Source organism: Anabrus simplex, chromosome X (assembly GCF_040414725.1).
Source record: "Anabrus simplex isolate iqAnaSimp1 chromosome X, ASM4041472v1, whole genome shotgun sequence".
Lineage (NCBI taxonomy): Eukaryota > Metazoa > Arthropoda > Insecta > Orthoptera > Tettigoniidae > Anabrus > Anabrus simplex.
The window spans coordinates 197233181-197285488 of record NC_090279.1 but is presented as its reverse complement, the minus strand read 5'-3'; the positions used below and the strand labels follow the sequence as shown (position 1 = coordinate 197285488).

Below are 52308 nucleotides of genomic sequence, written 5' to 3'. Positions count from 1 at the left end.
CATTTGCTTGGTGTGCAAATGGGAAACCACGGAAAACCATCTTCAGGGCTGCCGATAGTGGGGTTCGAACCCACTATCTCCCGAATACTGGATACTGGCCGCACTTAAGCGACTGCAGCTATCCAGCTCGGTGATAATAAAAGTGAAGAGGAAGAAACTTTTCTTTAGAAACGGCTCTTTTCAGGGTTGATTTTTGAGTTATTTAGTGAATTGTGGTGCTATAATTTGGAATAGGCCTAAATTGTTATTCTAGACCAGGTCATACTACTACTACCACTACTACTAAGTCAGCCTCTGCCTTAAGTATGCACACTGCTCATTCAAAACAGCATGTCAGAGTAGGGATCGAAAAACTGGAGTACTATGAAGAACCAGTGTGTTACGTACCAGTCGTATCAGAAAATGTGTGAACAAGAGGAATGGTATGCTAAAGAAGAAAGTTTTCTAACTCCCCAGCTATTTCCCGCCAATATTCAGTCAGGCTATTATACTCGGTACGCAGCAGTAATCCCATCTATCGGTGTTGAGAGGCAGCATAAGAGACAAATAACACCACAACAAACAATGGTCAATACAATGTTATTGTTGATCAATGTATGAGCTCTCGATATTGTAGGCCTTGACATTTAGTTTTCTTCCTACTCTGAAATACCACTCATCATAGTCGGTATGGTAAAACTGAATAAAACATAAATGAACGGAAATTGTATACTCAGTAACTTTTCTTATGTAGTACTTTTCGATAGGACCAAAACATAGGTATTTAAAAATTAAAATTTCATCCAGGGTGAATAAAATTGTTTATAGCTTAGAGTGTAGTTTCTTATTCCCTGACTCTTTATACCGATTGTTATTAAATTCTATTAACCCATTTTCTACCGGCTCGGCGTCGATATGGACGTAGCAACAGAAATACAAATTCATGAATATCTGTGTTATCATAGCCGGTACGGTAAAATGTATACGACATAAATGGTCGGAAATTTAATTCTATACAACTTTGGTTATGTAGTATTCATCGATACGACCACTAATAATATAAATAATTGAGAATTAAATTTTATGCCTTCCCTGAACTACCATTTCATTCAGCATGAATAAAATTATTTATAGCCTAGATTATAGCGACTTATTCCCCGACTTTGCATACCGATTTTCATTAAATTCGCTGTAGCCGTTTTCTAGTGATGCGCGTACAGACAGACAGACAGACAGACAGACAAATTACGGAAATGTAAAAAGTGCGTTTCCTTGTTACTGTGGACATGACCATTGCAGAAATACCATTCTTTTCAAATTCTGAGCAATGTACAGACAAAACTCTTATTTTATATAGATACAGGTGACTAAAAAAGTGGAATCAAAGATGAGACTATTTGCGGATTATGTTATACTGCATGGTGTAGTAAATGAGTTGCAGGGGAACTTAAACAATGCATTGAGATGGACAGCCGACAATGGTATGAATGTAAATGGGGTGAAAAGTCAAGTTGTAAATTTCACCAAGAGGAAAAGTCTTCTCAGTTTTAATTATTGTGTTGATGACATGATAGTACCTCATGGGGCACACTGTAAGGACCTAGGTGTTAATATAAGGAATGACCTTCATTGGGGTGATCATATTAAGGAGGTTGTTAAGAAAGGTTACAGATCTCGTCACATGGTTATGAGGGTATTTAGGGGTTGTGGTAAGGATGTAAAGGAGAGAGTGTATAAGTCTCTGGTAAGACCCCAACTAGAGTATGGCTCCAGTGTATTAGACCCTCACCAGGGTTACTTGATACGAGAAGTGGAAAAAAAAAATCAGAGGACAGCAGCACGATTTGTTGTGGGTGATTTTCGACTAAGAAGTAGTGTTGCGGAAATGCTGCAAACTTCGTGCTGGGAAGACTTGGGAGTAAGGAGACGAGATGCTCGACTATGTGATATGTTTCCTGACGGTGGAGAGATGGCGTGGAGAAACTAATAGGTGGTCATATATAATTCTGAAGCCCCAACATTAAGTGCCATACACTGGAGCCATACCCTAATTGGGGTCTGTCCTACCAGAGACTTATATGGCTTCTTCTTTTCTTCCTCTCATTCTTCCTTTCCTTCTTCTTCTTCTCTCTCAAGTAAAGCGAGGGGAAAGGAAGAGAACAATGGCTGAGGACTTACTGAATCATATATGACCTATGTTAATATGAATGTTTACTCCATAAGACCAAACCGCTTACGAGTGTGGGGCTAAAATAGCATTATTTACTGAACGTGAACTCATTCATGCAAGGCCGTGCAAAGCGAAGGTTACTGGTGTCCCTCTGGGGGAGTCTGGGAGTACGTGCGAACGACTCTAATATTTCCATAACAGATGTTCTCAAGGTCAAATTAGGTGGAGGAGCGCTGTGGAATGTGCTGACTTCCACGGCAATGAAATGAGATCTTCAAGTAGGCATCTTCGGTTTGTTTTACATTAGACTAACACAGGTGATTGATAATACACCTGTAAGTCACGGTGGATGGTTTTGCAATGAGGATGTAAAATTATATGATGAGCAAGTATGTTTGAGTCCTCCGTGGTGTAGTGGTTAGTGTGATTAGCTGCAACCCCCGGAGGCCCGGGTTCGATTCCCGGCTCTGCCACGCAATTTGAAAAGTGGTACGAGGGCTGGAACGGTGTCCACTCAGCCTCGGGAGGTCAACTGAGTAGAGGTGGGTTCGATTCCCACCTCAGCCATCCTGTAAGTGGTTTTCCGTGGTTTCCTACTTCTCCTCCAGGCAAATGCCGCAAGGCCCCTGTTCAGCATAGCAGGTGAGGCCACTGGTCATCCTCCCCAGTCGTATCCCACGACCCAATGTCTGAAGCTCCAGGACACTACCCTTGAGGCGGTAGAGGTGGGATCCCTCGCTCAGTCCGAGGGAAAACCGACCCTGGAGGGTAAGCAGATTAAGAAAGAAAGTATGTTTGAGGGGCTGCCTGGCCGAGGCGGTAAAGGCGTGTTCGGTTCGCCCGGAAGGACGTGGGTTCGAAACCCCGTCAGGAAGTCGTAACATTTAAGAAACGAGATTTCCACTTCCGGAGATGCATATGGCCCTGAGCTTCACTCAGCCTACACCAAAAATGAGTACCAGGTTAATTCCTGGGGGCAAAGTCGGCTGGACGTAGAGCTAATCACGTCCCGAGGTTAACAATGGCGGAAGCCTTTACCTTCCACTCCTCCCAAGGGTCTTCATGCCCTGTACTGAGGTGACTTTGCCTTGCTTTTGCAAGTATGTATAATTAATTCAGCAATAACATCGACGTCATTAACCTCATTCCTGGAGCACAAGAAGTGTTCTGACCTGTCCATCTACCTCTGTGACATTGTTGGTTAATATGTTCTCCATGTGCTGGTTCGATTCCGGTTGAGGGTGTTTAAATACCGGTATGTCAGCTATACGGAGGAGCCCATGACCTTAGATGTTAGGCCACTTTAAACAACAAGCATCATCATCATCATCATCATCATCATCATCATCATCATCATCAACTATACGTCATTGGGTTTCAGCGAGTTAAAGAAGTTAGAACTGTTATTATTATACGCGCCTGGTGGCCAATAATCGTTCAGGTGTCAATACGTTAATGGTCTTACACCGTCGTTACCGGTTCGAGTCCTGTCGGTGTAAAAAAAAACAGTTGTAGCCCTTCAGGCAAGGCAACTCAATGTTGAAAACATCCTGTAGTCCATTCCATGTTAAGAAAACAGTATTGCTCGTATGACACTGTTGTTATATCGAACGACCATCACAGGACGTCAGTAGATGCAGAGTGGGTCTCGGCTCATAAGTGGCCAGCTGATCCGTGGTCCCACAGCTCTGCACTCTGACCGGCCAACTGAGCAGATGAGGGGTGGCCACAGCTCTACCGTGGCCCTACGCCTCTGTATTCGGGAGACTGGACAGGGCTGGGACCTCGCGGCTGGCCCCAACTATCGGCTGTCCTGAGAATGGTTTTCCGTGGTTTTCCATTCTCCCGCACTAGGGCAAATGCCGGGACAGTTCCTAGTATAGCCCACGGTCGCCAACCTCCTCGCCTTCTCTCAGCATCTCCTTCACCGTAACAAATCTCCTGGTCTGAGAGACGGCGTCACCGTCTAAGTGGCCCGCCTCCCCCCCTTAGGGGAGGAATGAAAACACTGTTTAGTACTCAGTAGTCACAGAGAAACTGTAGCACATAACTTTGTGAAATTCAGTATTTAAGTTAAAGATAAAAAGCGGAAGAAACTAAGCTGCAATTTACTTTTATGAACCAAAGGGGACGGGGGTTTACAGGGGCTATATTAGGTTTGTACGGAATCAGAGGTAAACTACGGCACATGAAAAACCTCAGCATTGGAGTGTACGAGAAACTGGGTCAGAAAATAGACACATATTTCTTATGGGCTTGACGGATGAGGGATGCATTTAATTGCATTTAATCCATTTCCCTAGACAACGCGCGTTACTACTTGTGGTGTCGTATCGCTCACAAAAACAATAGTAAAAATTAAATGAAGTGGTAATATTAAAATGCGCTTAAGAAAGAACAGCTAAATAACAAAACCAAGCGCAAATAAAACACACGGCATTTTTGTTATCTGTACAAGTTATACCATGACGTCTCGCTGCGCACCACAACACCAACATTTTCAGTAATAACTTCTGTACAGTACGAAAATAATAGAACACACACGAATACTATACAATATACAACCATCACTCAACACAAGACAATTACGCACTGGTTTAAAGCCTAAAAACACACACGCAACAAATAAATACTGTAGATGACTTCATTACAGAAGTGAGCTGCCGGCGGTTCACAGAATGAGGGACTACACGAGGCTTGTACCAGAGCAGCACAGAAGACGGAAGGTGAAGGGAGGCAACGAAGCGATGGCTGTTCCTGTCATTGTGCTTCCTCTCTACGAATATATTTATGAAAAATAAAATGTTATGTAGTTATTAAAATAACTCACGGGCAAAAATGCCTCATCCTTTTTTATCTATCTTTTATAAAACTTTACAAAGTACAGTATAATATCCCTTAATCCCGAGGAATTATGGGTGTCTCAGAGGGGGTGTGTTCACTCCTTGTAAGAGCAGTACTGTTTTCTTAACGTGGAATGAGTTATGACTGTTACCCGCAGCTTTGCTCGCGCGGATTTCGTAATTCGATAAAAGTAATCGTTCCTTGCTGCTCCACTAAGACATTTCCTAAAAATTCCTAAGGTATAACAACTCACCGAAAAATTGAATTTCATTTACCCCAGTACCTCTTTGAAAACCACGTTTGTGGTATTGTCTACTGACAGAGCTAACTCTGAAACATGCGACATAGAACTGTACATGTGAGAAACAGCCCTCTCTCAAGTCTAAAAACAAACAAAACATATTTCTCAGTCATTAAGTAGATTCCAAATACCAATTTCTACATCTGAAACATCTAAAATAAATAATTCAACACCATTTTACAGCCCTCCCCTTCCCTTTTAAGTGGATTTTCCGAAAACTAAACCATACGTGTTTCTTTATTTTTAAAGGCGATTTGAAATACCAATTTTCACTTAGTTTTTGAGATATAAGTATCCTCGTAAAAATAAATCAACTCCTCCTTCACTTCATTTCACCTTTCACTCCTTAAGGGGATTTTCAAAAAACAAAAACAAAAAAACAATTTTCACGTCTGTGACAACTTCCGTTTTTGAGATACAGTGGAACCTCGATATCTGGAATCACCTCGGGAGCTACATTTTATTTCGACTTGTCGAAATTTCGAGATATAGAGAACGCCGTTTTTGATCATAATTGAATAATATGTATCTACGGGCTTATACTGTATACATTATTTTTAACAGTATTTAAAAATATACAGACAAACTCTATTTTACGGCATCACTTTAATTATAACCCTTAGAGTAAATTTTTAGAAAACGCGATACAGTCGTGAAACAAGAAACATAGCTCGGTTAACATCTTTGGAAAAAAATGCCTTAGTCTCTTCTGGTGGTTACTGATAAGTATAGAGCCAGGATTTTTATGCATTAATAGGTTAGAATGCAAACTTCCTGAAGCGAGTAGCAAGTATAGTCTACCTTCACAACGATTATGCTATGGGGTTTGCATAAACATGAGGGGTACGGCCCATCAAAACCCCTGTATTTTATGTTACTCTTGCTACATTATGGAAGAGCGGGTGGCCGACACTTCCTACTAACCAAATTAGTTTGCAATCTAACCTGTTACTGCATAAAAATCCGGGTCTTACTGATAACCTTTCCTCGCTTAACTTCTCGTCAATACCACTCAGCTGAGATTCGTAAGTGCAGCTTGTCATCCGCGACTTCGGGGGTTGCTTTCGTACGTGACCGGCAATTAATTCACACACGAGAAACAGCGAGGCTTCGCCGATTTTCCGATCACTAGAAGTTTTAGTTTTCCGGTTCCCGTCATACTAGCTCTCAGCAACGCTGTAACCCTTTCTTTACTTGTTAACTGTTCCTCACAAACAACAAATGCCGTATTGCACAAAACTCGAGTTACAGAGTATTTTTTTGCTTCAAGGGAGGAAACGTTTGCTTCGAGAAATCGAGAAATTCGTGTAACCGAATTTCGAGAAATTGAAAAATAATATCCTCATAACAAGAATTCGACTCCTTTTTCATTTCTTTTCACCTCCCTTACGTGGATATTCCAAAAACAAAAACAAAATACGGGTTTCTTTATTTTTAAAGGAGATTCCAATTATCACGCCTGTATCATCCGTTTTTGAGACAATAAGTTTTCCCATAAGAAGAATTCAACCACTTTTCAGTTCTTTTAACTCCCTTCTTAAGTAGGTTTTCCGAAAACAAAAAGAAATATGTGTTTCTGTATTTTTAAAGGAGATTCCAAATACCAATTATCACGCCTGTAACATCTCCAGTTCTTGAGACATCGGGATGCCGATAAAAGGTATCCAATCTCTTTTTCACCTTTTCACCCCCTTAAGGGGATTTTCCGAAAACAAACAAATACATGTTTCTTTATTTTTAAAGGATATTTCAAATACCAAATTTTACGTCTCTAAACTGTTTTGAGATATACTCATTTAAACAATTAACCTCCCTTTTCACCCCCTTTAGCGACGGAATATCCAAAAATCCTTCCATAGCTGGTATCTACACTCTGATATAATGTGAGTCATGCAGAGTTTCACTTAAGCACCACTACCAGCGCTAAGGTGAGTCATTCAGAGTTTCACTTAAGCACCACTACCAGCGCTAAGGTGAGTCATGCAGAGTTTCACTTAAGCACCACTATGAGCGCTAAGGTGAGTCATGTAGAGTTTCACTTAAGCACCACTACCAGCGCTAAGGTGAGTCATGCAGAGTTTCACTTAAGCACCACTACCAGCGCTAAGGTGAGTCATGCAGAGTTTCACTTAAGCATCACTACGAGCGCTAATGTGAGTCAATGCAGAGTTTCACTTAAGCAGCACTACGAGCGCTAAGGTGAGTCATGCAGAGTTTCACTTAAGCACCACTACGAGCGCTAAGGTGAGTCATGCAGAGTTTCACTTAAGCACCACTACCAGCGCTAAGGTGAGTCATGCAGAGTTTCACTTAAGCACCACTATGAGCGCTAAGGTGAGTCATGCAGAGTTTCACTTAAGCACCACTATGAGCACTAAGGTGAGTCATGCAGAGTTTCACTTAAGCACCACTACGAGCGCTAAGGTGAGTCATGTAGAGTTTCACTTAAGCACCACTATGAGCGCTAAGGTGAGTCATGCAGAGTTTCACTTAAGCACCACTATGAGCGCTAAGGTGAGTCATGTAGAGTTTCACTTAAGCACCACTACCAGCGCTAAGGTGAGTCATGCAGAGTTTCACTTAAGCACCACTATGAGCGCTAAGGTGAGTCATGCAGAGTTTCACTTAAGCACCACTACGAGCGCTAAGGTGAGTCATGTAGAGTTTCACTTAAGCACCACTATGAGCGCTAAGGTGAGTCATGTAGAGTTTCACTTAAGCACCACTACGAGCGCTAAGGTGAGTCATGTAGAGTTTCACTTAAGCACCACTACCAGCGCTAAGGTGAGTCATGCAGAGTTTCACTTAAGCACCACTACCAGCGCTAAGGTGAGTCATGCAGAGTTTCACTTAAGCACCACTACGAGCGCTGATGTGAGTCATGTAGAGTTTCACATGTTGCGTGAAAACAGAAGATCGTTCCTATTTCAAAACTTTAAAACATACCCTATATGAAATTTGCTGTTGTAATTCTTTCTGATCGCCCATCAAAATGTGACATTTAGTTCATTCTGTGCAGAGTCGAGAGTTACCTCTGGATTGAGTAATTAAATAAATTCGAAATATATTAATAAAATTAATATTATTAATTATTATTGAATATTCTAGATTCTTAAACTATATTTTCAATGTAATGTTAATTTAAACAGCGACAAGATTTTGAAGATTTCTAAAATGTGACCAAGAAAGTCATATTCATTGTCATACTTCTAACATTTTAGGTCATAAACATCCGGGCCCTAATAATAATAATAATAATAATAATAATAATAATAATAATAATAATAATAATAATAATAATAATAATAATAATAATAATAATAATTTCGTGTGGCTATTTCCAGCCGGGTGCAGCCCTTGTAAGGCAGACCCTCCGATGAAGGTGGGCGGTATCTGCCAAGTGTTGGTAACTGCGTGTTACTGTGATGGAGGATAGTGTTATGTGTGAGTTGCAGGGACGTTGGGGACAGCACAAACACTCAGCCCCCGAGCCATTGGAATTAACCAATGAAGGTTAAAGTTCCAGACCCGGCCAGGAATCAAACCCGGGACCCTCTGAATCGAAGGCCAGTACGCTGACCATTCGGCCAACGAGTCGGATATAATAATAATAATAATAATAATAATAATAATAATAATAATAATAATAATAAACCAAACCAAACCCCATGGCACTACAGCCCTTGAAGGGCCTTGGCCTGCCAAGCGACCGCTGCTCAGCCCGAAGGCCTGCAGATTACGAGGTGTCGTGTGGTCAGCACGACGAATGCTCTCGGCCGTTATTCTTGGCTTTCTAGACCGGGGCCGCTATCTCACTGTCAGATAGCTCCTCAATTCTAATCACGTAAGCTGAGAGGACCTCGAACCAGCCCTCGGGTCCAGGTAAAAATCCCTGACCTGGCCGGGAATCGAACCCGGGGCCTTCGGGTAAGAGGCAGGCATGCTACCCCTACATCACGGGGCCGGCATAATAATAATAATAATAATAATAATAATAATAATAATAATAATAATAATAATAATAAATTTACGAGGCCTAGAATGTCTTATTTTCTCACAATTCCCTTGTTTTTACACTCATTTCTCTTTCGACGATTTAACAGAACTCTATCTGCCCTGTGGGTGGAGTCGAAGCAAGCGTTATCTGTACCCCTCAGTGGTGGCGATAAGGTCAACGCAGACCCCCGCGGGGCGGGGGGCGGGGGGGGGATGACTGTTTCTTACTTCAGTAGCTGAGGAGTGATTTTACATATCGATAAAGCTACAGCACACAACACAGTATTATTTGTAATACAGAGGGTTATTCCAAACTTAGGCCGTCGTAGTGCAGAACTTCTTTCGTCAATAGTAGTACGGTAGTTATTCTGAAGGAATGTGGGTTTCCCAACTTGTTCCAATAATAACCATCCCTTGCTGCCACTCACAACAATCAACAAGGCTTTTGGAGTACAGTCGAAACTCGATATCTTGAACTTTCCTCTGAACCGAAGGCCAGTACGCTGACCATTCAGCCAACGAGTCGGACCTTATGGCGACGATGGGACAGGAAAAGACTAGGAGTGGGAAGGAAGCGGCCGTGGCCTTAATTAAGGTACAGCCCCAGTTTTTGCTTGGTGTGAAAATGGAAAACTACGGAAAACCATTTTCAGGGCTGCCGACAGTGAGGTTCGAACCTACTATCTCCCGAATACTGGATACTGGCCGCACTTAAGCGACTGCAGCTATCGAGCTCCGTATCCCTCTTCCTTATCTATCCCTTCCAATCTTCCCATCCCCCCCACAAGGCCCCTGTTCAGCATAGCAGGTGAGGCTGCCTGAGCGAGGTACTGTTCCTCCTTCCCAGTTGTAATCGCCTGACCCAACGCCTTACGCTCCAGGACACTGTTCTTGAGGCAGTAGACGTAGGATCCCTCGCGAGTCCGAGGGAAAAACCAACCCTGAACGGTAAATGTATTAAGAAATAAATAATAATAACATTAATCGGGCGCTGGTGTCCATAGCCATGATCTCCCATAGGTAAACTTACATCTACACGGCCTAGTACCATAGCTAACTTGCTCAGTGTCTATATCATCGATTGAGTGACCTTGTAAAGTCAACACATTCCTGTAAATGTAGACGTTTTAACGTAAAGGAGAGAACTTCCAATGTCAGTGAGTGCTGTCAATGCCATTCCTCGCTCAGGAGCAAGGTTGGATGTGACCAAGAAGTAAATACCAAGTGTTGACAGCGAGCTTTGTTTTCAAGTAAACGTGCATATAAGGACTGATGTTCGGGACTGCAGAAGACATAGCATTCAGCGAGAGCAACTGGGCAACAGTAACACAAGATGGCGGCCGGCGTAGTGTGTGTGTTTCTAGCGAGTTTAGGGACCTTTACAGTGCTACAGGTAGGGTATATACTTCCTCTCCTTGCTTACTATAAACCGTGAATGTTCACTTAAAATGTTGAATATTTCATAAGAAATTTCCAAGACGAAACATCAATTTAGGAAAGGTTATTCCACTGAAGCTCAACTTGCAGGATATAGCAGATACACTGGATTCAGGAGGTCAACTGTATCGCGATTGACCTATCTAAAGCATTTGATAGGGTGGATCACGGGAGACTACTGGCAAAAATGAGTGCAATTGGACTAGACAAAAGAGTGACTGAATGGGTGGCTATGTTTCTAGAAAATAGAACTTAGAGAATTAAAGTAGGCGAAGCTTTATCTGACCCTGCAATAATTAAGAGGGGAATTCTTCAAGGCAGTATTATAGGACCTTTATGTTTTCTTATATATATAAATGATATGTGTAAAGAAGTGGAATAAAAGATAAGGCATTTTTCAGATGATGTTATTCTGTATAGAGTAATAAATAAGTTACAAGATTGTGAGCAACTGCAAAATAACCTCCATAATATTGTGAGATGAACAGTAGGCAATGGTATGATGATAAACAGGGTTAAAAGTCAGGTTGTGAGTTTCACAAATAGGAAAAGTCCTCTCAGTTTTAATTACTGCGTTGATGGGATGAAAGTTCCCTTTGGGGATCATGGTAAATACCTAGGTGTTAATATACAGAAAGATGTTCATTGGGGTAACACATACATTAGATTGTAAATAAAGGGTACAGATCTCTGCACATGGTTATGAGGGTATTTAGGTGTTGTAGTAAGGATGTAAAGGAGAGGGTATATAAGTCTCTGGTAAGACCCCAACTAGAGTATGGTTCCAGTGTATGGGACTCTCACCAGGATTACTTGACTCAAGAACTGGAAAAAATCCAAAGAAAAGCAGCTCGATTTGTTCTGGGTGATTTCCGATAAAAGAGTAGCGTTACAAAAATGTTGCAAAGTTTGGGCTGGGAAGACTTGGGAGAAAGGAGACGAGCTGCTCGACTAAGTGGTATGTTCCGAGTTGTCCGAATGACATTAGTAGACGAATAAGTTCGAGTGGTGTCTTTAAAAGTAGGAAAGATCATAATATGATATCAAGTTGGAATTTAAGAGGACAAATTGGGGCAAATATTCGTTTATAGGAAGGGGAGTTAGGGATTGGAATAACTTACCAAGGGAGATGTTCAATAAGTTTCCTATTTCTTTGTAATAGTTTAAGAAAAGGCTAGAAAACAACAGATAGGGAATCTGCCACCTGGGCGACTGCCCTAAATGCAGATCAGTAGTGATTGATTGATTGATTGATTGATTGATTGATTGATTGATTGATTGATTAAAATAGCAATTTGGTTCAGTTTTGGTTGGGAGTAATCTGACGTTGGTTGTGGCTAACTGGGGCACAGCTGTGAACATTTCAAGTTATTCAATTCGGAATTTCTTCTTCTTCTTCTTCTTCTTCTTCTTCTTCTTCTTCTTATGCTTTACGATGAGGACTGCAAACAGCCACACGTCAATTTCATTTCATCCTTCTTTCCAGTGTTCCTTCATCATTGCACTATACTTTATTTTTTCATTCCTCCTTGGAATCCTTCCATTCTTAAAACTCTCTTTTTTTAAATCTCTCTTTCTATAGTTTTCTCTTCTCATATTTTCTTTCCTTCTAAATCTTTCTTGACTTCTTGTATCCAGCTTGTTGTTGACATTTTCTCCCAAATGTAGTTGAATATCTGTTTTTCCAACTGCTATCATCCATTCTATAGACCTGACCAAAAAAATAGCAATCTCCTTTTTCTATGTTCTGGTATATTTCCATATTATTTCTTATTTTCCATTGTTCTGTTGTTTTCATTGATCCTAAGATTGTTCTCAGATTAGAACCCGGATTTCCATGCACTATCAAATCTCGAAACATGCACAATAAAGTGGAAAATGTGCACTATCAAAATTTAGCTCCTTTTGAAACATTGTACAACTACCAATTTCATCCGTTTATCTGTCAGCATATTCTTAAGCACAGAAAATGATCTTCCGTCACAAGACATACGAGATAGATTAAACAGGTGCTTCAAGGTATCTCGTTGCAAGTTACAGGAGAAATTCAGTTATTTCGAAGTATAAAATACTGGAGTACATCAGAAGACATAATAATGAAGTCCACATTAGTGTCTTCAACCATGTCTGGAATAAGTTTCACCTCCTTTATCATTGAGAAACCAAACGATATACTGTATATATTCCAAACAGGGGCCTATTAAATCAGAGAAACTTGATACTAAAATACTCATGAAATACATTCCAGAAGAGGACAGAAAGTTTTACGAATCCCTAAAATCAAAACCAGCTATTTATGGTGGTGGTAATGAATCAGAGTATGGGAAATGACTATGAGTAGAAAAAACATTATGTCTTAGTATATAAGTTACATGATCTGCAGCAGAGTTTGAAATATTTTAATAAAGTGGGAGGCAAGTAGTGTTTTGTTAGTTATAAAGAAAAGGTCGCACAGACGGGCATAGGTTATAGTGTGTAATAAATATGTCATAAATAAGTATAAATAACAAACACAACTTAAATCTCATTCCTTCTACAGGTTTTTATGATAATATATATAACATAACTTGTATTTGAAAGAGTCTGCTACTTAACAATACTAACTCAAATCAAATCAAATGAAATCAAATCAAATCAAAATCTCTTTATTTGCAAATGAGGTGTCTACCTCGGTGGCAAATGGTACACTAAAATACATTATTGTCAAGCACTGAATATTAAATTAACAAGAGAAGAACATTTTCCTATAATACAATATTATATAATTTACGCTAACAATTTTTTCTATTAAACACACAGCTCATCCTTAATAAATTTACATTGTTTACAAAATTCTACTTATAATATCTCCTGTACTACTTACAAATATAGTCATCTGATATACAGTATGTGGAATTACTTCAAATGATACTGTACAACTGGTATAAGATTAAAATTTACATTGCATTTATTTACATTTTCTTTTCTTTACCCATTCTGGAACCTAAGTAGCATAACGACCTGCTGCGTCTTAACCAGAGCCCCTTTTACCACCACTTTTCAGAGTTCCTGAAGGGCCTTCACAGCTACCGTAACGGTCCCAGGGCCCTCGAAGTCCCCACTGTACTTCACCCCTACAGGCAGTCCCCTACTTTGGCTGTCCAAACTCCTTAGACCAGGGGATGGAATTAATTTATTCACACACATTCTTTATTTACATTAACCTGCACTGGTCGAATGCCCTCTAACATTTCATTTATTTTCTCTGTTGCTGTTTATTCTCTTCTTGAATATCTGTACAGATTTTGGAAAAGGATCAAACACTACCCCTGGTAAACTGTTCCACTCCTTCACACCCTTCCCAATGAATGAAAATTTACCCCAATCGCTTCTGCTAAAATTCCTTCTAATTTTATATTTGTGGTCAGTCCTGCCGATATAATTATTTTCCAACTGAAGCCTCTCACGGATATCTCCCCATGCTGCTTCTCCTGTATAGGCTCTATATAAACCTATAAGTCTAGTTTTCTCCCTTCTCTTACTTAAAGTTTCCCACCCTAGTTTCTTTAACATTTCTGACACACTACTCTTTCTCCTGAAATCCCCTGTTACAAATCTTGCTGCTTTCCACTCCATTCATCATCATATACACTGACTGACAGAGCAAATGCAACACCAAGAAGGAGTGGTCAGAACTTTATGCCAATTGCAGGGTAGACTGACGTCACTGAGGTATGCTCATGATGTGAAATGCGCCGCTGTGCTGCGCACGTAGCGAACGATAAATGGGACACGGCGTTGGCGAATGGCCCACTTCGTACCGTGATTTCTCAGCCGACAGTCATTGTAGAACGTGTTGTCGTGTGCCACAGGACACGTGTATAGCTAAGAATGCCAGGCCGCCGTCAACGGAGGCATTTCCAGCAGACAGACGACTTTACGAGGGGTATGGTGATCGGGCTGAGAAGGGCAGGTTGGTCGCTTCGTCAAATCGCAGCCGATACCCATAGGGATGTGTCCACGGTGCAGCGCCTGTGGCGAAGATGGTTGGCGCAGGGACATGTGGCACGTGCGAGGGGTCCAGGCGCAGCCCGAGTGACGTCAGCACGCGAGGATCGGCGCATCCGCCGCCAAGCGGTGGCAGCCCCGCACGCCACGTCAACCGCCATTCTTCAGCATGTGCAAGACACCCTGGCTGTTCCAATATCGACCAGAACAATTTCCCGTCGATTGGTTGAAGGAGGCCTGCACTCCCGGCGTCCGCTCAGAAGACTACCATTGACTCCACAGCATAGACGTGCACGCCTGGCATGGTGCCGGACTAGAGCGACTTGGATGAGGGAATGGCGGAACGTCGTGTTCTCCGATGAGTCACGCTTCTGTTCTGTCAGTGATAGTCACCGCAGACGCGTGTGGCGTCGGCGTGGAGAAAGGTCAAATCCGGCAGTAACTGTGGAGCGGCCTACCGCTAGACAACGCGGCATCATGGTTTGGGGCGCTATTGCGTATGATTCCACGTCACCTCTAGTGCGTATTCAAGGCACGTTAAATGCCCACCGCTACGTGCAGCATGTGCTGCGGCCGGTGGCACTCCCGTACCTTCAGGGGCTGCCCAATGCTCTGTTTTAGCAGGATAATGCCCGCCCACACACTGCTCGCATCTCCCAACAGGCTCTAAGAGGTGTACAGATGCTTCCGTGGCCAGCGTACTCTCCGGATCTCTCACCAATCGAACACGTGTGGGATCTCATTGGACGCCGTTTGCAAACTCTGCCCCAGCCTCGTACGGACGACCAACTGTGGCAAATGGTTGACAGAGAATGGAGAACCATCCCTCAGGACATCATCCGCACTCTTATTGACTCTGTACCTCGACGTGTTTCTGCGTGCATCGCCGCTCGCGGTGGTCCTACATCCTACTGAGTCGATGCCGTGCGCATTGTGTAACCTGCATATCGGTTTGAAATAAACATCAATTATTCGTCCGTGCCGACTCTGTTTTTTCCCCAACTTTCATCCCTTTCGAACCACTCCTTGTTGGTGTTGCATTTGCTCTGTCAGTCAGTGTATATAAAAATGATCTTTTACCTTAAATTAATTTACTGAGGTTAGTACCTTATGTAAAAAGTAAAATTCAATAACAATAAATAAACACAACATAAATATTACGTTTTTCCTCTTTCCTGAATTTTTTACATTTTGGATTCAGGTCCTCAGTTCTTCGCAGCTGCCAATGTTGTTCAAGATAAACAAATTCATTAACAGCATCTTGGCCCACTAAACGTCCACTAAATTGGAGCTTCGTTTCTGTATATGCAATTTTCTTTAATATCTTCTCTTATTTACTGATTTGGCCACTGCGATTTGTTTGAAAATGTGTTTTCTTTTGCAGGTCGCGAGTGGTTTGAACATTCCTTACAAACACAATGCCTTGATTTTGAATGCCCTCCAGAGTCCTCATCACAGGGTAAGTTCAAGAGTTCACCAACAGTGTACGTAGAGAATACTTGAAATTATACAAGTAAACCTGGCAGATCTAACGAAGCCGAGCACTGTTGCTAACTTAAATAGTTACTTACGCAATTCATCAAACATTACAAAAAATTAAGAACATCTCAATGCAATAATGGAGATTCTTCTTCTTGTTTTTGTTTGAGTCGTCAGTCCGTAGACTGGTTGGATGCAGATCTCCATGCCACCCTATCTGTGCTAACCTTTTCATTTTTACGTAACTACTACATCCTACATGTGCTCTAATCTGTTTGTCGTATTCATACCTTGGTCTACCCCTACAGTTCTTACCGTCTACACTTCCCTCAAAAACCAACTGTACAAGTCCTGGCTGTCTTAAGATGTGTCCTATCATTCTACCTCTTCTTCTCGTCAAATTTAGCCAAATCGATCTCCTCTCACCAATTCGATTTAGTATCTGTTCATTCGTGATTCGATCTATCCATCTAACCTTCAACATTCTTCTGTAACACCACATTCCACAAGCTTCTATTCTCTTTCTTTTTGAGCTAGTTATCGTCCATGTTTCACTTCCATTCAATGCCACGCTCCACAGGAAGTCTTCAAAAACATCTTTCTAATTCCGATATTAATGTTTGAAGTGAGCAAATTTCTTTTCTTAAGAGAGCTCTTCCTTGCTTGTGCTAGTCTGCATTTTATGTCCTCCTTACTTCTGCCATCGTTAGTTATTTTACTACCCTCAAATCAAATAGCTAACGCAATTAAATAATGTTTGATTGTAGTTTCTTTTGTCACATCAGGTTCCTGCCGACTTTCATAATCTAATGCCTCGCTGCTTTCACGCGATAGTGGAACAAATGGAGATATAATCATGAGTACATTAATAGTATAGTATAGTATAGTATAGTATAGTATAGTATAGTATAGTATAGTTTCTCCAGATCTTACAGTTTTCCAACCTAATCGATGACCACGGAGAAAAAATAGCAACATCTGCTAACTCAAGCAAAATTAGGAAAAGTTACAAGTTACATCAGGAAACTAAAAACAATAACACAATCAAACCAAATACAAAATACCATTCTCCTATTCAGAGTAAGGCTGAGCACACAACCACCTCATTTATCAACAGGTGAAATTTTGGCAACACGGCAACACAAAACAAAGAATGAAAAACCCTACCTCACCAATCCCGGTTGAATCGGCAAATCTTGATCTATTTACATTCCGTGCCACGTGCTGGAGCACAGCATATCTTCTCCTTGAATCACGTTTCATTGCTTCTCGATAAGGCTGCTTACTCCTTATCGCCACTTGCCTCACTGTATACAAGACTTGCTGATGCAACCTTATCATTCCTTTGATCTGCTGAGTTTCGTGCCTGCTTTCCTCTTTACTTTTAACTCACTGCCTGAGTACCCTACATTGATAACGCAAAATATTACACACACTGACCTACCCGTTTAAATACATGTCCAGTTGTATGAGTACATCTCTAAGGTCATAACCAGACGTGAAAAGGATCTTTAAGTCAAACAAAAGGATCATTTTCATAAGGTCGAAACAAAACCAATAATTTATTTATAGAGATTACGTTTGTTAGAGGGAAAATTGAAAACGAGGTATGTCATAAATTTCTGTGTCAAATTGAGTTTTCTATTTCAGGCAACCTACTTTCCGAATGACTATGTTCAGCCGCCAGCCACGATACTAGATGGTGTCAGGACGTGCCCCAAACAAGTGGTGTACTATGGCAACGCGTGCAGCTGCGAAAAGGTAGGTAACGTCGATATTCTTATAATAATCAACTTATGAAAAATAAATGTTACGAGGTTTGGGGATAAATCATGTCAATTATTTTTCCGCGCACGAATACGGACTGTAGCAGACAAATGGAAGTATATAGATAGGAGTGGGGGAGAGTGAGGTGCCAGGGGAATGTATGAAAAATATCGAGGAGTTTTCCCAGGAGTGAGTAATCTGTCAGTCATGAAGTCCTTGTATTATATAGGTAATGTTTATTCTCAGAGAACCTTTACGGTAAACTGTCAAAGTAGTCCTTTAGATTGTTACTATAAGGTCCATTTTCCACCCAATGGTGTTGTCTCCGAAAGCTGTCATATCTATTCTTCTAGTGCTGTTATTTTCGAAGATACAATGGATTACTTCATACCTTTAATCAGAAGAAAAAAGAAGCTCGATCATCGAATAATAATAATAATAATAATAATAATAATAATAATAATAATAATAATAATAATAATAATAATAATAATAATAATAATAATAATAATAATAATAATAACAAGTTTTCCATCATGCCAATGTTGCAAGTTAAAGACAGATGCAGGATCACAAGATAACAACTAGAATGTTGAGATCGAGAGGTGCCTCTTGGTGTCTTCTGGATAAATTCTTTTTTTTTTAACGGTTGACCAAATATGTAGTCAAAACCAACACTCCTTCTTTATCCGGGATTGCGACCGGCAACAACAACTACTGAACTACTCAGTCCATCCAGTGACTGCTGCAGGCCCACTGCAGGAAGTGGTCTACTGAACGCCAGATGCAACATAGTGCATTCATGAAGAGATATTGGGAGGATAAGGAGGCGGAAACCATCAGGCCACCGATCAAGTTCAAACGCGCTCTTTGAAAGGGCATAACGAAGAAATAATAATAATAATAATAATAATAATAATAATAATAATAATAATAATAACCCGTGTGGGGATTTACCGGTTACCTCCATCGGGCGCGTCCCATGGGAATAGGGGAAGCTCGCTGGTTCTGCCGCCAGCAGAGTCAGAGGGTAGTAGGGAAATAAAATACCACCGTGAAAAAAAACTGGTCCCTTGCCAGGGTTACGGCGAAGACTGGTAAATGACCAGAAGCCAGAAAACATCTTGAGGCAACCTCTAGGGCTAACAACCCTAGTTGTAAATGGATGGGTACCCGTCCAAAGCAAAGTCAAGTCAAAAAGCATGATGGCACAACATTTCGAGAAACATACCCCAGGGGGTAAATCTTCGGGTAAATCCCTCGTCGTGAACGACACGGCGCACGAGTCTCGTTCGGATTCTGGGGGAGACTCGACATCATGCAAGAGACGAGTCGGAGCGTCTCGGTGTACCCCGAAGAGTCAAAAACTCAGGCCAAAATCTAAAACCTTTCTAGCAACTTTCAACATAAATTCACTTACACAAACTGGCAAGCTGAAAACCCTCACCAAAGCTCTTCACGAAAATCAGATATCCATAATGGCTCTACAGGAAACAAGGTACCCAGATGAAGAGATTTTTGAATCCGAAGGCTATCGATTTTTCAAGAGCAAAGTGCAAAGAGGAATCCTCAATGGAGCTGTGATGCTTGGAACCGCGTTTGCTGTTAGAACCAAGATCCTTAAATCGGTTGCAAATTTCGAACCTGTGAATGACAGATTGTCTATACTCACAATTAAATGCGCGAACAAAACCTACGCCCTAGTTAACGCACATGCTCCTACAAACGATGAGAACAAGTCTGATCCAGACGAAGTTGATAATTTCTGGGACCTACTGGATGAAAAATTAAACAAAATCCCCAAACACCATGTCAAGCTTCTTTTGGGTGACTTCAATGCCCAACTAGGTCGTGAACAGAAGTACAAGAAAGTTATAGGAAATTACCCTGCTCACAAAAGAACCAATCCCAACGGCAAAAGACTGGTGTCCATTTGCGAAAATCACAATCTGCAGGTCATGTCGACCCACTTTCGCCATCTACCCAGAAAGCAAATGACTTGGCGTTCTCCCGTCCAAGCTCTCGGATAGTTCCAAATTGATCATGTTGCAATCTCCAGGAGAAACAGCCCTGAGATTATGAATGTCAAGGTAAAGAAAGGCATCAATGTGGCCTCAGATCATTATATGTCTCTTATCAAATTCAAACCAGTTCCCGCAAACACAAGGAAGACAACCAAACAGATCACACGTTTTGACAATGATAAACTTCGGCAAAGGGTCGAGGAGTTCCAGGAGAAGGCTAGACCAAATGACTGTGACTTTAACAACGCCAAAAGTCTCCTTGTTGAGGCCGCTAAAGACGTTGCAGAAATCAAGAGAAGCAAAAAGCATGCCTGGTGGAATGGTACCTGCGAATCAGTCCTCCAAGAAAGACTCAATGCGTGGAAACAGTACAACTCTACGAAATCAGAAAATGATTGGGAAACCTACAAAACCCAACGTCCCCAAGCAGCTAAGGTGTTCAGAACTGAGAAACGTAAATACGAAAAATCTCTCATTGAAAAGATAGAACAAAACTTTAGGAAGAATGAAAGCAGAGAGTACTACAGAGCCTTCAAACGCAAACTCACTGGCTATAAACCACCATCTCTATGCTTTGAGCGAAAGGACGGCACACTGGCGACGTCAAATGAAGAAAATTGCAGCATTCTGGCAGATTACTTCAAGAATTCACTTAACTGCTCTAAACCGCAAAGCGCCATTGAGGCCAAGGAACCCTTAATCAGATACCCAGATTCCAGACCACCCGACAGAGATGAAATCAAGCGCCACATTGTCCGTCTCAAAAATAACAAAGCGCCGGGGGAAGACTCAGTAGTAGCAGAACTATGGAAATATGCCCCAGAAGAATCACTTGATATCTTACAAAAGCAAATAGAAGAAATTTGGAACAAAGAGACCCTACCCGAAGATTGGAAAATAGCTTTGATCCACCCATTATGCAAAAAAGGCAGCATGAAGAACATCAACAACTATAGAGGAATATCTTTGCTACCCGTGACTTACAAAATACTATCACTTGCCATCCTGGAGCGTTTGGAAGCACAAGTCGAACATCAAATAGGTGAATACCAAGGAGGGTTCAGAAAAGGTCGCTCAACAGCTGAACAGATCCAAAATCTCAAAACGATCATCAGATTTTGTACACTAAGGTCCAAGCATTATGTGTCTGTCTTTGTGGATTTTAAGAAAGCGTACGACTCCATTGACCGGGAAGTCCTGCTAAACGTCTTAAATGAATTTGGAGTTGATTTGAAACTGCTGGCATTAATTAAAGCCACCCTGACCGATACAAAATCCAAGGTGAAGTTCCACGGATGTCTCTCGCATTCCTTTGACATCAAAACAGGAGTCCGACAAGGTGATGGGCTATCCCCGATACTCTTCAACTGTGTTCTTGAAAAGATCATCAGAACCTGGCGGATGAGATTACAGTAAACCAACTACAGTCCATTGAGAATAGGAACCAAATCCAAGGGGATCGCAACAGACTGCTTAGCATTTGCCGATGATATTGCTGTTCTCTCAAACGACATAGAAACCGCTAGAGCTCAAGTTGAAATTTTAAAAGAAATTGCCGAACAAACTGGTTTGCAGATATCGTTTGAGAAAACAGAAGTAATGACTAACATCAAAGAGGCTCCACCAAAACTCCATACAAAATACGGGGACATCAGCCGAGTAGACAAATTCAAATACCTGGGTGAGATCATCATGGAAAATGGACTGGACAAAGAAGCACTTCAGGAGCGAGTACGCAAACTGGAAATAGCCTACCAAACATCCCGCACAATCTACAACAAAAAATGCCTTACCCAGAATACCAAGATACGCCACTATGAAACAGTTCTGAAGCCAGTAGTTCTATATGCAGCCGAAACCTCGTCTCTAAATGCCAACAAAGGACTCCTTGAAGAACTGGAGAAAAGAGAACGCAAAATTGTGAGAGGAATCTTGGGATCAAAGTACAGAAATGGAATCCATCAAAAGAGATCCAACAAGGAAGTCTACAGCAAAATAGAGAAAATTACCGACACAATCAGAAAAGGACGGGCACGATTTTACGGTCATCTGAAAAGAATGGACGGAAGAAAGTTAACTAAAGAAATCTTTGACTTTTTTGATTCAAACCCCAAAACCACAATTCCCTGGTTTAGAAATACCAAAGAAGACCTGCAAATGCTACATATCTCAGCTGAAGACGCCCTTAACAGAGATCTCTTCCCCAAGAAAATATTGACGAACGGGCTAAACCGAGACGAGCAACCGAAGAGAAAACACGGTGTCTCTTGGACAGAGGAGCGTAAGCAGGCCCACTCACAAAGAATGAGGGAAATTTGGGCTCTAAAGAAGGCCAAGTTCAGTGTCAAATGCAACAAGACTTAACGTGGTCCTTGATGGCCCCAGCGAATTATATATATATATATAATAGTATCACTATCACTATCAGCTATATTCAATCGTAGGTAGGTTTTCATGAGGTCTCTCCATCTGGGACGGTCTTGGGCGATGTTCTGCCAATTGATCCCAGTAATCTTCCGGATGTCTTTATTCCATCTGTCCGGTGGTCTTTCCTATGGTCTCAGATGATCTTTCACACCCCACTCAAGCACAAGCTTTGTCCACCTACCATCAGTTCTCCGAGCAACATGGCCTGCCCACTGCCAGTTTAGGGTAAACACCCTTTCTAAAATGTCACTGACCTTTGTGACTGACCTGATGTAATCTGCTTTCTTCGTGAAGCCTAGCATAAACCGTTCCATAGTTCTTTGGGATGTTCTGAGTTTTTGCTTAACAAACTCGTTCAATGTCCAGGTTTCACAACCGTAAGTCAGTACAGGGAGAACACACTAGTCGAAGACTATCTTCTTTAGGTGGGTTGGCATCTTGCATTTGAAGATTAAATAATTTCTTCCGTAGGCTTGTCATCCTAGTTTGATACGTCGGAAGATTTCCCGTCTTGAGTCCCGTTTCATGTTTACAAGCTGCCCAAGATAGACATACTCACTGACCTGTTGTACTGTGGAGTTTCCCGCATGAAGCTTTCTTGCTGGGGCCCATTTGTTGAGCATTACTTTGGTTTCAGAAAGGTAGTCCCACTTTTTGACAGGCTGAGACAAGATCTTGTATTAGAGTTTGTAGTTCATCGATGTCATTGGCCAAAAGTGTAATGTCGTCTGCAAACCTTAAATTGTTCAGCCATTTCTCGTTGATTTTGATTCCTGTACTTTGCCAGTTGATTTTTGACATGGCCATTTCTAATACTGCTGAGAATAGCTTGGGAGATATGGGGTCGCCTTGCTTTATACCTCTTTGAATGGAAAAATGCGTGGTTGGCACATTGACGTTCACGAAGGCTGAAGAGGTTTCGTAGATATGCTAGAGAACTCTTATGTAGGCAGCATCGACGCCGTGTTCGGCTAAGGCTTGCATAACAGCAGCGTGGCTCACCGAGTCAAAAGCCTTTTCAAAGTCCACAAAGGCTAGAGAGAGCGGCACTTAATAATAATAATAATAATAATAATAATAATAATAATAATAATAATAATAATAATAATAATAATAATAATAATAATAATAATAATAATTTGATAAACCCACTACTTCACAGCGGCGACATGTTGGTAATTTACAATTGGAAAGGCCGAAAGTGTTTGAATACTTTCAGTTCTTGTTAATAATTTTGACACCGTGCTCGATAGCTGTAGTCGCTTAAGTGCGGCCAGTATCCAGTAATCGGGAGATGGTGGGTTCGAACCCCACTGTCGGCAGCCCTGAAGATGGTTTTCCGTGGTTTTCCATTTTCACACCAGGCAAATGCTGGGGCTGTACCTTAATTAAGGCCACGGATCCCATCGTCGCCATAAGACGTGTCTGTGTCGGTGCGACGTAAAGCAAAAAAAAAAAAATGACATAAATGTGTCTTACGGCAGGGGCTCATCTGAAATTAGCAACCGTTGATAAATGGCCATGACCGGAACAAACAGACCGACACCACCTCATTTTTATTAATAGTATAGATGCAGTGAACATTGGTAACCGCGCAGCAGGAACAAAGTACGATGTCGGAGAAAGTTGTACTAGCGACTGGAAAACGAAAAACAAAAATCTAAACGAGACTTCCAGAAACAAGTAGTAATTGTCAAACATTTCGCACAAAACGTCCACTAATATCAGACAGCACACACTCACACACATAGGAGAAACTCAACCTTGGGCGGAACTAGCAGTTCAGGGGAGGGTAAGCTAACTGTATGACAATTCTGATCAGTGGGTTGCCTAACTAACAGCATGTGAATATTATGATTCGTTTCTTAAGGGGATACTCGGGAGATAAAAACATATTTTTACCTAATGCATAGATTTTCACGCAACTTTGTGGGAATGTCACCTACATAAAAGTAGAGACATCGCGAACATTTCTTTAATATACAATTCGCACAAAATTCCCACAAATTTTTCCGAAATATATTTTTTGAAATATTTTTTGAATTTTTTTGCTAGGGGCTTTGCTCCGCACCGACACAGATAGGTCTTATGGCGACGATGCGACAGGAATGGGAAGGAAGCAGCCGTGGCCTTCAGTAAGGTACAGTCCCAGCATTCGCTTGGTGTTAAAATGGGAAACCACGGAAAACCATCTTCAGGGCTGGCGACAGTGGGGTTCGAACCCGCTATCTCCCGGATGCAAGCTCAAAGCTGCGCGCCCCTAACCGCACGGCCAACTCGCTCGATGGGGAAGGAGGCGTCTGTGGTCTTAATTAAGGTACAGCCCCAGCCATCATTTGCCTGGTGTGAAAATAGGAAACCACGGAAAACCATCTTCAGGGCTGCCGACAGTGGGATTCGAAGCCACTATCTCCCGGATGCAAGCTCACAGTCGCCCGGTTTGAAATTTTTAATTCAATTTTTTCATGAAATTTAAATAACATTGTAATGTAAATTCGTAATTAGATAGATAATACTTCTTTTGAAAGCACTATGTATAGATTTTTTCTGTACATAATTTATATAAGGAGATATATCGTACTAAAGTATGTGTAAATTTTACGTTCTAAAATTTTGGACTTAAAAATCATCCCTACTACTTGAAAAAAATTATGCAGTCAAATATTCCATGCGCAGGTTTCTTAATATACAGTACCTGTAATACATATATCATACACATTTTGTTACATTTAGCAGAATATCACGGGAAGAAAATGGGATTTAAATGTAAAATTACAATTGGCAAACAAAGCATTATTGCAACGATAAATTGTTTGAATTCAGCGGAATAACTTCGTAATAGTAATAATGGCGTGTGGCCTCCGGAAAGGCGTGGTGCACTTCTTTCGATTTGACGCCGTATAGGCGACCTGCGCGTCGGTGAGGATGGGGCCTTACCTAGGATGATTTCTAATGCTGAAGACAACACACACACACACACACCCACAGCCCCTGAGCAAGAGGAATTAATCCATTAAGGTTAAAATCCCCGACCCCGCCGGGAATCGAACCCGGGACTCCCTGGACCAAAGGCCAGCACGCTAACCATTCAGCCATGGAGCCGGACAATAACTTCGTGACAAGAAAAAATAAACTCAATCCTTTCAATTTCAGTCATTTAAAAAATTTCACCAAAATTACCAAAATATCGATTTTTATCCCCGGAATTTCGCTTTAAGGAGGCTGACATGTTGCAATTTTTTGACCAATCGCATTTTCAATTTAACCTTAAAAATACTTCGGTCATTCCCCTTTAAAATTCCGTTATCATTTTTTTTCCCTAACGCCATTTTTAAAAACGCAGAGAACTGTGCTCTGCGTCATCAAAGGAAAATCTTGACTGTCCACGAGAAAGGCTTCTTAAACAATAAGCTTTTGAAATTTAGACGTTAAAATAGAAGTAGAAATGGTACGTTCATTCGCCACCAGATGGCTCCCCGGACACGGCACAGCGCTAGCGTTCGAAGCGGGAGCTGACCGAACCATCAGAATCAGTCTAAGAGGGGCACATATAAGTACGGGCCGTGAAAGCATCAATGGCAACGCCATTTTTAAAGTTCTGAATGACAAATTTAAAGGGTAGCGGCACGGCGTATATTGAGCAACCCTTCGCTCCTTCCTCTCACGCTGTCAGATAACATTAGCTTCAAAATTCCTTCTAACTACGATTTCAATAATACCGGTAGAATATATTTACCTTGGAGTAGGCCTACTCTGTGCGTAAGAGGAGAAAGATATCTGAGGGAGTAATTTACAGTCCAGGGAAGTTTAAAAGCAAGTATGTTTCTTAAAACTTTGAATGTAGTTCTGCATCTTATTACCAGTTGAAAACTACGTTCATATTTTTGCTCCTAATTTAGCACGAAATTAGATTTTTGCCTAGTGAATGAATATTGGAAAATTGAAGAAAAATATCCAATAGTTTATACTTGATTGCAAAACCCGGAGTTATTCTTAAATATATGAGTATTTTTGACAAGTCTGCCAAATTATAGCCCAAAAATGTGAAAACTGTGTCGCATCAGCATTTTACATTCAATACATAAAAATTCTTTGTGAATAACTTCGTCACTAATTAACTTATCACCCTCCAAATTTTGCAGGGGATTATACCTTATTAATATATGTGTGTGTTTCAAATTTAGTTATGATAAATCGTAGAAGTTAAAATTTCAGTCATGACTCCCCTTAAACAAATTTATATTTTACTATATTCAGTTTTGGAGTATCTCATTATTTAGGCCTTATTTCTTGTAAATAAAATATAAAGTAAAAATATTTCCTTTTTTAAAAATTCTCTCCTAAAAGTAGGGTGCGGGGATTATTCGCGTATATAAGTTATCATTATTGGATAGTCTGTTTCTCCACTCATGGATGACCTTTTCAGGAGCACAGTTGGAAAACCCACCCCACTGACGAACGCCAGTCTTAATCTCAAAGACCTTAGAGATTTCCTTCATGAATTTCACTTGCGAGTATTGAAGTGCTATATTCTTGTTGCAGTTCTTGCCATACACCGTTGAGATCCCCAAGTCTCCTCCGGTTGTATCATATGGTAAGAGCTATGCCTACCAGGTTCAGGTACCCCCAGCGCCTGTCATCCTGCCCACGCAGACGTTTGGGTACACCCTGGAAGTACCGGTACCGAAGAAAACCATTCTCCCTGCCAAGTAAGTATACGCTGGAAATTTACCTACTGTGTCCAAAATGATGCTCACTATCATTCTTGTGCTTCTGTAAAGCCGGCACCACAAAGGGCTGCTCCGAACTTTGGACGGGAAGAGAAGGAAGTTGTGTACTCTACATTTGTTTCAAGTTTGCGGCACACTTTACATCGGGTGGACAAAATAAGACTGGCCCTGAAAATATTTACAATAGGACTGATGCGGGGTTGAGCCTTGTCAATGAACATTGCAGAAGATGCCGGGAACGGCCTCGTCTGAAGAAACAAAGAAGTGGGTATCCAAAAGTCCTGACCCCACTTCCCTCAGAAAGCACCGGCAGAACTTAATACGCGAAGGTTCGTCTGATCCCTGCAAATCTGTTCGATTGAAACTGCACTGGGGCTGGGATTATTTTGAAGGAAATATAGTGACGCTTCGCATGATGAGAAATTTCTTACAAAAGCATTTAATATTTAATTATACATGAATACAAACGGCACGAACCACGGAACAAGGAATACCTTAAATCCAATTTATTTTATCAGCATCACGGGTCCATACCCAGTCCGCCCGCTGAGCAGTAATGGTAAACCTTTATTTTTCTCCCGATCTTACAGTTTACACAACCTAATCGATCTCAACGGAGAAAAATAACAGTCCTCAATTGAAAAAAAAACATGCAAAACTACGACAATTACAGCAAGAAAAAAAACAGGAAACCTAGATGTCATATACAATACATTATTAAGAGTAGAATGATACCCCCTATTGGTGGGTATAACAGCACAAAATAAGAACACAAGGGAAAGTTAGTCCACTGGCCTCTCTGCCAGCTGAATTAAAAATAAAATTAAAAGGGCAAAGTACGGCAACCCCATGTTAAAACCACCTCACTTCCTATGGCGTGTGTCACCCGCCTGAACTAGCATCTATTGCATATGCTAGTAAGTCTGAGCAGTAATACGGTCATCCCCTTGGAAATCGAAGACCACATCTATTTATTCATTAGGAACATCATTACTACTACTACAGCCTCCGTGGCTCAGACGGCCAGCGCGTCGGCCTCTCACCACTGGATACCGTGGTTCAAATCCCGGTCACTCCATGTGAGATTTGTGCTGGACAAAGCGGAGGCGAGACAGGTTTTTCTCCAGGTACTCCGGTTTTCCCTGTCATCTTTCATTCCAGCAACACTCTCCATTCTCATTTCATAGCATCTATCAGTCATTAATAAATCACTTTGGGAGTGGCGACCCCATCGTACTAATAGCCTATATCTGCTTCATTAATTCCATCCCTGACCCGGTCAATGACTGGAAAACAGGTTGTAGGTTTTCATTACTACTACTACTACTACTACTACTACTACTACTACTACTACTACTACTACTACTAATTTCACTGAAAAATACATTCCTAAACAGAATTACTTTCTAAAAGGGTAGCCTTCAGTTGTCTACTGGCAGCCGTCTTGTTTACAAGCGAATCTCAAAGTTTAGCGATCGCCCACTTCAAACTAAAATTACCAAGCACATTACCGATATATATTAACAGAGAGCATAATTATAACATTGGAGAGGAAGAGAGTCTACACAAATCACAAAAGCAACCCATTCTGCCATCTCTTGAGGAAATGTTGAATTATGTAGTAAAGAGAGAACGGAACAGTTCCGTGATCCGACATTTGGTCCACCAAGACGAAGCGTTCGCACGCACAACGGTAACAGCTGATAATGTTTCCACACGACGATCCCTTAACTCCCACTTGCACAGAGAAACAGCGCTGAAGTTTTGTCGGACTTCGTTGAAGGCTTTCCTTCACTCGAGCGATGTTTTCTGGTGCTCGAAGTCTTTTCGGATAGTTACGGGTTTTATTCACTACAGAGCTCGTTTCTCGCCATTTTGCCACTAAGTTTTGCGTTGCAGACTTTACTGGAGGTTTTGCCAAGACACTTCCAGTCCTAAACACTAGCACAAACAGTTTCGCGTAGGTTATTATCCACGAATCGTGCCTCGCTTAACACTCGACAATGAACACGCGCCGTTTTGATCGTGAGCACCATTCAACTGGTCACTAAACACGTCTCCTCCTCTCATGAAGTGACACAGCCACACTGACATGTCACAGCAACCGATCGGTGCATCGAAATCACGGTTTCCAGCATTTCCTGTGATGGGAAGTTCTCTTGCTCATTAAACAGGGTCAATTCCACGCCAGTCTTATAAATACTTTCCGGGCGAGTTTTATTTTCCCACCATGTATTTATTGTACGGCTTTGTCAATTTCTAAGTAGGCCTATTAACATCTCACGGTCTCTACTTGAATACCTCTTGACACTGTACTAATGAAAGACCAAGAAATGAACTTCATTCCGGTTCCGTATTGACTTTAAATATCTAACTAGCAGTTTCCCGCTGGCTCCGCCCGCAAAGTACAAAGTATGGTGTTGTTCGTTACTATCCTCACGGATGTATTTGCAAAGTTTCGAGTTAATGAAATAAAGCACATGATCTGCTGTGGTAAGAGAATGTAATATTTTGTCAACAAAACACTTGAAAACACATCACACAAATAAATTGGATTAAACGTTCCTTGGAACAACACTACGCGCCGAACTGTTAAAAAGTCCTTCAAGGATCTTCGTCACGGAGACAAATGTACTCATAACTTTTCGCAGAATCTACCGATTTAAGTAGTTATTATCTCAAAAGAAAGCGCTTGATCAACTGAGTGTTTTCAGATCAAAACGAACTCCATGTCTCAGTTATAACCAAAGATATGATTGCTTCAAGAGACTAAAAATGGAAAAAATCAAATAATTTGAGGAAGGCTGAAGTTAAGTGATTTATAGTACCTGATGACAAATCTGTGCATGAATACCTTTCAGTTAAAGAAAAAATGAAGGAAATCGACCGGATAGAATGGCTGGACTGACTGACTTTAGTTTTCATATTTTTTTTTAAATATATAGATATCAATTAACTTGACCATGATGGCCACTAATGGTCCGTATTGACTTAATTATACAGTAACAGTTAATTGTGTCCAGGTTCCGCCTAGTCAATACAATTCAGAATGAATTATTATTTAAACTATCCTTTACTTATATACAAACAGAAGTATATGTTTCGAGAAAACAAATTCTCTTCTTCAGCTTGTTAGTAAAATTACATGTGTCAAACACCTTATTTATAATAAACTATGTACCGACAGATTGCGGACAAAAAATACAATACAACAATATTAGAAAATTCAAACAAGAAAATCCTTTCATAATATATCCCATGTCTGCGTATAAACGACCTTATTTAAAATTTACTATGTGCCAGATAAAGATGAAGTTCTAAAAGAATTTAATTATATAAAGGCCACCTGTTCAATACAAGTTTGCCATTTGATGAATTGTCTGTCTAAAAAACTACATAGGACATGTTTCGACCTAGCCTAGAGGTCATCATCAGCTAAAATAACATAAAGAAGGAAGACATATATAAAAACAATACGCTAGGACCCACACTTACAAGTAAATTCGTCCAAGTTTGAGCTATGTATAATTTAAACACAGATTTCCATTGTGTCTATTGATTGTTTTTTATCTCAATATTTTATGTATCACTTTTTCTTCTTTATGTTATTTTAGCTGATGATGACGTCTAGGCTAGGTCGAAACATGTCCTATGTAGATTATTAGACATAGCATTTATCAAATGGCAAACGTGTATTGAACAGGTGGACTTTATACAATTACATTCTTTTAGAATTTTAGATTAGAAATGAAAGCCCACCCAATTTCTCAAGCGAATTGCCAGAATGTGAAACAAGACGACTGGATGTTGCAATCCAGCGCGTCACTCCACGTGCAGTTGACAAGAAACTGTCATCCAGTATTCTCAGGTTTCATTGGATACCGCACGGCTCTCACTGGTGCGGCTTGAGTCAAAGAACATTCCACCCCCCCCCCCCAGTCTACCGAAGCTGGCAAGGAACATCAAACCCACGTGACGTTTAGAGGCGCACATTAATACCATAGATATGTTCTAATTACTCCTGAGAGTGTTTAGGAAGTGGTTTGAACGAAATCTGATAAGGAGTTATTTTATGATATGTATGTTATGTAATTCAACAGATATATACTTACCAGATATTGTAATAGGAGTTGAATCATGGCTGAGAAATGATATAATGGATGAAGAAATATTCTCACGGAACTGGAGTGTGTATCGTAGAGATAGGATAGGAATGGTATGAGGGGGAGTATTCATTCTGGTGAAAGAAGAATTTCTAAGCTACGAAAAAGTTAAGGATGAAAAACATGAAATTCTGGGTGTAAGGCTCATCTCTAAGAAGACAATAAGCAACTTGATGTCTTTGGAGTGTACAGACCGGGAAAGGGCAGCGCTGACGCTGATTCAGAATTATTTGATAAGATAATCAGCTATGTGGGAAACGATAAGGAAAGGAACGTGATTGTAGCAGGTGACCTCAATTTACCAAATGTCAATTGGGAAGGTAATGCGAACGACAGGAAGCATGAACAACAAATGGCAAATAAGTTAATATGGGAAGGGCACCTGATTCAGAAAGTGATGGAACCAACTAGAGGGAAGAATATTTTGGATGTGGTGCTGATAAAACCAGATGAGCTCTATACAGAAACCGAAGTAATAGATGGTGTTAGTGATCACGAAGCTGTTTTTGTCGTAGTTAAAAATAAATGTGAAAGAAAGGATGGTATTAAAATTAGGACTAATAAGTAGTACCATATGGCTGATAAAACAGGCATGAGAGAGTTTTTTAAAAATAATTATGATCGCTGGAAAATGGTAAATAAAAATGTAAACAGACTCTGGGGTGGGTTTAAAGGAATTGTTAAGGAATGTAAAAATAAGTTCGTACCTTTAAAGGTGGTAAGGAATGATAAAGATCCACTATACTATAACAGAGAAGTAAAAGAGACTAAGAAGGAGGTGCAGGTTGGAACGAAATAGTGTTAGAAATGGTTATGGAAGTAAGGAGAAATTGAAGGAGCTTACTAGGAAATTGAATCAAGCAAAGAAGTCAGCTAAGGATAACATGATGGCAAGCATAATTGGTGGTCATACAAATTGTAGTGAAAAATGGAAGGGTATGTATAGGTACTTTAAGGCAGAAACAGGTTCAAAGGACATTCCAGGAATCATTAATGAACAAGGGGAGTGTGTATGCGAGGACCTTCAAAAGGCAGAAGTATTTAGTCAGCAGTATGTAAAGATTGTTGGTTACAAGGATAATGTCCAGATAGGGGATGTTAGTAATAAAGAAGTATTAAAATTTACCTATGATAACAATGACATTTACAGTAAGACACAAAAGTTGAAAACTAGAAATGCAGCTGGAATTGATAAGATTTCTGGCGATATACTGAAGGCAATGGGTTGGGATATAGTACCATATCTGAAATAATTATTTGATTATTGTTTGGTCAGAGGAGCTATACCAAATGAATGGAGAGTTGCTATAGTAGCCCCTGTGTATAAAGGAAAGGGTGATAGACATAAAGCTGAAAATTACAGGCCAGTCAGTTTGACATGCATTGTATGTAAGCTTTGGGAAAGCATTCTTTCTGATTATATTAGACATGTTTGCAAAATTAATAACTGGTTTGACAAAAGGCAGTTTGGGTTTAGGAAAGGTTATTCCACTGAAGCTCAGCTTGTAGGATTTCAGCAAGATATAGCAGATATCCTGGATTCAGGAGGTCAAATGGACTGTATTGCGATTGACCTATCTAAGGCATTTGATAGGGAAGATCATGGAAGACTACTGACAAAAATGAGTGCTATTGGACTAGAGTGACTGAATGGGTGGCTATATTTCTAGAAAATAGAACTCAGAGAATTAGAGTAGGCGAAGCTTTATCTGACCCTGGAATAATTAAGAGGGGAATTCCTCAAGGCAGTATTATTGGACCTTTATGTTTTCTTATATATATCAATGATATGTGTAAAGAAGTGGAATCAGAGATATGGCTGTTTGCAGATGATGTTATTCTGGACAGAGTAATAAATAAGTTACAAGATTGTGAGCGGCTGCAGGGTGACCTCGATAGTGTTGTGAGATGGACGGTGGTCAATAGTATGTTGATAAACGGAGTTAAAAGTCAGGTTGTGAGTTTCACAAATAGGAAAAGTCCTCTCAATTTTAATTACTGCGTTGATGGGGTGAAAGTTCCTTTTGGGGATCATTGTAAGTACCTAGGTGTTAATATAAGAAAAGACCTTCATTGGGGTAATCACATAAGTATGATTGTTTATAATGGGTACAGATGTCTGAAAATGGCTCTGAGGGTATTTAGGGGTTGTAGTAAGGATGTAAAGGAGAGGGCTTATAAGTCTCTGGTAAGACCCCAACTAGAGTATGGTTCCAGTGTATGGGACCCTCATTAGGATTACTTCATTAAAAAATCCAAAGAAAAGCAGCCCGATTTGTTCTGGGTGATTTCCGACAAAAGAGTAGCGTTACAAAAATGTTGCAAAGTTTAGGCTGGGAAGACTTGGAAGAAAGGAGACGAGCTGCTCGATTAAGTGGTATGTTCCGAGCTGTCAGTGGAGAGATGGCGTGGGAGGACATCAGTAGACGAATAAGTTTGAGAAGTGTCTTTAAAAGTAGGAAAGATCACAATATGAAGATAAAGTTGGAATTCAAGAGGACAAATTGGGGCAAATATTATTTTATAGGAAGGAGAGTTAGGGATTGGAATAACTTACAAAGGGAATTGTTCAATAATTTTCCAGATAGGGAATCTGCCACCTGGGCGACTGCCCTAAATGCAGATCAGTAGTGATTGATTGATTGATGATGAGTAATTAATTCATTTCATTACAAAGCCGCACCAAGATTGGATCGAACTTGACGGACAGATTGTTGCGAGGCGATAGCAACTTACTCTGTATAGTCCGGTAAGAAATGCTGTATATAGAAGGATGGGAACACGCCGCCATGTTTTATGGAGTACCTTTCTTGCCAGGAGATTCATGAAACTAGGCAGCTCATTACCTATTATTTGGAAATAAGAATCCAGCATGCCGTGATCGTGATTTACACGGAAATACATCTCGGTATCACTTATTTTGATTATTTATGTGAAAGGATCAGCTAGTTCTAAGACAATCTGAGCTACCACAAGCACAAAGTTTAATGCGATACAATATCATTTAAAATTAAAACAATAACCGTAGCTCTGAAACTACGAAATATAAGTGGCAGTAGCGATGGGACAATTGAATACAAAGTCATCGCTTGTTCGATTTTTCGATTAAATTTTCCATTCGATTATTTTTCGATTATCAATTCGAAACTCCATAAGAATCAATGAGGCAATCGAACGGTGAATTTTTCCATTTGATTATTCATTCGGAAATGCATTCGAATGAATGAGGCAATTTAATAGTGAATGCTTTCGAAATAATTCAATAAAAAGTGTTGTTATTAAAATAATTCACTCATTTAGTTTCAACATTTGGAGATACGTTTAGGAAAAAACGGCGTCTTTTTATTTTTCATAAGAGTTCATCTATTCGCTTATTTCGATACGACACACTTAAACCGAAAAACTGATTCATTGCGCATCCAAATATTCTATACGATACATGGAATGATATTTGAAATTCAATCCATAACACACATTCCGCGCATAAAGCGGCAATGCTCTTGTTACGTATCGATACTGCCTTCGCTGCGGTAGGAGAACTGCATAGTGACAACTCACAGACGCATGCAGTTGTTGCGTTATGTCCTTGCTGCGCGGACTGGTCTAGCGTGTTCGTCCAGCTGTAGAAATGGAGGCAAGCAAAGAAGAGCAGAGAAGTGTGGTAGTTTTCTGGTGGCCGAGAGTGCGCGAGAAACGCATCGTCGCATGTCTGCTGTGTGTGGCGAGAACACACGCTGCATCTCGACGAGGAGTGTGCACGAGTGGCAAAGGGTGCACATCACTGACAGGGCCATCCAGCCATTACTCCTGATGTCATAGGGCGAATTGATGATCTTATCCGGGAAAGCCGACAAATCCCGGAGGAAGAAAGCCATTCGTCGACGTAGGTTTCATTCAGACGGCCCCGTGGTATAGGACTAGCGTGCCTGCCTACGGACCAGGTCAGGGATTTTCACCTGGACCTGAGGGCTGGTTCGAGGTCCACTCAGCTAACGTGGTTAGGTTAGGTTAGGTTAGGTTAGGTTAGGCTAGGTTAGGTTAGGTTAGATTACGCTAGGTTAGGTTAGGTTAGGTTAGGTTAGGTTAGGTTAGGTTAGATTACGCTAGGTTAGGTTAGGTTAGGTTAGATTACGCTAGGTTAGGTTAAGTTAGGTTAGGTTAGATTACGCTAGGTTAGGTTAGGTTAAGCTAGGTTAGGTTAGATTAGGTTAGGTTAGGTTAGGTTAGGCTAGGTTAGGTTTCATTCAGACGAGAAAGTGTAAGAGTGGGTTCGATTGTGGACCCGTCAGCGACCTACCTCTTTCTACAAAACTGGAACTGATCGTCTCCTCTCCCAGCAGGATAAATGCGTTAACGATTTTGGTGATTACTTTTGTATAAAACCACCGCATGGTCACGTTGTAGAAGGAGTTCGGTTTTCATTTGATTGTCCCTTATGCTGCGCAAAATTTTAGTCGACCCGAAGGTTTAACCCCAGCAGCGACTGGCAAAATGCTATAAAACTGACAGCAAATATAGTTCCAGTTCGTGCATTGCCTGGCAGGTCCCAAGACAATAACCACTGTTGGCGTTGCCACAGTGAGACTGAAACACTTGGTCACGTCTTCGGTTCCTGCCCATTTAACGACACACTACGGAATGCACGATATCGTCGTATAAGATCTATGACTGCTGATGCCCTAAGAGGAAAGAAATGTACAGTCTACGAGGAGGTACATGGATTGTCTCAGGCTGGGTCAAGCCACCGGATTGACATTATAGCTGGGCTCAAGTAAAGGGTTCATAACAGACCCCACAATTAGAACCGAGGCATTATCTACTCAACCACATGATGTACACAGGGAGAAATGTCATATATACGAAGCTATAATTCCATATTAGGCTGCAAAAATTTTTTTTTTTACAAGCTGCTTTCCGTCACACCAACACAGATAGATTTATGGCGATGATGGGATAGGAAAGGGCTAAGAGTGAGAAGGAAGCGGCCTTGGCTTTAATTAAGGTACAGCCCAGCATTTGCCTAGTGTGAAAATAAAAAAACCCACGGAAGAACATCTTCAGAGCTACCGAGAGTAGGGAGAAATATAATCTGGACTCCATAGACGTTTTAGGATTGATTATAGGAGTAAGAGGCATCATTACTCACACATTTGACAACTTTTGTAAGAAATTTAATTTGAATAACCAATTTATTAAGAATATTGGGTTAGCGTCACTGAAAGACTCGTTAACAAAAGTAGGACGTAATTTATACTCTTAGCTATATCCTTGTCCATAAGGTGTTCCTCATGAGTAAAGCCTGGATTTTACCGAGCTCGATAGCTGCAGTCGCTTAAGTGCGCCCAGTATCCAGTATTCGGGAGATAGTAGGTTCGAACCCCACTGTCGGCAGCCCTGAAAATGGTTTTCCGTGGTTTCCCATTTTCACACCAGGCAAATGCTGGGGCTGTACCTTAATTAAGGCCACGGCTGCTTCCTTCCCACTCCTAGCCCTTTCCTGTCCCATCGTCGCCGTAAGACCAATCTGTGTCGGTGCGACGTAAAGCAACTAGCAGAAAAAAAAAAAAAAAAAGAAAGCCTGGATTTTTATGCAGTAACAGGCTAGACTGCAAACTAATTTGGTTAGTAGGAAGTGTCGGCCACCCGCTCTTCCATAATGTAGCAAGAGTACCATAAAATACAGGGGTTCTGATGGGCCGTACCCCTAATGTTTATGCAAACGCCATAGTATAGTCGTTGTGAAGGTAGGCTATACTTGCTACTCGCTTCAGTAAGTTTGCATCCTAACCTATCAATGCATAAAAATGCGGGCTCTACTCATGAGTTTCAAAATTATTGATTGATACGATTTTTATTAAGTAATAGGTAGGCTATGATATAGTATACCAGTCATTTATCGACATTTTTTACACGACCCTTGTAGTTGCCAATCAACTTTTTATGTAAACTTTGTGTCTTTTTGACAGCCTCCAAATGGAGGAAGCAGAAATAAGTGCATTTCTTTCTCCCTATCTACGGAAATTCACTTCAAACATAATTAAAAGGTAATGCAAAAAATTACCTGGGCAGCGCCGGGTACTACAATTAACACCTAATACATACATACATACATACATACATACATACATACATACATACAGTACATACATACATACAATTATCATTAAAGACTGTTATGCCTTTCAACGTTCAGTCTGCAAGCCTCTGTGAATTTACTAAACGTCGCCACAATCCTCTATTTGCAATAAGTGTTCTGGCCTAATTTAGTTCTACACCTCCTTTCTTTAAATCGTTAGAAACTGAGTCTAACCAGCGTCGTCTTGTTTCCCTCTACTTCTCTTACCCTCCATAGCAGAGTCCATTATTCTCCTAGGTAACCTATCCTCCTCCATTCGCCTCACACGACCCCACCACCGCTGCCGGTTTATGCGCACAGCTTCATCCATCGAGTTCATTTCTAAATTAGCCTTTATCTCCTCATTCCGAGTACCCTCCTGCAATTGTTCCCACCTGTTTGTACCAGCAATCATTCTCGCGACTTTCATGTCTGTTACTTCTAACTTATGAATAAGATATCCTGAGTCCACCCAGCTTTCGCTCCCGTAAAGCAAAGTTGGTCTGAAAACAGACCGATGTAACGATAGTTTCGTCTGGGAGCTGATTTCCTTCTTATAGAAAACTGTTGATTGCAATTGCGAGCTCACTGCATTAGTTTTACTATACATTGATTCAATCTCACTTACAATATTACCATCCTGGAAGAACACACAATCTAAATACTTGAAATTAACGATCTGTTCTATCGTATCACCAATCTGACACTCAATTCTGTTGATTTCTTACCTACTGACATCAATTTAGTCTTCGAAAGGCTAATTTTCATACCATACTCATTGCACCTATTTTCAAATTCCAAGATATTAGACTGCAGGCTTTCGGCACAATCTGCCATTAAGACCAAGTCGTTAGCATAGGCCAGACTGCTTACTACATTTCCACCTAACTGAATCCCTCCCTGCCATTTTATACCTTTCAACAGATGATCCATGTAAACTACGAACAGCAAAGGTGAAAGATTACAGCCTTGTCTAACCCCTGTAAGTACCCTGAACCAAGAACTCATTCTACCATCAATTCTCACTGAAGTCCAATTGTCAACATAAATGCCTTAGATTGATTTTAATAATCTACCTTTAATTCCATAGTCCCCCAGTATAGTGAACATCTTTTCCCTCGGTACCATGTCATATGCTTTCTCTAGATCTACGAAACATAAACACAACTGCCTATTCCTCTCGTAGCATTTTTCAGTTACCTGGCGCACACTGAAAATCTGATACTGACAGCCACTCTGTGGTCTGAATCCACACTGGTTTTCATCCAACTTCCTGCCAACTACTGATCGCACCCTCCCTTCCAAGATGCCAGTGAATACTTTGCCCGGTATACTAATCAATGAGATACCTTGATAGTTGTTGCAATCCTTCCTATTCCCTTGCATATAGATAGGTTCAATTACTGCTTTTGTCCAATCTGAAGGTACCTTAACAACACTCCATGCTATTCTTACTACTCTATGAAGCCATTTCATCCCTGCCTTCCCACTATACTTCACCATTTCAGGTCTAATATAATCTATTCCTGCTGCCTTATGACAATGGAGTTTATTTTCCACCCTTTCCACTTCCTCAAGCGTAATTTCACCAACATAATTTTTCTCCTCTCCATGAGCTTGGCTGTTTTCCACACCACCGGGAAGATTTCCTTTTACGTTGAAAAGATGTAAAAAAATAATTCCCCCCACCTCTCCAGTGATTCCCTGGGATCTATTATGAGTTCACCTGAATTACTCAAAACACTGTACATTACCTTTTTCCCTCCCGTCCTAAGATTATTTATTACTGTCCAGAAAGGTTTCTCTGCTGCTTGACCTAGCCTTTCTAGGTTATTTCCAAAATCTTCCCATGACTTCTGTTTGGATTCAACAACTATTTGTTTCGCTCTGTTTCTTTTATCTACGTACCAATCCCTGTCTGCCTCGGCCCTTGTTTGGAGCCATTTCTGATAAGCCTTCTTTTTGCGTTTTCAAGCTGCTCTCACTTCATCATTCCACCAAGATGTTCGCGTTTCCCTATCTTTACAGACAGTTGTTCTTAGGCATTCCCTTGATGTGCCTACTACAGCATCCCTGTATGTTACCCATTCTCTTTCTATATCCTGAACCATGCTTAGTGTCCACTGTTCGAAACTTCTCACTGATCATATCCGTGTACTTCTGTCTAATTTCCTTGTCCTGGAGATTTTCTACCCTTATTCGTTTGCAGACAGATTTCACTTTCTCTACCTTAGGCCTAGAGATACTTAGTTCACTACAGATCAGATAGTGGTCTCTATAATCGAAAAATCTCCGGAAAACTCGTACATTCCTAACAGATTTCCTTAATTCGAAGTCGGTTATTCGAAGTTTATTATGGATCTGGTACCCCTAGCCTCCCATGTGTAGCGGTGAATAGCCTTATGCTTGAAGAATGTATTCGTAACTGCTAAACCCATACTGGCACAGAAGTCCAGCAAACGCTTCCCATTCCTATTAGCTTCCATATCTTCCCCACATTTACCAATCACCCTTTCGTATCCTTGAGTTCTATTTCCAACTCTCGCATTGAAATCGCCCATTAGCACTATTCTATACTTGCTGTTGACCCTGACCACGATAACACTCAATGCTTCATAAAACTTGTCAACTTCATCCTCATCTGCACCCTCACATGGTGAATACACTGAGACAATTATCGTCCTAATTGCTCCAACTCTCAGGGTCTATCCACATCATTCACTCATTTACGTGACTAACAGAAAGTATGTTGCGTGCAATGGTATTCCTGATAAACAAACCTACCCCATACTCTGTCCTTCCCTTTCTAACATCCGCCATGCACACTTTATAATCTCCTATCTCTTCCTCGTTATCTCCCCTTGCCCGAATATCACTTACTCCTAGCACATCCAGACGCATCCTCTTTGCTGACTCAACCAGTTCTACGTTCTTTCTTCAATAAACCCCATTAATATTGATAGCTCCACATACAATTCCATTAACACCTAATAAAACAAGTCAAATACGTAAGTGTTCATAACCTGAGAAAGTTAAGTTAGTTATGCCTTAGTTATCAAAGGAAATAATACTTGTAATCCGAAGGTTCTGTGGATTTAGGAACTCACGAGCAGTCAATTCTGTATTAAACTTCCTTTCTTCCAGATACTCCTATGGATACAGGATACAGGCTCCAGCTCCTAAACCGAAAGTGACACTGCACTCCTATGACTACAACTTGGAAGTGCCTGTCGTCGAAAATCAGCTGCAGCCACTGCCTCTGCTCGGGTTGACATCCACCGTAGACCGCTTGGCTCTTCCTCGCAAGGACTGCGTCACTCCTACTCCGTCTCTGTCGCTTCCGTTAGGATATCCAACCTTCAAGATCCATGAGAATGACTTGGGCCTTGACCACACGTTATCACCACTTTCTGTAGATTTCGGCGATAGCGTGGAAGTATTCGGAGATCACACCGGTGACCTTGTAGCTTCTGGCTCAGAGCTTACGGAGAGAAGAACCTGGAGGAAGAAATGTAGCAGACGACATGGAAGAAATGGAAGACGACAGTGGAGAAGACTACATCAACCTGATCTTCCTACAGACGATGTCTTCCAGGCAGACACTATAGATGTATTGTACAATGATGATTTAGCAGATGAAATTCAACAAATTCAACAACCTGATTTGAATTCTGGTTTGTGGCCAACTATGATGGTTAGTAATGCTGATGGAGGGTACAGACAGGAATATGGTGATGGTGTTGACGATGACAGTGTAATACATTCAGTAACAGCTGGTTACCAAGTGCTTAACAAACCGAGCTGCTACTGCGTTCAAGGGCAATTGGTTCCACGAGAACAAGTTCTTTCACGTCCTACCGGTACCTCGTACGTGGATGGAATCGGACTCTGGCAGAGATTTAATAATCAAGCAGCTTCTACTAAGCTTCTAAGGCCGCATGAACGTAACAAGCAGACTGATGGTAGTTGGTCATCATGGGCACCAGAGACTTCTACCCAGGTTTATTCTGGAAGAAGCTATACTACCATAAAAAATCAAAGAGTGCCTTCACAAAACCACTACACCGAGTGGACATACTTCCCACGGCAAAGAAAAGAAAATCAAGATGACTCGCCTGTATATTATAGTCCAGGAAGAAATTATGGAAACAATATGGAGCATTCTCTTGAAAATGTAGATGACGTTATTCAGAGTCCGGAAGATCGTACTGTTGGTCAAGAAAAGGGTTGGTCCGACACTGCATCTATAGGATCGAATAATTTAGACACTGCACAACAGGCTAATGCTCTCAGTTCCCATTCCTTCAATGTTGATAAAGGAGATCGCAGGGAAAATATGAGACTGAACTCAGCATCTTCTCTAGCTGTACAACCGACTGAATTTATTTCTTCAAACGAAAACTATGGGGAGGATATGTTGGGTCAAGCGACTATAAAGAGAGAGGTTATGATAGAACCAATCGACGTTCAATATGAAGACGAAAAAGAACAAGCTTCTTCTGATAACAACGAAAAGATGGCACAAACTGGCGCGATGCATGATAATAATGAAGACAGAAACAGGCGGGAAGCCAGGAAACCAGACCATGGCACGGATGACGACGTGGCGACAATAGAAATCTCTTTAAGGAATGGATGCCGCGCTTCTTCTGAAAGGGACGATGAAAGTAAAGATGTAAATTTACCTCGTGGATATGTTGTTCCCTCGCTGGAGGTTCCTCGACATTATAACCAATATGGTGTTGTGAACGATGGAGAATCAGCGTGGATAAACAGTTACTCGCCACTTACACATTCAGACATTGGCCAAACGTTTTTATTGTCTCAAGGAAATAGTTATTCACAGGTACCAGTGAATTATGTACGGACAGATATTTCAGACGATAATTCAGCAATCATTGCGGCAAGACCGCTTGGTTATGGATCAGTGAGGTACACACACGCAGATATTCCAAACGACAATTCAGTATTTAGAGTTCCAGGAATTAACAGATACGTGCCAATGAGTTACACACATGCAGGTATTCCAAACCGCAATTCAGTATTTAGAGCTTCAGGAGTAAATACACATGGTCCAGTGAGTTATACACACGCAGATATTTCAAACGACAATTCAGTACTTGTAGTTCCAGGGGTAAATACACATGGTCCAGTGAGTTATACACACGCAGATATTTCAAACGACAATTCAGTACTTAGAACTTCAGGGGTAAATACATATGGTCCAGTGAGTTATACACACGCAGATATTTCAAACGACAATTCAGTACTTAGAGCTTCAGGAGTAAATACACATGGTCCAGTGAGTTATACACACGCAGATATTTCAAACGACAATTCGGTACTTAGAGCTTCAGGGGTAAATACACATGGTCCAGAGAGCTATACACACGCAGACATTTCAAACGACAATTCAGTACTTAGATCTTCAGGGGTAAATACACATGGTCCAGTGAGTTATACACACGCAGATATTTCAAACGACAATTCGGTACTTAGATCTTCAGGGGTAAATACACATGGTCCAGTGAGTTATACACACGCAGATATTTCAAACGACAATTCAGTACTTAGATCTTCAGGGGTAAATACGCATGGTCCAGTGAGTTATACACACGCAGATATTTCAAACGACAATTCAGTACTTAGAGCTTCAGGGGTAAATACACATGGTCCAGTGAGTTATACACACGCAGATATTTCAAACGACAATTCAGTACTTAGAACTTCAGGGGTAAATACACATGGTCCAGTGAGTTATACACACGCAGATATTTCAAACGACAATTCAGTACTTAGAGCTTCAGGGGTAAATACACATGGTCCAGTGAGTTATACACACGCAGATATTTCAAACGACAATGCAGTACTTAAAGTTCAAGGAGTAAATGCAAACGGCAATTCAGTAATCAAGTCTCAAGGAGTAAATGTGTACGGGCCAATGAGCTACACCCACACAGATATTCCAAACGAAAACTTAGTTCTTAGAGTTCAAGGAGTTCATGGTCCAGTGAGTTATGCACAGGCAGATATTCCAACCGATAACTCACTACTTGGAGTTCAAGGAGTAAATACGCATGGTCCAGAGAGCTATACACACGCAGACATTTCAAACGACAATTCAGTACTTAGAACTTCAGGGGTAAATACACATGGTCCAGTGAGTTACACACACGCAGACATTTCAAACGACAATTCAGTACTTAGAACTTCAGGGGTAAATACACATGGTCCAGTGAGTTATACACACGCAGATATTTCAAACGACAATTCAGTACTTAGAGCTTCAGGGGTAAATACACATGGTCCAGTGAGTTATACACACGCAGATATTTCAAACGACAATTCGGTACTTAGAGCTTCAGGGGTAAATACACATGGTCCAGAGAGCTATACACACGCAGACATTTCAAACGACAATTCAGTACTTAGATCTTCAGGGGTAAATACACATGGTCCAGTGAGTTACACACACGCAGACATTTCAAACGACAATTCAGTACTTAGAACTTCAGGGGTAAATACACATGGTCCAGTGAGTTATACACACGCAGATATTTCAAACGACAATTCAGTACTTAGAGCTTCAGGGGTAAATACACATGGTCCAGCGAGTTATACACACGCAGATATTTCAAACGACAATTCAGTACTTAGAACTTCAGGGGTAAATACACATGGTCCAGTGAGTTATACACACGCAGATATTTCAAACGACAATTCAGTGCTTAGAGCTTCAGGAGTAAATACACATGGTACAGCGAGTTACACACACGCAGATATTCCAACCGATAACTCACTACTTGGAGTTCCAGGAGTAAATGCACATGGTGCAGAGAGCTATACACACGCAGACATTTCAAACGACAATTCAGTACTCAAAGTTCAAGGAGTAAATAGACATGATCCAGTGAGTTATGCACACAGAGATATTTCAAACGACAATTCAGTACTTAGAGCTTCAGGAGTAAATACAAATGGTCCAGTGAGTTACACATATGCAGATGTTTCAAACGACAATTCAGTAACCAAGTCTCAAGGAGTAAATGCGTACGGGCCAATGAGCTACACCCACACAGATATTCCGAACGAAAACTTAGTTCTTAGAGTTCAAGGAGTTTATGGTCCAGCGAGTTATATACAGGCAGATATTCCAACCGATAACTCACTACTTGGAGTTCAAGGAGTAAAAGCACATGGTCCAGTCAGTTACACACACGCAGATGTTTCAAACGACAATTCAATAATCAAGTCTCAAGGAGTAAATGTGTACGGACCAGTGAGCTACACCCATACAGATATTGCAAACGACAACTCGGTACCAGGAGTTAATACATATGGGCCAATGAGCTACACACATGGAGATATTCCAAGCGACATTTCAGTTATCAAAGCTACAGGGGGATCTAGTTTCGGTCCAGGGAGTTATGCACATATTCCAGCAACGTACGATGAACACCATGCTGGACACGGACATAGCCCATGTTACGACTCCGTAGTCGACGGCTATGACCATAACGATGGGGTTCCAATCAGACAAACAATTTCTGCAGGAGATGTTCGATTTGGTGACGTTAGAGGCGGTCACGATACCCTTCATAATTCGCATCATAATCAAGGAACAGTATCCAGTCATGATACAAACACACGTGGACAAGACAGTATTAGTGGAGGCGACGATGTAACAGACGAAACTTCAGCGCAGAAAGATACACATGACGTTGCACAAAAACAGTCGGTTCTAAATTCATTATTACTTAAGCCTAACCAACCTTTATCAGATGACAAGAAATCGATCAGTTCACCGACGACAGGAGCCGACTTTTTCGTATCACAACATTTCGAACGTTTGCAAAGCAAAGAGAATCCAATCTCGTCCTCAATCAGACCAGCTATCAAATCTAACAATATTCTCACACCTTCTCAGGAACTACTCACACACGGACTAGGCAAAACTGAGCATACCAGTGACACATCATCCTCTTCATCAAATAACCTTGAAAATCATCCATCGGGCCTGCAGTCCTCTCACGGAATCGGAATGAATCACCAGTCATCCTTACAACCTACTCACGGCATTGAATCCAATCTTAATTCAAATCTGAAGTTCACGCATGCAATTGGAAGCAATCATGGTTCAAATCTACAATTTGTTCCTGGAATTGAAAATGGTATTCAATCAAATCTGCAGTACACTCAGGGAATTGGAGAAGTTTCCGCACGAACTGAAGGTTTGGTTGATTCTGCTGATATACAAGGATACGCAGGTCTAGACAATTCTTACAATCAACAAACATACCTACCCGGTGTTGCATACAGTGGAGCAGATCCCTTATACACTCCTGGGATGACTGTAAGCTCTAACGTGGGACATTACTCAGACCTCTACGATCAACAGATACCAATACCTAACGTGAAAGAAATCCAAGATAAAATCAAATACGATGTTCCTGGACCTAATACAGACGGTGCAGAACAAAATTTTGGAAGTACACTACGCTATCCCGAAGGAACAGAAAAAGAGGAAAGCGATGCCCACAAAGCAGAGATTCTAGACGATATCAAAGATGGAGATAAAAGTTCTGAAATGATGTCATCAGTCAATGAGGCAGGTGGCAAATCACAAGAAGTTTTCATCGAACAATACAGCACAACCCCTGTACACGAAATGACTACAGAAAACAAAGATTTAGCACATAGTTCTAAAAGTGATCGGTACACAGCCCAACATTCTGAATCATCACCTCTAGATCCAAACCAAGAACACGAGAATTACCAAAAACAGGAGTCCCCAGCACATTCTGTAATTCACGACGACACACAGCACAGTACAAATACAGGCCAGACATACAGCTCTCCGAAGAGTTTAATGGAGTTCTTTAGGGAATATTATATAAAAAACCTGAAGGGAGCACGGAGTGGCACCGAGGTAGAGCATGACGCAGGATCTCACTCTAATTTGACAACACAATTACCTTTGAAACACGTTGTGGAAAATCATCAAATTTTAGGAAATAAACGTCTTCGCCTTACAGAAGAAATGGAGAATTCACCTCTCACCATCACTGACGAGAACCTACCAGCATCTCAGAGGCATTACATCTCCCATTCATCACATCACGCACATGACAACGAGGACATCTTAAGTAGGGCGAATGGCGTACCAGAGAACCAACATAGTATCCACTCAGCACATGGTGTTTCAGAAATACTAGACGATTATCCTGTCGACCATCATTCTTCCGAGGAGCGATATGACGAGGGTGCCAGTTTAGTTTCAGACGAAGACCAACAAGAGTTCATTCATTCAGGAGCGAACGGTCCAGTCACACAAGACTTGGGACGTGGTAGGATCATTCATAATCGATACGTAAACATAATAGAAATTCCAGATGACGATGATGACACTGACGATGTTATTGATGAGGGCACAGTAGAAATAGAAGAAATAGAGGAAGAAGATTTGGAAGACTCAGAAGATTCGAAAGAATCAGAATCTCATGAAATATTTCCACAGAAATTCCACAGGCAGCTAAGGAAAAGATTAAGGAAAGTACACCGTGATGGAGCAGTTCCTGATGTTATGGGAAACCATCATTCGGGACATAAACCATGTAAAAAGAGACATAGGCGAAGAAAGTTTAGTAGGGGGCCATTTCATAAGAAATAAAGAAATTATGAGTAATACCACTCATCTTCAAAGACCAGATCCGCAAAGTTTGAATAATGAAACCAAAGGCAGGGAGATGTAACATTATAGGTTATCGCTAAGAAAGTGCTTATGATCAAAGTGCTTCACAAAATGGTTAAGAAGAAGTTGTTAAAGATTGTTACTGTTGCTGTAGTCAAGCATATTTCAAATAAGGATAAGCAGCTCGTATCGTATATTGCTGTAAATTCTACCTCTTTTCAAAGAGTTATTTTTAAAAATATTTCAAATTCTGACCTTCATTTTACGTTTATAATTTAAATTTAATACGATGCATACGAAGCGGAAAATGCACTTTTGTTTTGTGGACTGTATTGCGAAACTTAAATCAATATGCAACTTTCAAATTGAAAATGGAATTCGTTTCCGAATTCAAAAAGGCCAATATCAATTCTTTAATTCAACGAATGTTAAAAAAGAAATGCCTAATCAGGTAAAAGAAAAGATACAATTCAGTCAAACTACAAAATCCACTAGAACATTACAAAAAATCCAAACAAATTAAAGCTGAATCGAATGAAATACACGAGCTGAAACTATTTGAAATTGGTAGGAGTTGATATAGGAACTAATTTCATTTGTATATCAGAAATAAAAATGCTCATGGTTACAAATTCTAAGATAAACATTTGCAAATTGCTTAATGATTTATTGAACACTTTAATATGGCAAAGTGGGATGAATGTATGTACGAACCTCGAGTGTTTTTGAAACTAAACACTCACACAAGTCATTTTTGCCTGAAAATGAACTTCTTTTCTGTTTTGTGGATCAAATATCTAACTTTTGTAAATATTAAGTGTGTTCCTGTTTATTTGTTAGTTGTTGCATCTTACAAGAAAGTGATTATGATCAAAGAAGAACTTCCCAGCCATCACTTCAGAGACAATAAATGGAAGACTTAAGCATAACGGATGGATCTGCTTAGATTGTTACAAATGTAGACAAACCAAAATATTGTCGTCATTGGTGTTTTTGTATGGCATTGTTGAACGCCAGTATTGTTAGTGTGATAGTTTAATCACATTGTTTATTTAAAGAAAATATTGTTATGTTGTATTATATTAATTAAACTATTTTAATACGATATATATGTTGTTCATTTTTATATAGGTATGTTACATTTTTGTATAAAATATGATTTGAAAATTACATTCGATAAACAATATATAAATTTTGTTTAATTTTCTTGAACAGTCCTCCTACTTAATAAGCAATTCTTTCTAGAATTCAACACAATGGTTATATGAATTTTCAAGCACAAATGTGATAGATCAGACACAATTTGAGTGCATTCATATACACAGGGTTATTCAGTTAAGCTGTGATCTTGGATTCGGGAGATAGTGCGTTCGAACTACACTGTAGGCAGCCCTGAAGATGGTTTTCTGCGTTTTCCCATTTTCACAGCAGGCGACTGGTGAGACTGTACCTTCCTTCCCACTCCCAGATCTTTCCTATCGCATTGTCGCCACAAGACCTATCTGTGTAGGTGCGATGTAAATGCATTTGTAAAAATGTCCACCTCAAATAACTCGTGAACCCTCAAAGACATTGACATTCTGTTTTCACTGTCAGTACCAACTCGTAATTACACTTCACTTACAGACTTTTTTTTATGGCGTCGATATCTTCTGAGACATTCGTACTAACTTTGCCTTTTTATTAATAAACGAAACTACGCTGTTTACCGCACCTAGCCTCAAACTTACAAATTCAGGGCCGTGATTATTTTTCAAAATCGGGCAAGTACGTCAGGAGAACATGTAATGTGTGCTTCATTTGCCAACGATTCGTGCAAAGTATGAAACATGCGCTACCGGTAGCTGTTGAAACTCAGCCGTCCACTTCCAAGAGCTGGTAGCTGAGGCCATACAATTATTATTATTATTATTATTATTATTATTATTATTATTATTATTATTATTATTATTATTATTTTGATCGGTTGGTTTCCTGCTTCTTTCTTGCTTTCCAGTAGTTCTTCATTATTTCACTGTTTTTTCTCCTCTTTCTCAGCTCTATCAATAATCATTATTTTCGTCTTGTTAACTGAAGAAAGGAAGGAATGCAAGGAGATGGGATCTAGACAAGTTGAAAGAAAACAGTGTGATGGACGGTTTCAAGGAACATGTTCCACAAGGACTAAAGGAAAAGGCTGAAGGAAACACAATAGAGGAAGAATGTACAGTCTTGAAGAATGAGGTTTCTACGGTTGCTGAAGAAATGTTAGGAAGAGAGGAAAGATCAGTTAAGAAGCAATGGATAACTCAGGAGATACAAGACCTGATTGATGAAGGACGAAAATACAAGAATGAAAAAATAAAAGAGGACAGAAAGGAATACAGACGATTAAAGAATGAAGTGGATAGGAAGTGCAGGACAGCTAAGGAAGAATGGCTGAAGGAGAAGTGCAAGGATGTTGCAAACAGGAAAATCAAGGAAACCTTTGGAGAAAGGAAAGCTAGGTGTATTTATATTAAGAGCTCAGATGGAAAACTACTTCTAGGGAAAGACGATAAGCCAGAAAGATGGCAGGAATATATCCAACAGTTGTATCAAGATAAAGACGTAGATGAGGCTGTTGATACTCATGAAATGGGAGACCCAATTTTTGAGTTTATGATTTGACAGAGCATTGAGAGACCTAAACAGGAACAAGGCACCTGCAATTGATGATATTCCCTCTGAATTACTGACTGCCTTAGTTAAAACCAGCGTGGCGAGGTTATTCCATTCAGTGTGTAAGATGTATGAAATACACACGGGAAGTGCCATCCGATTTTCGGCAGAATGTTGTATTACCTATTCCCAAGAAAGCAGGTGCTGGCAAGTGTGAAAACTACCGCACAATTAGTTTAGTATCTCACACCTGCAAAATTTTAACACGTATTATTTACAGAAGTTGAAAATGAGTTGGGAGAAGATAAATTTAGCTTCAGGAGAAATGTAGGAACAAGTGAAGCAATCCTAACTTTATGTCTGGTCTTAGAGGATCGAATTAAGAAGGACAAGCACACATATATGGCGTTCGTAGATCTTGAAAAGGCATTTGATAATGTTGATTGGACGAAGCAATTTGATATTTTGAATGTGTTCGGGATCAGATACCGAGAACGAAGAATTATCTACAATCTTTATAAAAATCAGTCTGCACTGATAAGAATCGAGGGCTTTGAAAAGGAAGCAGCAATCCAGAAAAGAGTGAGGCAAGGTTGCATTTTGTCCCCCTTCCTTTTCAATGTTTATATAGAACAGGCAGTAAATGAAATCAAATGGGAAGGGGATCACAATCCAAGGAAAGGAAATCAAAGCCCTATATGATTTGCTGATGATACTGTTATTTTATCTGAGACTGGAGAAGATCTGGAGAAACTGCTGAATGGTATGGAGTACAAGACGAAAATAAATACGTCTAAAACAAAAGTAATGGAGTACAGTCGTACGAAGTCAGATGATGCAGGAAATATTAGATTAGGAAATGAAATCTTAAAGGATGTAGACGAATATTGTCACTTGGGTAAAATAAATAACGATGGCAGAAGTAAGAACATGGACGATAACTAGCTCATAAAGAAATAGGATAGAAGCTTTTGAAATATGGTCTTACAGAAGAATGCTGAAGGTCAGACGGATAGATCGAATCACTAATGAAGAGATACTGAGTCGAGTTAGTGAGAGGAGATCGATTTGGCTAAATTGGACGAGAAGAAGTGATAGAATGATAGGACACATCTTAAGACACCTAGCACTTGTGCAGTTGGTTTTTGAAGGAAGTGTAGGCGGTAAGAACGCTAGGGGTAGACCAAGGTATGAATGTGATGAGCAGATGTAGGATGCAGTAGTTACGTAGAAATGAAATGGTTAGCACAGGGTAGAGCGGCATCAAACCCGTCTATGGACCGATGAGTCAAACAACAACAATTTGTACTCCCATTTGAGCACTGACAGTTTTGACACGAGGAATGAGCTCTGCCATTTTCTTCTCCTCACTAGCAATGCATGCAGAATCGGAGGTTGGATATTTTCTTACCACGAACAGGAAATCCGCCATCCCATTCCTCAAGTGCAGCTCACATTATGTACTCGCCATGGATATTGAGGAGCACGGGTGACACTATACAGCCCTGACGGACACCTTCCTAGACCATTAAAATTCCCAGACTTTTTACTCAAGTACTTCCAAACCCCTCACCCGTCAAATACACAGAAAACGACAGACTATACATATCTCGTGCATTGTATAGTCATAGTGTTTTACGAGTAAGGAATATAGAAAATCTGGCCGTCAGTCAGTGAGTGAAGTTTGACTTGTGTGAAGTAGCCAGTAGCGGGTAATTGTTCTTTGTGTGTAACTGTTTACTGTATACGGGGACCTCACAAACATGTTTTGGTGCCGAAAACCAAAACACAAAAACAGAAACAACAATAGTAGTGACCGGATTCTTCAGACCTAAGTGCTTGTTGTGTGTTGTTGAAGACAACACGTTATGAACCTAACATAAATTGACATGGCTACTTAGATTCAGCAAAAAGTTTCACGCTAAATGTGAAACGATATTTCACTTAAAGTCCATTGGCAATATTAGTATTATTATTATTGTTATATCTAATAATATTAAAGATGAAGTGTGTTACAATGGAAGCTTATTATTCTCAAAACTTACTTATTTAAAAATGTATGTTTGATACATTTGCAAAATACGACCACGGAACAAGCAATCAAATGCATTTAAAAGATTTGATAAATAAATAAATAAATAAATAAATAAATAAATAAATTATGGAGCATAATGGGGAATAAGGAAAGGAAGTGGGGGTGGAGTTAGGCAGTTCTTAAGGAGAGATCGTACCTTGTATACCGACAATGTTAAATGTGTCTCATTTAGGTACATTTATCTCAAGAACTATGTATGATAAGAAAGTAAAATTCTGGTGGCTAGTAGAGCATGATTGTCTTTTCCAAACATCAATTTTGTAGGCAGATAATTTGCATAACTAGGGTTCTAGAATCAAGGAGCGTAAGCTCAGCTACCTCGGGCACATCATGAGGGGTGAAAATACGAACTTCTCCGACTGATCATTCAAGGGAAGATTGATGGGAAAAGATCTGTGGGAAGACGGAGAAATTCCTGGCTGAAAGACTTGCGGCGATGGTATGGTCATACGTCGATAGAAAT

At 40.5% G+C, this 52308-nt stretch overlaps 1 protein-coding gene across 1 annotated transcript; it reads left to right on the top strand.

Moving 5' to 3' along the window:
- The first annotated feature begins 10591 nt into the window (after positions 1–10591).
- LOC137503198 (uncharacterized) lies at positions 10592–48302 on the top strand. The gene is made up of 5 exons (XM_068230711.1): positions 10592–10683; positions 16099–16173; positions 17844–17954; positions 26954–27120; positions 40564–48302. The coding sequence occupies exons 1-5, from the start codon at positions 10624–10626 to the stop codon at positions 47087–47089; spliced, it is 6939 nt and encodes a 2312-aa protein (XP_068086812.1). The 5' UTR covers positions 10592–10623; the 3' UTR covers positions 47090–48302.
- The last annotated feature ends 4006 nt before the right edge of the window (positions 48303–52308 follow it).

Coding starts and splice junctions, on each gene's coding strand:
- LOC137503198 (XM_068230711.1), top strand. CDS start 10,624: ATGGCGGCCGGCGTAGTGTGTGTGTTTCTAGCGAGTTTAGGGACCTTT. Junction 10,684..16,098: donor GGACCTTTACAGTGCTACAG/GTAGGGTATATA, acceptor TTTCTTTTGCAG/GTCGCGAGTGGTTTGAACAT. Junction 17,955..26,953: donor ACGCGTGCAGCTGCGAAAAG/GTAGGTAACGTC, acceptor TTCTTGTTGCAG/TTCTTGCCATACACCGTTGA.